General features: G+C 35.8%; 5 protein-coding genes and 1 long non-coding RNA gene across 20 annotated transcripts; 2 read left to right on the plus strand and 4 right to left on the minus strand.

Moving 5' to 3' along the window:
* Positions 1-5098: 5098 nt before the first annotated feature.
* Positions 5099-9002, plus strand: LOC106394425. 8 transcript variants are annotated; one of them, XR_007326114.1, is made up of 5 exons: positions 5099-6383; positions 6687-6792; positions 6865-7164; positions 7281-7426; positions 8314-9002. XR_007326114.1 is itself a non-coding variant. In XM_048762663.1 (5 exons), exons 2-5 carry the CDS (start codon positions 6322-6324, stop codon positions 7296-7298), a joined length of 486 nt encoding a protein of 161 aa, XP_048618620.1. In that variant the 5' UTR covers positions 5106-6093; positions 6213-6321; the 3' UTR covers positions 7299-9002. The 8 variants fall into 8 exon arrangements, 6 of the variants coding, with proteins under 6 accessions (XP_048618617.1, XP_048618620.1, XP_048618618.1 ...); XM_048762663.1 differs by having other exon boundaries at positions 5106-6093; positions 6213-6383; positions 7281-9002; XM_048762660.1 differs by having other exon boundaries at positions 5100-6383; positions 7281-9002.
* Positions 9003-9095: 93 nt separating this feature from the next.
* Positions 9096-10839, minus strand: LOC106420937. 8 transcript variants are annotated; one of them, XR_007326117.1, is made up of 6 exons: positions 10492-10799; positions 10103-10383; positions 9854-9977; positions 9646-9763; positions 9444-9572; positions 9096-9343 (listed from the first exon to the last, which is right to left on the minus strand). It is a non-coding gene; the product is annotated as an uncharacterized LOC106420937 (long non-coding RNA). The 8 variants fall into 8 exon arrangements; XR_007326118.1 differs by having other exon boundaries at positions 9854-10172; positions 10302-10395; positions 10492-10775; XR_001284096.3 differs by having other exon boundaries at positions 9854-10175; positions 10302-10395; positions 10492-10773.
* Positions 10840-20587: 9748 nt separating this feature from the next.
* On the plus strand, positions 20588-23043 carry LOC106394480 (WD-40 repeat-containing protein MSI2-like). The gene is made up of 6 exons (XM_013835052.3): positions 20588-20995; positions 21524-21847; positions 21931-22074; positions 22213-22337; positions 22443-22538; positions 22622-23043. The coding sequence occupies exons 1-6, from the start codon at positions 20678-20680 to the stop codon at positions 22836-22838; spliced, it is 1224 nt and encodes a 407-aa protein (XP_013690506.2). The 5' UTR covers positions 20588-20677; the 3' UTR covers positions 22839-23043.
* Positions 23044-23528: 485 nt separating this feature from the next.
* On the minus strand, positions 23529-27335 carry LOC106423202 (protein kinase STUNTED). Its single transcript, XM_013863984.3, has 11 exons — positions 26968-27335; positions 26366-26571; positions 26212-26285; positions 26008-26126; positions 25818-25930; positions 25293-25709; positions 24932-25183; positions 24696-24847; positions 24335-24562; positions 24106-24255; positions 23529-23975 (listed from the first exon to the last, which is right to left on the minus strand). Exons 2-11 carry the CDS (start codon positions 26541-26543, stop codon positions 23748-23750), a joined length of 1911 nt encoding a protein of 636 aa, XP_013719438.2. The 5' UTR covers positions 26544-26571; positions 26968-27335; the 3' UTR covers positions 23529-23747.
* A 13188-nt stretch (positions 27336-40523) lies between these two features.
* LOC106394506 (ubiquitin-conjugating enzyme E2 29) lies at positions 40524-41688 on the minus strand. The gene is made up of 4 exons (XM_013835069.3): positions 41536-41688; positions 41187-41314; positions 40996-41100; positions 40524-40887 (listed from the first exon to the last, which is right to left on the minus strand). Exons 1-4 carry the CDS (start codon positions 41603-41605, stop codon positions 40744-40746), a joined length of 447 nt encoding a protein of 148 aa, XP_013690523.1. The 5' UTR covers positions 41606-41688; the 3' UTR covers positions 40524-40743.
* Positions 41689-42131: 443 nt separating this feature from the next.
* On the minus strand, positions 42132-43829 carry LOC106394522 (rac-like GTP-binding protein ARAC3). The gene is made up of 7 exons (XM_013835094.3): positions 43533-43829; positions 43179-43266; positions 42970-43079; positions 42830-42893; positions 42693-42757; positions 42557-42622; positions 42132-42478 (listed from the first exon to the last, which is right to left on the minus strand). The coding sequence occupies exons 1-7, from the start codon at positions 43629-43631 to the stop codon at positions 42374-42376; spliced, it is 597 nt and encodes a 198-aa protein (XP_013690548.1). The 5' UTR covers positions 43632-43829; the 3' UTR covers positions 42132-42373.
* Between the last annotated feature and the right edge of the window lie 27902 nt (positions 43830-71731).

Here is a 71731-nt window from a genome sequence, read left to right on the forward strand (position 1 = left end):
TCTCTTGACAGGTCTCGGATGGACAGTAGGCAATGGAACGTCTGTGAAAGTGTGGGAGGACCCGTGGCTGTCAAACCTCTCTCCGTCTATTCCAATGGGGCCTCCAACCCTCCAAAACCGGAACATGCGAGTCCATGAACTCATTCTCCCACACTCAAAAGAATGGAACATTCAAGCTATCCGCCAACACTTGCCTCTCTATGAGGATCTCATCCTACAACTCATCCCTAGTTCCCTGAACAAGGAGGACGAGTTGGTATGGCTGTTTGAAAAATCAGGTTCTTACACTTCGAAGTCAGGCTACGCCCTCTCCAGAATCACTTCTTACCCCCACAACATTGATCCCTTCTCCTGGAAAAAAACCATTTGGAACCTTAAGACTTCTCCAAAGCTAAGGTCCTTTCTTTGGAAGATCAAAAGTGCGGCGCTTCCAGTTGGCTCTGCTCTCCTAACAAGAGGCATACAAGTCGATCCTAGATGCAAACGATGTGGAGAGGTTGAGACTCCTATCCACCTACTCTTGACATGTACTTTCTCTGCCCGTGTATGGGATCTTATTCCGGCCCTGAACAAACCAGACCCTAGCTCCGACCTCTCCATCTCTGAGCTTCTACTCTGTTGCACTACAATGACCAACCTCCCACCTACCGGCCTGGCCTCCACTCCGGTCGCCCCCTGGGTTCTTTGGCATCTCTGGAAGAACAGGAACCAACTTGTCTTCGACAACAAGTCTTGGTCTGAAGCAGAGATAACTCTGAAAGTTTTGAAAGATGCTAGGTCCTGGGAAGAAGCCTCTCAAGCCCCTGTTAAGACTTGCTCTCCACGCAACCGGCCTCCTCTACCGTAGCAACCCTCTACTGGATATGCTTGCTTCACAGATGGAACCTGGGACCCCAACTCAAGAAACAGTGGACAAGGCTGGGACACGACCCAATGGTGTCTCTGTTGAACACCGATCTTCAAACCGCTCCCATGTCGCTTCACCCCTGGTTGCTGAAGCCCTTGCGGTAAAGGCTGCTCTACTTGACGCAGTCGCTCACGGATTCTTTCGGTTGAATGTTTTCTCTGAATCGAAATCCCTCGTCAACCTTCTCAACTCGTCCTCTTCAACAATTGAGCTGCATAGCTTACTGTTTGATATTAGGGTTGTAAGTTGCAGGTTCGAAGTTATCTCATTTGGTTTTATTCCACGTTTAAACAATGTTAAAGCATACTCTCTTGCTAAATCTGCTATGTTTTCCCTTGTAAAACCTCCCCGTGGGGAGTAACTCTTTTTCTTAATGATAATCACTTGTTCGTTCAAAAAAAAAGATTTGGTAGAAGCTTACACGGGGTTCTTGCAGAGAAGATATACACACAACTGGTCGTCCATTGTCTTGATCATTCAATTGGCTTTACCGAGCCTGGCCAACATTTATGTACCCGATATGTCTTTAAACCGTTATACACACGATTTGGAGGGAGCAGAATCATCGACATCATGGAGAGATTCCAATTTTTCAACTAACTCTTAAACAACTCATTGACAAAACTGTTAAAAATGTTCTCAGCTTATGAAGCGATACGACAATAAAAGATTTGAAAACATTCTTTTATTTTGGTTTGGTAGTAGATAATTCATGTGTATATAATTTTTTAAAATATGATACATTTAATATATTAACTGTTTTTTGGAATATTTAACATTTATTAGAAAATATTTATTTAGCTGCAATTTACCAGAAAATACACTAGTAACTAGGGTCGGTCCGCGCTACCCGCGAAATTTGGATTACGTGTCCTTTCCATTTGAACAGAATTGTAAAAGCATTGTTAGATAGGTATTGTCTAGTTTGTGTTGATTGTTTCTGTATGAGATATTTGAAAGAGGTGGTGACTTCAAGTCGTTAGACATGTAATAAGTTCAAAAGTATGTTGGCTGTATTTTATAGGGTCATTTGAAACATTGAGCTATTACTTTTGTTAATGTGGCCTTGTATGAGCTTGTCAATTGTATGTAACGTTTTTGAGTAGCCGAATATGTTGTTGGATCAAAATTTTTTTTGGTTTTGTTATGTCTGTATTGTTTTAGCTATATCTTATTGATCAAGCAATCAATGAATTTTACATTATTTTAGTGCAGCGTATTCTTGCCAAATAGTGTATTTATACGGATGTTTTTAAGCAAATTGCATATGTTTCCATTTGTTGTCGTTTTTTTTTATCTACTTTTTTTTCCAGAAACTATCTATACTATTTAAGAATATAAAGTTAAAGAGATTTGTAGTAAAGCTATACTCACTCAAATTTTGATGATGAAAGAAACTTCACCTTACTTAAATAATCTTACTTCGTCCCAAACATGTTTATAATTTATAGACAGCTTTCATGTTCCTCGGTTCATGCAAGTTTGATAAAGAGAAAGAGCAATCGAGAGATAACAATAGAAGAAGTAGAGTGAGGTTTTCTCCTTTGAGTTTTGTACCTTTAACTTCGAAGTCTTAAACTCAATGCTAATTGAATCTTATTTTTGGTCTCAGCGGAATCAGAATGGCTCAGGCTGGTGGTAAAAGGAGAAGACAGATAGACTTCATCAGCAACAGTCCAGCGCCACCACTTGTGTTGTGGTTTTGAGTTTACTCGGAGCTCAAAGAGTGAAGCTCTGTGATTTTTCATATGAGGATCGATGATGATGATGGAGCTCTTATGCTCAGCAATGAGGAGTCAATAGGATAAGTCGTGAGGGGCATGCCAGTGAGTGATGAAACCGTCGGGCTGTAGCTTAGTGAAGAAGAAGAAGAGCTCATGGAGAGATTAAATTTGCCGGTACACCCATACTTGCAAATCCCACATTGCGGAAAATGGCTGCATTGCTACCACGGAGCTGTTTCTCTAGAACCAAAAATGAATTCCGGATAGAAAAATAGAGATTCATGACCAAATAAATTTTTTCATAATTAAAAAAAAAGAATAAAAAAGCATGGTTTGATTGCTAATTAACTCTAGTAGAAAAAATGGGAGAATAAGCCTACCAAGACAAAGAAACAAAAAATCAAAGAAGCATTATTGTTATAGTTTCTGAAGCATCAGATTATTTCAATAGAGATGAGCATCCTCTATGAGGGAAGATTATGACCCTACAAGTTACATTGTAGAATTAACTTAGAAGTGTTTTCTTGTGAACTTCAGACTTACAAACTAAATTCTATCTGTAATAAAACATAAATGGAACACAAACATAACAACATACAAATACAAAGAAGCAAAAAAGTGACTGCTAGCTTTTCCGTAAAAGAATTAATTTGTTTCCAAGTTGGTTTATCTAAAGATGTTCAGTAGTGAACTTTTCTCCCAAAACCAAAAACAGAACAAAAGATATACCACAGTAAGCAAATCAAAATGAAAACCTATAATTTAGTAACTCAGACAGATTCCATCTACAAAAAAACCCACTTTTTAAAAAAGAACTTCAAAACCAAAACTATTCGTCCAACATCTAAATTTCTACAAAACATTTCCTAAAGAGAAAGAGTAATGTTTTTTTTGTGTCAGGTGTTTATTTATAAAGGCTTTATTAGCCAGATATAGAATAATGTTTTTTATACCTGAAGCGATCATGTCTAAGTTTGCTAGTTCCGTCTACTATGTTCTGATTGCGAAGAAGATGATGCATATTTTGGTGAATAAACATTGATTAATCTGAAGTTATAGTAAAATATTTTAACATGATTTATATGTATAAAATAACTTATATATAAAATAAATGATAGTAAAATAAATCAGGAAAAATATTTAATAAAAATACAGTAACCTTCTCTAAAATTAAATAAATTATATATAAAAACAATATTTAAAACAAAAATCTAAAATTAATGTGTAAATTTTATCTTACAACACCTAATTGGTTATTTGATATATACTGTTTATTTAGTCTTTAAAAATAATAATAAAAAATATTCAGTCATTTATTTTAGAGAAAATGACTAGGATAGCATTAAAAAAGTTTTTGTCACAAATATAGTCTCTAAGAATAAAAATGACCAAAATAGCATTTAATGTTTTATCAAAAGAGATAAATATACACTTATACCCCAATGGTAAATTAATTTAGACATTAAGATTTAGAGTTAAGGGGTGGAGTTTAGGATTTAGGGTTTAGGGTTTAGGGTTTAGGATTTAGGGTTTAGAGTTTAGGGTTTAGAGTTTAGGGGTGGGGTTTTGGGTTTAGAGTTTAGGGTTTAGAGTTTAGGGGTGGGGTAGGGTTTAGAGTTAAGAAGTGGGGTTTAGGATTTAGGGTTTACGGTTTAGGGTTTAGGATTTAGGGTTTAGGGTTTAAAGTTTAGGGGTGGGATTTATGATTTATGGTTTAGAGTTAAGGGGTGGGGTTTAGGATTTAGGGTTTAGGGTTTAGGATTTAGGGTTTAGGGTTTAGTGTTTAGGTTTTAGGGTTTAGAGTTGGGAAGTGGGGTTTTGGGATAAAATTTCAAATTTTGAAAAATAAAAATTAAATTAAATTTTTCAAAAGATAAAATGCTATTTTGGTCATTTTAGTTTTTGAGGACTATTTTGTGATATAAACTTAGAAATGTGCTATTTTGGAGATTTGCCCTTTATTTTATTTAAATATTAATAACTAATATTATATTTTCATTACGTTTTTCTTAAAAATAATTTCCTATTGCTGCAAATCATATATTCATTTTTGCAATATTTAAATCACTAATTTTAAAATAAAATATGTAAGAAAAAAAACTAAAATTAAATTCAAAAATATATACATATTATAAATAATCAATGTTTTGATTGTTAAACCTAACCACAACAATAAAAAAAACACTCTATTCTACTTACTATATATACATAGATATATATATATATATATATATATATATATATATATATATATATATATATTTGATACAAACATTTAAGAAAATGTATAACAACTACAATCATGAAAATCATTTCATGCTAATACAAACTTCTGATCTCTAATGAAACTAATAAAGAATTTAAAATAATTTTAGTTAGACAAGTGAGAATGAGATGAGATTGTGTTATCATTAAAAAAAAAAGACTATTACAAAAAGGAAATAATACTAACTACAAAAAGTATTTGCCGAAGTCCAAGGTCTACATCGTATCGATGAGATAGGCAATAAATATTACATATTGGGCTAGCGTAATAGGCCTGTGACATAAAAGCTCATCAAACAGACCTGAGACTGTAGATGTTTCTAACAGAGAGCTCAAGACCAACCATGGACACAAGGAAGAGCTCTCATGTATTCTTCTACTTCCTTCTTGGTTTTGGTCTCTCCATCACAGCTTTAAACTCAGTGCATAAGAAGCTTGAAAACAGAGTCTTCACTTACCAAGACGTACTCGTATCCAAGAACTTGATGCATGAATGGATGGATAAGCCTGGATGGATGAATGGAAAGCTTGAAGATGAACCAGAAGCTGGAGTGGAACATGCTGACCTTATTTTTGCTGTGAAAATCATGTTAAACAAGCTGGAAAAGATGTGATCAGACTCATGGATGACTTAGGCTTTTTTCTCAGCCTAAAAGAAGATCAATATCCAAGTTGAGGATCCATTCTCTCTTTCTGAATGGACAGCCACGAAATTCAAGTCAAGAAGTCAGCCAAAATTATTATTATTGAGTTTTTAAGAAAATTTTAGTTTTAATTAAGTTTTTCTCATTTTTCTACAATTTTAGGACTTTTTTACTTTCTTCTTCTTCTCTACTTAAACTCTCTTTTGTTTCAGAACAAAACATTTCACCATTTTTATAAAAATCTCTCTAAATCTGTGAATCCTTTGTTCATCTTTGAACATCGATTGCTAGGAGTTCATTCTCTGCAAGCAAAACCTGTCTTTGATTGAAATCAAAGTTCATTCTCTTGATCAAAGACACATCTAAACAAGATCTTGTCAATCCATAGATCATTTCCGAAGATCATCCCATCAAACAATCTATCTCCATCAAAATCAATCCATATCACTCTCAAACCATCAGATCTTCATTCAAAAAAATCAGGGACAATTGAATCTCCTCACCAGGGATTCATCAAGTGGTATCAGAGCAGATCTGAAGGATCTTGATCAGGGTTTGATTCTAAAACTTCTCTCTTTGTTTTGGGAATATGTTTTCTATTCTCTGCATTTTTTTTTTCTCTGCAATTTTCTCAGAAATCTCTTATCTTTCTATATGTATAATCTGCAATAGGGCCAACCAGATTAAAAAAAAAACGAAAAAAAACAGAAAAGTTGAAGAGATATCCAACTTGGCTGAAGAGAAATTCAGCCAGCTGAAGAGAAATCCAGCCCTAGTGATAATGCCTCTTGCAAACAAAAATCTTGCAATCTGTCTATCTCTTTCTTCTGTTTTGGGGTTAAGGTTTGTTCTCTGAAGATTGATCTTTGTTTGTTGCTGAGCTACTGGATTCACAGAAAAAATACACAGAAAAATTCAGAGAGAAACACTTGAGAGTTTGTGAGACTTCGGCTATCTGTTATTGTGCTAATTTTTCTCGTTGAGATTGTAACATGAAACCATGGCTGGGGATGTCAGTAAAAGAAAGGAGGCACCAACTATGAAATTGAATAAATTTCAGATGGAAGCAATGATGTCTGAGATCATGAGAAGAATGAAAAACTATGAAAGAAACATGCTGATGATTTCTTTGATAATGTTTCTCAGGTTCAGAAGGAAGCTAGGACCAAAAGGAGTAGCCAGGATGTATCCAGTGCTACTAGACGTCCTGAGAGAAACCCACAGCCTGACCTATTCAGTTCCTCCACAAAGAGTTTGCTAGAAAAAAAGACGATACTTGTTAAGTAAAGAAAAATCGGGTTTTAACAAATCTGATTTGTTGCAGGAAAGGTCACGACCAGGGAGGCTGCTGGACACTCTTATTAGGAGGAGCAGAGGGCAATCTAAACAGTCCACAGAAGAAACAAAACCTGTCCATAGTCGTGATGATCATGAGTTGCTGCGGGGAGCTCTTAAGCGGATGAGTAGTCCCCAAAACATTACTGATATGTGTAACCAGATATTCAAGGATTTAGAGAAGGACAAAAGACAGAGCACACGACCTTCCTCAAAGGCTACTGACCCAAGGAATTGTAGCAAGCAGGAACAGATTATCCAAGAGCTGAAAAGAGAGCCATCTAATAAGGTAAGTAAATAATCTGAGACAGAAAATGAGTTTTCTCTTTTTTCTCCTTGGTCTGAACTTGTTATCAATAAAACCTGTGATGAACTAACTTATCTTGAACCGGTGCAACCGAATAGCATTGTCTCCATTTCTAAGGTCTCAGAAGAACACTCACCATAAATAGAACAAAAGAGTTTAACACGAGGTGAAGTGATGGAGCAACAGAGCAGCTTGGAGCTGAGCACAATTCCTAATTCTTTGTTCCCCAGCCTGCAAGAGCATTGTAAGGAACTTAATAAGATTATTTCAGTGCCTGGATTGTTTGTTTTGGTGTCTACTAAAGATGAAAAACGTTTTGGTCTAGAAAATGTGAAAGAATTTTGTGTTTCAAAATCTGTTTTTGGTAAACATGATTTTTCTTTTAAGAAATTTGAACCAGATAAATTTTCTGAAGAAAAAGGTTTTTCCTGTGATAGTGACATCAATCCTGGTCTTGTTTTGAGTTTTGATCTGTTTATGGAACACAACAAAAGCCTGGATTACCTTGAAAAGAGATTAGAGCTTATTCTGCAACAACCTGTTTTCTGTTCTAGAAAATCATTTGATTCATTTGTCTTCAAAGAAAATAGCTTTGTTCTGAGTTGTTCTAAGAATAAAATAGCCACTGGTTATTTGTTTTCTTCCTCACATGTCTGGAAAGAGTTTATGGTTAGGAATTTTCAGAAACCAAAATCACTTAGAGATGAAACCGATTTTATTTGTGATTCTGTTTTTAAACTTTGTATATTGGGTTCTGAATCTGATAAACCTTGGCATGTTTTGAGATCATTTCTTGAGAATTGTGTCGTTTTAAGCTTTGATGATATTCTTGTTTACAATACTTTCTTTGATAAGCATGCTGAGCCTTGGTTAAGTAATTCTCGGTTTGAACTTGATCTTTTGTGTTCTGAATATGAGGAACTTGTGCCTGTTCTAAAATTGTTCTTTAAGAACCATGTTATCTTGTGCCTTGATACCATTCTAGTGTACAATACTTACTTTGATATGCATCATCAAGGTCTGAAACATTTGCTGCATGATATAGGGAAAGAAAGTTTGGTTTTTGATCTGAACAAGGGCATGTGTTGCACTGATAATTCTGGATATCTAGTCTCTGTTTTGACTGTCCAGGAACAACAGGATCAGTCTCAAAGGAGAAAAAGCAAACACCATGCTTATCAGCCAGAGATTTGGAGATGGAAGTACTTGAGGAAAATGACTTCAAAACTCCAAGGAAGTTTATGTCCTAAATCTTACTTTGATGATGTTTTCATGCTTATTTTCTTATCATTTGTCTCACTTCTTACTTGTTTCCTTTTGATGTAGGAGTTATAGATTTGAGGACAAATCTTTTCAAAGGACGAGGGGATGATGCAACCATGGTTGAGCCAGATGATTATGCGACAAAGGATAAGCCTGGATGGATGAATGGAAAGCTTGAAGATGAACCAGAAGCTGGAGTGGAGCATGCTGACCTTATTTTTGCTGTGAAAATCATGTTAAACAAGCTGGAAAAGATGTGATCAGACTCATGGATGACTTAGGCCTCTTTCTCAGCCTAAAAGAAGATCAATATCCAAGTTGAGGATCCATTCTCTCTTTCTGAATGGACAGCCACGAAATTCAAGTCAAGAAGTCAGCCAAAATAATTATTATTGAGTTTTTAAGACAATTTTAGTTTTAATTAAGTTTTTTTTTTTCATTTTTCTACAATTTTAGAACTTTTCGATTTCCTTCTTCTTCTCTACGTAAACTCTCTTTTGTTTCAGAACAAAACATTTCACTTTTTTTTATAAAAATCTCCTTAAATCTGTGAATCATTTGTTCATCTTTGAACATCGATTGCTAGGAGTTCATTCTCTGCAAGCAAAACCTATCTTTGATTGAAATCAGAGTTCATTCTCTTGATCAAAGACACATCTAAACAAGATCTGGTCAATCCATAGATCATTTCTGAAGATCATCCCATCAAACAATCTATCTCCATCAAAATCAATCCATATCACTCTCAAACCATCAGATCTTCCTTCAAAAGAATCAGGGACAATTGAATCTCCTCACCAGGGATTCATCAGAACTTGAGCTCGGTTTCGGAACTCCACCATTTTTTCTTTTGCTCCGGCACGTGGATCCCGACCAGCACGTTCGCGTCTGCTCCACCCTGTTTTGAAAGAAGGAACCATTGTACGGAAAAAATGAGACTCAAAAGTTACAACAAAGCTTTCTTATGGTGCAATGGTGAAGTGAACTCAGATACAAACCTCTGCATGGTAAAGGCTAATGTTCCAACTTGGACTGAAAGAGTCCAAGAAGTTCATCAGAGCACCAGGTCTCTCAGGGAAGGTGAACTGACAAAGAACCTCTTATTCAACACTTGCTCTTCCACCCATCTGAACATATACTAAGTGTGGTTCACATATCACTTGCAACAATCAATGGGAGTTATTGCCTAAAGAGACGTACCAAGTAACACATGTGATCTCTTACTAAGTCCATGTTTGTGAGGTTCCTAGTTCAGAGCTGAAAAGATTCCATTCTCTTCTCTAGTGCTTTGAGCTCTCCGGGTGTGTGCACTCCAACACTAACATCAATACACAACACTGTCCGGATTAGAGGAAGAATAACAGCAACAACCTGGGGGAAAAAAGAGTATTCTCAGGAACAGACTTACCTTTACAGTACAACAAATTCCTTTTCACTTTTGGTGTCACTTACAGTAGAGAGTTTAATTTGATGTCGTTGCAAGACCGGATGAAACACGGTACATATTTTCTTTTTGTGATGCTGGTTGGTGGCTGAAACACATTTACAAATAAAACCTAATCAATAAACGACATTGCTCATAAAACTATATTTTTCTCAGATTTAAGAACTAATTTTTTTTAAAAAAAGGAAGCGACTTTAATCTAAAACAATATACATGCCATCATTGTCGTGATCAATGAAATGTTGATTCAATAAGGAAGGAAACTACCCAGCAATCCAGCATTCTTCTGTTCACATTAACCATGTTAGGAACAGTTCTATGAAAATATGAATAGAACAGCTAGGCAATGTTGACAGCAGGTCGACGGAATTAATATAACGCAACTATATGAGAAGTTCCAGAACAAACTCACCTTTGAATCCAGTAAGAGCAAATCAACACACATAAGTTCCCCACAGTGTTTAACATTCCTGACCTCCCAGAATCGCAGCAATCTGGAAGAACACCTACCGGACGTCAAATCAGAAAGAAGAACCTTGGATACACCGACTTGCAGACTATAATCAGATTGAGAGGATGGTTTTGAGAGGAGTAAGACTGACCTATTTATACTCATAGATACACCGACTTGCAGAAGTGAAACTCGCATTAAAGGCAAGATCGTGGCCGATGGAGTTAAGAATGAGTTTACTGCAACAAATCTGTAACTGTGGGCATTTGGTTTATGAAAGCGGAGACCAAACGACGCATCGACACCCTATGAAGATATTCATCACGTCGATATCATAATCTCAAACCATGGAATGGCTGTGAATAAAACTGTGATGAACTCTAGGATCAGATGGGAAGCAGAATAAAAGGGTTTGGGTTTCTCGCTATAAGGCATATTTATTAAACAGAACTAAAGCCCAGACAAAAAAGAAGCCCACACGTAGCACATACTTCCGTTAATAAAACACAGCGGTTTAATTACTGGACACGTGTCAGCTCCTGGTCGCACGACTTTCCTACGTGGAATCCTATGTGGCAGCTTCAGGAGTGAGTAAAACACTACTTTATATATAAACACTAGGAATTAATTTGCGCTACGCGCGAAACTATATTGATTTTCAAAAGTTAATTATCTAACTATTCTTAATGTTTTATATCAAATGATAATACTAAAATATATTTAAAATAATATTTACTTATTATTTATTTTATTTACATTTTTCAAATAGATAGTTAATACTATATTTTTTCTATTATATTTTTTTATTATTTATTTCTTTTATATTGTATATTTACTTATACTAATATTACGCTTGATGTTTAATGTAATATTCTTATTTCTTATATTGTATATTTACTTATTGTTTAAATTTTTTATTATATTTTTTATTTATTTATTCTAATATTTTTGTTTTTATATTAAATAAAATTACTACGATAAATGTTTAACAAAATATTTGTGTTTCTTGTACTGCATATTTCTTTATTATTTATTTTTTCTTATATTGCATATTTACTTATTCAAATATTACAATAGATGTTTAATGTAATATTTATATTTCTTATATTGTATATTTACAGGTTATTTGTTTTATTATAATTTTTTCAGATAGATGTTTAATTTATTTTTTATATTGTATATTTTCTTATTTTTATTTTTATTATATTGTATATTTACTTATTCTATTTTCTTGCTTTATATTAAATGATAATATTACGATAAGTGTTTAATGTAATATTTATATCTTATCGTGTATATTTTACTTATTATTTATTTTTATATTATACATTTACTTATAAAAATATTTGAAAATAATAAAAATGTAAAATTGTACATTTTTCAAATAAATGTTTAATGTAGTTTTTCCATTTCTTATATTTTATATTTACATGTTATTATTATTTTTTGAGAAAGGACTTTATTATATGTAATGGTAATATAATGATAAATGTTTAATGTAAGATTTCTATTTTTGATACTGTATATTTACTTTTCATTTATTTTAATATACAATTTTTTGATAGATGTTTAATGTAGTTTCATTTTATTTTTTATTTTTTCTTTTTCTTTTTAAATTATATATTTATTTATTTTAATATTATTATAGATGTTTAATGTAATATTTCTATTACTTATATTGTATATTTATTTATTATTTTTTAATATACATTTTTTAAATATATGTTTAATTTAGATTTTTCATTGAAATAGTTTATATTTACTTATTGTTTTATTTTTCTCATATTGTATAAATACATATTCTAATTTGTTGCATAATATCAAATTATATTATTATGATAGATGGTCAATCTAATATTTATATTTATTATATTATATATTTATTTTTTAAATAATTTTTCTTATATTATATATTTATTTATTTTAATATTTCGCTAGATGCTTATTGTAATATTTATATTTACTTACTATTTATTTTATTATACATTTTTCAGATCGATGTGTAATTTAGTTTTTCCATTTCTTATATTGAATATTTACTTATTATTTATTTTTTCTTGTTTTTATATTGATTTTCAAATGTTAGTTATCTAACTATTTTTATATTATATATTTATTTATTCTATTTTATTGCTTTTATATCAAATGATAATATTATAATAAATTTTAAATATAATATTTATATATTATTTATTTTTATTATAGATTTTGCAGATAGATTTTTAATTTAATTTTTCTATTTTTTTATATTATATATTTATTTATTTGTTTTTCTATATTGTACATTTACTAAGAACCAAACTGGGTGATCTAATATTACGCTACATGTTTAGTGTAATATTTATATTATTTATATTGTATATTTATTTATTGCTTATTTTTTCTTATATGGTATATTTATTTATTCTAATTTTCTTATTTTTATATTAAATGATATTTTTAAGATAGTTTTGAAATGTTTACTTACTGTATATTTTATTTTACATTTTGCAGATGGATTTTTAATGTAGCTTTTTATTTCTTATATTATATATTTATTTCTTTATTTTTCTATATTGTATATTTACTAATTCTACTATTACGCTAAATGGCTCCACAGTGGATGTTTTGAAGGCTCACACTGCTGGAAAATACGGTGCTCACCAATGCTAAAACATTTCATATGGCAATTAGTGACATAGTGTATAGCAGTGCGGAAGAATTTACAAGCAAGAGGGATTCAAGGGGATATTTGTTGTGCAAGATGTGGAGCTTCTGAGGAATCAATAAATCATGTGTTCTTTGAATGTCTTCCAACTCTTCAGGTTTGGGCTCTTTCGAAGATACCATCAAATCCAGCTATTTTTCCAAAAAATTCCCTCTTCACAAACATGAATCATCTATTCTGGAGAGTTTTACCACAGATGGAGGATCACCAGTTTGGATGGATACTATGGTACATCTGGAAAGCTAGGAATAATAAAGTTTTCAATAATTTGGATATGGACCCTATGGATATGCTTAAATTGGCTGAAACAGAATCAACATTGTGGGATGCGGCACAAGTTGTGAATGACCAGAGGACGCCACCACCAATAATAGATATGATATTGCCGTTTTTTCCAGGAAAATGGTGTTTTACAGATGGCTCGTGGAAAGAGGTTGTCATTTTTTCAGGACAATGTTAGCTCAGTACTTTGGAAGGTTTCGATGGATTGTTAGGGGCGAAGAATGTCCGGGCTAGTCTTTCGCCTCTTCATGCGGAGATGGAAGCGCTACTATGGGCAATGGAATGCATGAAAAATTTACGTCAATTTCAGGTCACGTTTGCAACGGATTGTTCTCAATTGGTGAAGATGGTTTCGGAACCAGAGGAATGACCAGCTTTTGCAAATTATTTGGAAGATATCAAGATCGTGAAAGAGAGCTTCACCCGATCAGAGCTTATCTATGTACCACGAACGTAAAATTCAAAGGCGGATAGTCAAGCACGCAGTGCTAGAAAGCAATCGTCTTTCGTTGTTCACATGGATGCAGATCACCCGGTTTGGTTTACAGAGTCAGTATGAGTCTGTATTGTTGATGACAAAAAAAAAAAAAAAACTATTACGCTAAATGTTTAATATGATATTTTTATTTCTTATATTGTATATTTATTTATTTTTTATTTCTTCTTGTATTGTATATTTACTTATTTTAATTTTTTTTATATTAAATGATAATACTAAGATAGATTTTTAATGTAATATTTATATTTCTTATATTGAATATTTACTTATTGTATATTTTTATTTTTCTTATATCAAATGATAATATTACCATAGAAGTTTTATGTAATATTTATGTTTCTGATATTATATATTTACTTATTATTTTTTCTATATTGCATGTTTATTTATTATCTATTTTTGATACCACGTGGTTTCTTTTGAAAAATAGATTTTTATATTTATGTGGACGGTCTATGAAAAACATTGAGTTTTTAATATGAAAAACACGTAATTAATTATAAAATGATAAATCCATATAAATTTAACAATTTTATGAAAAACTAATGCAATGTTTACAATGAAAAGATAATTCTTTCACATTTTTTTGGATTCCTGTTATTGATAGATTAATTTATACCAACTATGTTTTGACTAATGTAGTATTTACATTTTTTATATTATATATTACTTTTTAATGTAGCATTTTTTTTAAGTTATGTACTTGCTAATTATTACTTTTTGTATATTCAATATTTACATATTTAAATGTATATTTACATGTATTTAGTTTTTACATTTAAAGATACATGTCTAATGTAATATTTTTATTTTTTATTTTTTATTTACATTTTAAGATAAACGTTTAATGCTTAATGTACTTTTCCATTTTTTATATTATGTATTTAATTATTAATATTATTTTTGCATATATTATATATTTACTTAATATTTATATTTTACATTTTAAGATAAATATTTAAGGCTTAATATACCTTTTCTATTTTTTTAATTGTTTATTTACATTTTAAGATAAATGTTTAATGATTAACATAAATCTCTCTGCGCTACGCATAACATCTTTCTCTAATACCTTTCTTAAATGATTAACATAACTCATACCTCAAAGGAGTGCAGGTCTGAGTTAGGTTTAATTTCAACTTTTTCTACATCTTCTTCTTCTTGTAAAGCTTCTTCTCAAAACTACTGTTTCGTTTGTAGTAATAGTGTTTGTTGTTGTAGATATCGCAGCTCGTGCTTGCTCCATCAAAAAGAATATGCACCATCACTCTCAGTGGAAGCAGCTGGCTCTGTGCAGCGTTCTTGCTTGCGTCTACTGATAGTTTCTTACAGTCCAAGATTCTGCATAACCTCTTTATCTTAGTCTTATCAATCTTCTGATGAGCCTGAAAATAGAGAGGGTGTGAGATATAACAGCTACCAGTGTATTTTAAAGTGGCTAAAAATTATTCATAATTCCTAAATGTCGGAGAGATGAGAATGTTATAGTTTTCTCACCTCCAACTATTTTGGGATTTATGCTGGTAGCTAGTAAAACTTTGTGATCTGACCCGTAGCTCTCCAGTTTTCTATGGAATGCAAGAGTCCATCAAACAGACTAACACACAAAGTATTGAATCATGAGGGGCAAAATAACATACAAAGTAGTAGAAAATGACAAACACTATAGAATCAACCGTGGAAAGTACCTTTCGATACGTAGAGTTACCATTATACCGTGTGTCCCGTATGAGCTGTCGTTGTTGTGCTTTTGATTGCACTTAGCTCACCAATAATGCTTTCCCAATATGAAAGTGGAGCTCTGTTAATTAAGCAAAGGGAGACTTAAGCATAGTGTAGCTTGTTTGGTAATATCACCTTCGCCAAGGGATTGTCTTCGAGAAGACCCGTTGCTAAAACTTCTTCCTGGAAAAGTCAAAAGAAGCAATTCTTACTAAAGACTTGATACAAAGAACATAAAAGAAAACTTAAAAGATATGGTTCATAGCTAAGATTTTATACCTTCAGTGCTTCAGACTTTGCAGCTGCACCACCAGCAAGAACAGCTCTCGCACAGTCTGTAAAGCAGTTCTTGAAGCACAGCTCTCTGTTACGTTGTTCTGTGAACCTTCAGAATGCTAAGAAGGGTAACCACAAAATCCAAGCTTCAAGTTCGGTGCTTTAACCAAAAGCGAAAATGGGTTTCCATATACCTAGTGGGTGAGACGTTGCTGTAAGGGTTTTTCAAAGAGAGATAACCTTAACGATTTGTTGGGCAATGGTGTGAGTCGATGTTGATGTGGTGTTCGAAAGGGAGGTATAAGTCTCTTTATATATAGATTTTTGCTCTTTTAATTAAATGGAAATTTTACATTATGGAGAGAAGACTTTTTTAGTGAAAAATGGTAACTTTTTTAATGTAAAATAGTAATTTCACATATGTTTAATGTAGTATTTCCATTTCTTTTGTTGTATATTTACATATTATTTATTATTTTGGAAATTATTTTTAGCAGTGATATTAAAATGTATACTATAAATTGTATCAATATTCCAAAAATGTAAAACTATACATTAGATCAATATTTTTGGTGATATGATTTTTTTAAGTAAAAATGGTAATTTATAAATGTAAAATGGTAATCTTACATTATTAATGTAGTATTTTAATTTTTATGTTATATATTTACATATTATTTATTATTTTCAAAATTATATTTATCAGTAATTTTAAAATGTAAAACTATACATTATATAAATATTTCCAATGTAAAACTATACGTTAGTTTAATATTTTTCTGATATGATTTTTTAAGTAAAAATAATAATTTTTAATGTAAAATGGTAATCTTACATGTTTAATGTAATATTTCCATTTCTTATGTTATATATTTACATATTATTTATTATTTTCGAAATTATATTTATCAGTAATATTAAATTGTAAAACTATACAATATATCAATATTTCGAAAATGTAAAACTTTAGTGATATGATTTTTTAAGTAAAATAGTAATTTTTAAAAGTAAAATGGTAATCTTTTAATGTTGTATTTCTATTTCTTATGTTATATATTTACATATTATTTATTATTTTTGAAATTATATTTATCAGTAATATTTAAATGTAAAACTAAACATAATATCAATATTTAGAAAATGTAAAACTATACATTAGTTTAATATTTTTAGTAATATGATTTATTTATGCCACGTGGCTTCTCTCAAAAGAAAGATTATACGATGATGTGGACACCACATGGAGCCTCGGATAGTCCCTTTTATTAGTGTAAATTATATCAATATTTTGAAAATGTAAAACTATACATTAGTTTAATATTTTTGGTAATATGATTTATTTATGCCACGTGACTTCTTTCAGAAGAAGGATTATACGATGATATGGACACCTCCAGGAGCCTCGGATATTCCATTTTATTAGTATAGACTTACTTATTTTAATATTACTTTAGATGCTTAATATAATATTTATATTCATATTTACTTACTATTTATTTTACAATACATTTTTCAGATCGATGTGTAATTTAGTTTTTTCCTGCTTTTATATTGATTTTTAAATGTTATATTATTTATTCTAATTTTCTTCCTATTATATCAAATGATAATATTATAATAGTCTTTTAATGTAATATTTACTTATTATTTATTTTATTATACATTTTACATATAGATTTTTAATGAATTTTTCGATTTCTTATATAATATATTTATTTATTTATTTTTTCAATATTGTATATTTACTAATTTTAATATTACGCAAGATGTTTATTGTAATATTTATATTTCTTATATTTTATATTTATTTATTTTTTATTTTTCTTATATTGTATATTTACTTATTCTTATTTTTTTGTTTTTATATTAAATGATAATATTAAGATAGATTTAATATAATATTTATATTTCTTATATTGAATATTTATTTATTATATATTTTTATTTTCCTGATATCAAATGATAATATTACAATAGAAGTTTTATGTAATATTTCTGTTTCTGATATTATATATTAAATTATTATTTTTTATATTGTATATTTATTTATTATCTATTTTTTAATACCACATGGCTTCTTTTGAAAAATAGATTTTTATATTTATGTGGACGGCCTATGGAAAACACTTAGTTTTTAATATGAAAAATAGATAATTAATTATAAAATGATAAATTCTTATAAATTTAACAATTTAATTAAAAAAACTACTACAATGCTTACAATTAAAAGATAATTTTTTTACATTCCTTTGGATTCCTATTATTGATAGATTAATTTATACCAACTTTATTTTGACTAATGTAGTATTTATATTTTTTATATTGTATATTACTTTTAATGTAATATTTTCATTTTTTAAATTGTGTACTTAATTATTATTAATTTTATATATTATATATTTACATATTTAAATACATATTTACATGTAATTATTTTTTACATTCTAAGATATATGTCTAATGTAGTATTTCCAATTTTTATTTTTATTTTACTTACATTTTAAGATAGATATTTAATGCTTAACGTAATTTTTTCCATTTTTTATATTATGTATTTACTTATCAATATTATTTTTGTATATTATATATATACATAATATCTATATTTTGCATTTTAAGATAAATGTTTAAGGCTTAATGTATTTTTTCTATTTTTTTTAATTGTGTATCTACATCTTAAGATAAATGTTTAATGCTTAATGTACTTTTTATATTTTTTATATTATGTATTTACTTATTAATATTATTTTGGATATTATATATTTTTAAATTGTGTATTTACTTATTATTGTTTATATAATTAGTATATTATATATTTATTCATTTAAATGTATATTTACTTATATTTCGTATGTATTTACTTATTATTACTTTTTGTATATTATATATTTACATATTTAAATGTATATTTACATGTATTTAATTTTTATATTTTAAGATAGATGTCTAATGCAATAATTCCATTCTTTGTTTTTTTTTTACATTTTAAGATAGATGTTTAGTGCTTAATGTAATTTTTTCGTTTTTTATATTATGTATTTACTTATTAATATTATTTTAGTATATTATATGTTTACAGAATATCTATATTTTACATTTTAAGATAGATGTGTAAGGTTTAATGTACTTTTTCTATATTTTTTTTTAAATTGTGTATTTACATTTTAAGATAAATTTTTAATGCTTAATATATTTTTTATATTTTTTTATTATGTATTTACTTATTAATATTATTGTCGTATATTATATATATTTTTAAATTGTGTATTTACTTATTATTGTATATATAATTCGTATATTATATATTTACATATTTAAATGTATATTTACTTATATTTTTTTATGATTTAATGTATATATGGTAAAAATGTGTAGTATGGTAATATGATTTAATGTAATAAAGTAATAATAGTAGTCATTAGATTTTGATCCGCGCTTAAAAAGCGCGGATTTGTTTTCGAAATTAAATAAATTTTAAATAAATTTTCATATAAAATAGTGTATAGGTTTGGATATATTTATCAGGAATGCCGAACCAAACCATACCAAAATGAAAAATACAAAATCAAAATTGAACTGAATTTCATAAATAACCGAGCATATCATATATCTCTGAAACCAAACTGAGAATCAAATGGATATCTGAATTTTTAAAATACAAATTATATGCTTAAACTATTAATTATATTTAATTTCTAAATCACCAAATATCCTAAACATACTATTTATAAACCGAATGACCCGAATATTTTGTATTAAAATATTATAATTATCTGAAGTATCAGATATTTTTATCCGAACAACTCGAGTTACTCAATTTTTAAACTGAAAACTCAAAATATCCGATATTTTATCTATAAATCGATAATTACCTAAACCAAAATCGAATGGAACTGAATTAGACTCATTTTTTTTGCATATTAACCGCTTCCCAACTTCACTGCTGAACCGAACCAAAAACCAAAATAACTCAACTGAAACGAAATCAAACTTTGTAAATACCTAAATAGTTCCTAAATTGGTAGAACCAAAACACCAAAACCAAAACGATTTTAATTTCTAAATCGCATGTAAGATATTTTAAAAAGGATTACGTGGGACATACTCATTTAAATACCTTGCAATGCTGAAAAATATTAGTGAGGATGTTACGGGAAGTTAAAAACAATATATTGTTTATAGATTTTGTTAACAAAGAATTAAGAAGAATTTAATATGAGTTAGAAAAGGAAAGGAATATCTCTGAGAGAATAGGTCTATTACGCTGTAATATATTCGATTGCATTCCCACTTTTAAATTAAAAAATGAAAACATATGCGATTGTTGTAGTTGTTAACTAACAAAAGGAGTAAAAATTGGATAAATATATGGTATAATGTTATTGAGTAATATATTGTTACAGACATATAAGGTTGACCAAAATAAAAGTTAAGTCTAATAAAAGAGTGCAACAATCTTATATAAGTAGATTTTTAAGATTTTTTTCTTTTAATAGTATTAATATCACTTGGTTTTTTTCGAAGAGGGTTTCTAAAACGAGGTGCCTAGACCCTAGATTAGCACCTTTAATCGGTATAGATTTTAATGTTAATAGGATTTTAGGTCCTAATTAGTGACATGTAGTATTGACTTAAGATGGGCCTTTAAGCCCATAAATTTATAACGCGCGAAGAGGCAGAGACCACAAAACGGCACAACGTGCATTTGTAAAAAGCTGAAACGACTCACATCTGTACTTTATACCGCCAAGTTTCTCTGCGAGTATTTGGAGGGAAAAATAGAACAGAAAAAACCCTCGACACAGACAGATCCAAGAGAGAGAGACAGAGAGGAGTGAGAAGAGGAGAGATATGGCAGATGAAGGTAAGGAGGAGCAGGGAATGGATCAGGTGGAGGAGGATTTCTCTATATGGAAGAAGAACACGCCATTCCTCTACGATCTCATGATCTCCAACCCTCTCGAATGGCCCTCTCTCACCGTCCATTGGGTCCCATCAGCGCTGACTCCTTACGCTGCAGACCCATACTTCAACGTTCACAAGCTCATACTCGGAACCCACACCTCCGGTGGTGCCCAAGACTTCCTCATGATCGCCGACGCCGTTATCCCAACTCCCGACACCGAACCTGGCTTAGGCGGCACAAATCAAGATCCCATAGTCCCTAAGGTATATAAAGCTTCCTCCTTTTTTGGCTATCTTTGTAGCTCGTGTTGTGTGCGCGCCAAATGTTCGATAAAATGACTAGCTGAAAGTGATTGAACGTTATGTTTATAAGAAGATTAAAGCATTCTTGTGCTAATTAGGTAGAGATTTGTCCCTAATGTTCCTTCTTTCTTGGTAATCTCTGTAGCTCGTGTTTTATGCGCACCACGTGTTCTATTAAATGTCTAGCTTAAAGTCTTAGGTATTACTAATGCATTCGTGTACTAATTAGGTAGAGATTTGTCCCTAAGCTTCCTCCTTTCTTGGCGATGTTTGTAGCTCTTGTTGTATGCGCACCATGTGTTCGATAAAATTACTAGCTGAAAGTGTTAGAACGATAACATTAACGCATACTTGTGTTAATTAGGTAGAGATTTGTCCCTATGGTTTGGTTCCTCCTTTATTGGCGATCTTTATAGCTCGTGTTGTATGCGCACCGTGTGTTCGATGAAATTACTAGCTGAAAGTGCTGGAACGTTGTTGTTGTTGCAGGTGGAGATTAGGCAGAAGATACGTGTTGATGGAGAAGTGAACAGAGCGCGGTGTATGCCGCAAAGGACGACGCTTGTGGGTGCAAAGACAAGTGGGTGTGAAGTATTTCTGTTTGATTACACCAAGCACGCTTCGAAGCCTCAGACAAGTGATTGTGATCCTGATCTGAGGCTTTTGGGACATGACAAGGAAGGGTATGGGTTGTCTTGGAGTCCTTTTAAAGAAGGTTATCTCCTGAGTGGTTCACAGGATCAGAAGATTTGCCTTTGGGATGTTTCTGCTACACCGCAAGATAAGAAATTGAATGCAATGTTTGTGTATGAGGTAAGTTGAACAATACTGGTGTTTACTGTTTCTTGAAGATGAGGGTTTCTGCTTCTGAGTTTACTCTCTTGTTATGGTTTTAGGGACATGAATGTGCTGTGGAAGATGTTTCGTGGCATATGAAGAATGAGAACCTTTTTGGGTCTGCGGGTGATGATGGTAGATTGGTGATATGGGACACACGGACAAACAAAATGCAACACCATGTGAAAGTTCACGAGAAAGAGGTAGAAACCATATCCAAAGCAAAGCTTGCATGTCCTGTATTTATGGTTACCGGAACTCATATATCAGATACATATGTTGTATACACGAGGTCTCTAAGGCTGCTAACTATGTGACCATGCTTTATTGTGCGTTCTTAGGTGAACTATCTGTCTTTCAATCCGTTTAACGAATGGGTTTTAGCCACAGCTTCCTCAGACTCAACTGTTGCCTTGTTTGACCTCCGGAAGCTGAATGTACCTTTGCACGTCATGAGCAGCCATGAGTATGTTCGTTTACATTTTCTTACATTCCACACGCCATCTATTTATTGTGTTAGAACCAGATGTCAACACCACTGCACCGTAAAATAAAAAAAAATTGATTACAGGGGAGAGGTTTTCCAAGTGGAGTGGGATCCTAACCACGAAACAGTGCTTGCATCTTCCGGTGAAGACAGAAGGCTGATGGTCTGGGATCTTAATAGGTATCTTAATCTTAAAAAAGTTGAGTTTAATCTGACGATTGATTCGACGTTTAGTAAGTTTTTTTTTTAATTGGGGTTTACAGGGTTGGAGAAGAACAGCTTGAGATAGAGTTGGATGCAGAAGATGGTCCACCAGAGTTGCTCTTCTCTCACGGAGGCCACAAGGCTAAGATCTCTGATTTTGCTTGGAACAAAAACGAGCCTTGGGTCATTGCAAGTGTAGCAGAAGACAACAGTCTTCAGGTGTGGCAAATGGCGGAAAGCATCTATAGAGATGAAGATGAAGCTGACAACGACTAGGAGATCAAACAAGATACTACACAACAGTCATGAAAATCAAGAAATGAATTGGTCTCTCCGTTACTTTAAGCTATATCCTGCTTTAGCCAGTTTCTACAAGACGAGCTTTGTGTTATGAATCATTTCTGTTAGTTAATGTAGTCATGTTTGGATCTTGGTAGTTTACTTATAACTGTTGCAAAATAAAATTATGGGGTTGAAGTTAGACTTTAGATCTCAGAACTGAGCATGCAACATATTCGTCATAGACATGATTGCTCTTCGCCATAACTAAAGTGAAATTGAGTTACACTGTGTTACTATAGAACCTGGGTAATTGGGTATAGTAGGTAATAAGACTCAAGAATCATTAGAATCTTTGTTTTTTTAGGCATAGTACCGTACTGCCCAGTATCTCACTCCATGTAGCATCAAGGAAAACCCCCTAAAGCTCCATTTTCAGCAGTTGAGAGTTGATTTGAGTAGGAATCAAAACTTGATTTATCAAATGCAATATTCAACCTCTTACCATAAGAGCTTAAAGAAAGAAGCTACTAAAGGACAAAAACCAAGCAGCAAGAACAATGGGCATAGTCGTTGAATTCAACAAGGAAATGCAATTACATAAGAGAAAAAACAAGAAGAGATTAAACTGGATTGATAGAATACAATGTGACCTGCAAGAGAAGCTTGAGAATGGCTTGTGCAATGAACACTTTAATCTTTTTATTTATTTATCAAAAACACTTTAATCATTATTTTGGAAGTCTTATTCTCTTCCTCTCATCTATGTAAGAAAAAAAAAACACTTTTCCGGCAATGGTTGCAAAAGCCAAAGTCAGAGTAGTGACATCAAGCTTGATTTGATTGCAGACATCCTGAGAGATGCCGTAACCCTCAAGCAAACTCGAAACATTAAGAAAACCCTAATCAAGGCTGAAGCTCCTGAGATGGAGAAGAAGAAAATAGGCTATTGTTACTTCTCTCCAAGCTGCCAACTGAAATAGAGTCATTATCCTCGATGTCGAGCATCGCAAGACTCAAGTGTAATTCTTTGTTCGAATTTGGGTAAACCTCATCGTCGAAACAGTCATCATCTTCTCCTAGTTTCTTCAACCACTTCTCTACTTCATCTTCCCCGTTTAGCAGCTTGAGTATCTGCATAAATGTAAAAAGAAAAAAGAGACCAAAAGGTCAGTTCTTGGCCCAATTCACCCATGTAACAGAGGAGCCAACACTTCAGTTTTGGGATTATAAGTATGCACAGCACAAATAGTGTATAGTTAACCTCTCTGATATTGGGACGATGAGTAGCGGCTCTTGTAAGACAATGTTTAGCAGCAAGAACCATTTTCTGAAACTGAGCCTCAACAAAAGTCCCTGAAATGTTCGGATCCAAGAGCTCTTTTGCAGCACCTTTTTCTATAATTGGCTTTGCCTGCAACCCATGTAATCTCTTTTTAGAGTTTCTCAATGAGGGTTTGCTTACGCTACAAGTAACCAAAACCAACACTTACCCACATGACCAAACTCTCCTGTCCTCTTGGGCTATCAGAAGAAATAGTAGTTCTTCCTGATATGAGTTCAAGCAAAACTACTCCAAAGGCATAAACATCAACTTTGTCGCTCACCTTTCCGTACATGAAGTATTCAGGAGCTAGGTATCCAAACGTGCCCACCACGTCTCTTTGTATTGTGTATAGACAAGACTTGGATCCCCACATCGAGAGTCCGAAATCCGAAAGCTATTTTCTCACAAGAAATATCCGAAAAATGTTGAATTTTCTTATGAAGTTGTACATATATTTACAAGTTTTTTTCTGGTAAAAAATATATTTATATTATATTTACATGTTCTGAATCACTAGTTCTCAATACCTGAGGTTCTAACTCATCTGAGAGAAGAACATTAGAAGACTTGACATCTCTGTGGATGACAGGATTAGAACATTGGTTGTGAAGATAATCAAGAGCTTCCCCTAACCCAATTGCTATCTTGAATCTCTCTTCCCATGCCAATACATGCTTACCTGCAGAAATTGAATCACCATGCATACTGAATACTATTGTGTAAAGATGGTTATGAGAGTAAGTAGAGTAGTATTTGTGCTAACCCTGAAGGGTCTCCTCCAAACTTCCTCTGGATGAGAGATTGTAAACAGAGATAAGTTCATCATATTGGACGCACACACCGATTAAAGGAGAGATGTTTTGGTGACTCAAAGAAGAGATTATGCTAACTTCTTGAACAAAATCCTTCACTGCTTCTTTTCCAGATGATTTCAAGATCTTCACCGCCACTGCTTTCCCATCTTCAAGAACCCCTTTGTAGACTTCGTTACATCCTCCTTTTCCAATTAGATTCTCTGTAATAGAAAAAAAACTAAGAATCAGATGAGCATAAAGTGACCAAAAAATAAATGACCTAGAAAAAAAAAGTGACCTAGAAATCAAAAGACAAGAGTTAGTTAGTACCTGAAGAGAAACCTGATGTTGCTGTCTTAAGAACATCATAGCTAAACCATCTATTTATTTCCTTTAGTATGTCTTTAAGTTGTGAATCACAGAAGCTCGGTTGAGAAGTGTGATTGGGATGATGTGGAAACCGTTCAGGCAAGCTCATGACCCAATTGACAACTGATATTTTCCGAGTCTGATGTTGGACCACTGGAGGAGCTAAAGTGGTTGTTCTTAGCAATGGCCAACCTGGTTTCTGGTCTACTACCTCTACTGATGGAAGAGAAAGTGATCTACCAGAAACCCTCCTCTTCTCTTGGCTTGTTCTCTGCAGCTCTCTGTTTTTAACCATCGATTCTCCGGATTTCAGTTTGAGTTCTTTGTCTGAAAGTCCATCAAAAAGTTCAGAACTTGGTCTTGAACTTATGTTTTGAGCTGCAAGAAGAATCAAACCCATTTCTGGTCAACGGATTTGAGTTTAAAGAATGGTATATAGATCACTTATAGAGATTCAGAAAGTTGATGTAAAGGGAGCCAACGAACCAAGAGGTGGCTGGGAATGGTTGGAACGTCTAAATATTATATCTCCTCTGTGGATGGCCAAAACATCAGTTGTTGGAGGAAGCTCTTTTGAGCAGCCTTTAGCTACTTTTAGGCTAAAAAATTATATGAAATCAGTAAGAGAATATCATTTTTTTATATATAAAATTTTGCGCTATGCAGATTTTCTCACCTTAGTTTTCTTTGATGTTTAACTCCAACAATAATGGACATAGCGTTGTATCTATTTGCCTCTTTAACTAAAACCCCTTGAACTGAGTTTCCCTTCAAAACATCTCCTTTGAGCTCAATCTGTTCTCAAAACCCCATATACTCTCTGTCACCCATTTCCCAAAATTGTGTAGCGAAATAAACATGGAAAATGATGTAAAGCTACCTTCTTTGTTGAACAGAATTCACTGTAAAGTTCTAAGTACCGATCCAACGCTGACTTGCTTTTCAAGGCACTATCTGTATCAAATCATCATACAAGTTAAGTCAGAAACCAATATAAAAGCTTAGTAAAGAGAAGAAGGAGAAGAAGAACTCACGAAAAGTTGAACAAACATGAATAACAACAACATCACACTCTCCATGTTTTCCTGCAACTGCTTCAAGTGCCCATTTCAAGATCTCTTTGCCACTCTCATCAATTTTAATTCCAACCAATACAATATTTCTCTGCTTCACATTCACATTATCCACTTTGTTGTTTTTCTCCACTGCCATTTTTTTTTTGTTTCCTTTGTGCAAAGAACTAATACAAAAAGCAAATTACAGAGGAATCAATGCCTTACATAAATAAATATAAACCCAAACCTAATGCTTTTTCTTTAAATACAATTTTATAGGGAAGTTGAGAGATAGAAAAGTCAGAAACTTATGTTGCAACTACTATCAGATAAAAACAAATACAAAATCCAGAGTAGAGAAAGTGAGATAGACACTTGAAAATTTAAAGGCATTTAAAGATGATAAAAATAAGCAAATTGGATTTGAAGAAGATACACGATGAGCATTAACAGACAACATAGTAACACCTAAATCCTCTGTATTCATTATTAAATTTGGTCGTCAAAATAAGATAGTTTTGCTGTCATGTGCAATCAGCATTTATACCTGCTTTTGCCAAATAGAATTATAAAAAACTTACAATTAAAACCTGGATTTTTTTAGGTAAATGCTGATCTTCTTCTCTTATCTTCTTCAAAGGAAAAGAAAGGAGACTGGTTTTATTTTTAAATTAAGATAAAACTGATATGATCGGAGAAGAAGGAAGAGGCGAAGAGAGAAGTGAGAAAAAAGTGTCGGTGAGTAGAAAGAAAGAGAGGTCCAGTGACCAAAAGCAGACAGGGGACCAATTTTGTTTTTTCAAATTTTACTTCTGTTTTTATAATTTTTAGTTTTTTAATAATTGAGAAAGGGAAAAAAGAGGAAACAAATGAGGTTTTTGTGTGGGTTGTTGTTGGATTTATACTTTTATTATACGAATATAAATGAGTTGGTTAGGAGAAGCCGGCAATTTTAGCGGGAAGGAAGCATGAAATGAGGAGATTTTAAAAGGGCCAAGTCACAAGTGAATGTGTGTGGCCATCGGCTATTGCGGGTTACGAGCGTAGCGAAGAAGGCCTTAAAGCCTTGAAAGCTGCCTCATTTACTTAATGCACGGAAACGGCTACATGAAAAGAAAATACTATATTTTTTCTCCTTGTAGATAAATGTTTTGTTTGAAGTGATAAAGCATATAGTTAATTAGATTGATAACCTAATTGTAAGCACAAAGAAAGTAATTAGTTATGGTGGTAAATTTGTAAAGAACGGAGAATAGACATGGGGGATTCAGATAAGGTATTTAAGGTTAGAGTATTTTTACATATCAGATCAGGTTCGAATATTTTTAATTTGGGTCAGGTTTGAATATTTAGATTTTGAAATAAAAAAATATTTTTTCATTATTCAAGTTTCTTGTACTTAAAAATTTAACTTAACTCATTTTCTAATTTTTAATAGGTTGGAAGATTAATAGATTTGAGGATAAAAAATTAAAAATACAAAGACGCTAATATGGTTATTGTTTTGAAAATTTAGATGCAACTTTTGTTAATGCATGAAACTAGACGCTTGGCATGCATTTTAAGTGAATAGCAAATTACTTTATCCGCAATTATATGTATATTATCTGATCTTGAGGCATGTGTAACATCAATATAAATATTTTGAATAAAATGAGAGAATTAAACTAGGAATATAAGGTTAAGTATACACATTTTTGGTTATCTTTGGATATCCATTCCGGTTCGGATATACCGTTCGGATATCCAATCTCTCCTAACACAATATTCATTGGGATGTTTTGTTACTTTGGTTTGAATTTTGATTCGAGTTTTTGGGTCGGATTCGAGTACGGGGTTCATGTATCGGATAAATGCTCATGCATATCTAATAAGGTGATTTTGTGTGGATTGACGAAAATACTCTTCTGCACTTTTGTGAAATTATGTGAATTTATCAAATGATATTATATCTAGTAAAATGATGTGTTATTTGACTAAATGGTGATTGTGTATCAAGAATAAATATGAACGAAAGTATATGTTTTTGATTAAATAACATGCTATTGAAAAGTATTGAGTTCAAGTGGTATGTAACTGAATAGTTGAACCATAAAGCACTAAAATAACCTGTCTCTAAGATAAGTGATAATTAATATTTTCCGAAAATATACGACTTTTTAATTTTAACTTGAGAATTAAAATAATCGTTAGTTTTAAGAAAAAAAGCATAATATAGTTTTTATATTGTAAAAAATAATTGGATGTTATTCAAAATTTCATGTTAATATATTGATATCTTTTTTTTTATCAAAATATATCGATAGCTATAAACATATATATTGTATAAGAAATCAAATATAAACTTATAAACACAAAAACATACAATACGATTCTTTTGAACTAAACATATATTTTTTTAAATGATACATTGATAGAATAGTTTTATTATTTTGTGTTCCATTTTTATTGGTTGTGAATATATATCGAAATACTTATTTTTAAAATTTTACAAAAAGTGGAATGTACATTGTTAAGTCGGATTATTGGGTTAGTAGAAATTTACTACAGCTCAGGTCATATATTCAGAGACTAGCATTAAGAAGTTTCAAGCTTGGAAAATTAATGATTTTCAAAAGATGTGCTATCTTATATGGTACTTGTTAACGAAGCATGTAGTTTTATCAGGAAATTATTACGTCATTATATGTGATGTAATTATCGTTGCCCGAGATGTAAGGAACTCAACAAATCAGTGACTCATTTTTTCCGTATGCCCCTCAGTTTTACAAGCATAAGCTTTATCTGCTACACCCTCTAATTTGAAAGTATTCACGAAATCAAGTGTCTATAATTACCTATTCTGAAAAAAACATTGAAAGTTTAGAACTGCACCAAGCACGTACATCGCTTTGTTAACCGATCCTTAATATGTACATTTGGCGCCAGACTAGCCGCAGATCCTAACTTTCTAAACAAAAACTGAATTTGAAGCTAACCGAGGACAAGGAAACCCCACCACAAGCAAAGAAAATCAGACTAGAAGTGAGCAGGGCTGTGTCTGAGTACAAGCAAATCAAACATACTCTCGGAGCCTTGAAAAATTATAGGGAAGTTTACTAGAATGACTCTAATTGATCTGAGAATTACTAGAATGACTCATTTTTTTTCAAAATTATTAGAATATTTTTCTGTCAAATTTGCCATTTCACACAGTTATAACAAAAAAAAATATTACCAAAGTACCCTCGACAACAGACTTATTTTTTTAAAGAAAAAATCTATCAAGTAATAAATCTATTTATAAAATCTGAGAAGAAATGAAAATCTACCGTTAAAGTGGTGCCAGACTTTCTTAGAAACGACAGATTTGTTCACACGACAGATTTAATTGTCTGATTTGATTATAAAATAGATTTTTAAGCATATATCGGTGGAATGATGTAGCAGATTTGTTAGAAGTGATAGATTTATGTGGTCAACTTATTTTCTCATGGATCGATTTTTTTTTTTGTTCGACTTATTTTTTACGGCAGATTTATATATCCAATTTAAAATTGTTGGCAGACGTTTGTTTATGAAGTGGCAGACTTTTAAATTTATGTTGTAGCAGATTTATTAACGGAAATCTGGATTTATGTAAACCTATTTCAATTTCGGCCCGGTTTACATAAATTCTGAATTTGGTTTATTTTAGGTTAATTAAACTCAGAATTAGGTAAACTTTTGTAGTTGTCGTCATCTCTTTTATCCTTCTTTTCTTCCTTTTCATGGTTGTTTAATCACTTGTTGCAATCCTTACTACTTGAAGAAACATGGATCACATCATTCTCGTCTGTGGAAAGTGGAGATTTGAAAGAAAAAAGTGGTTCTTTGAAGTGGATCATGATCAACTTAAGTGATGAGTATTCGATTTAGTTTGAGGATTTGATCATTAAATTTCATTCTGGTTGGTGCTACATTTGTTGGTATACTCTTTTGGTGTTTCGTTACATTTTCACTTTCGTATTCCATTTAGTTTTTTTTTTCAAAATCAATCAGAACTATTTAACCATCTTATGTCTCATATTAATGTGATAGACGTTTTATTTTCAATCCACATGCGTCTGTAGTTAGCAACCAAATATATATAAGATTTAGCATCCATATGATTTAGATACATATGAATTCTTTGTAAAACCTGCATAATTATACATTCATCAATGCATAATAGTTATACACATCTGATGTCGGAACGTTCATCTCCAGCCAAAACTCTTGATGATCCACATCTCAAACGTCATGCTTGTCGAAAGGATCACAATTCAGACCTGTAATCTCTCCAAACTCATACAAAGAGAAACGCAATGGCATAGAATCTATCAAAGACAAAATCTCATGACTGCTCTCGATTGCCAATTGATTGGCAAGGAAATGGTGAACAACTTTCGCAGACCAAATATAATGCAGCTCTTTCAGCTTCACAATAACTCCAATAGCTGATTCCCTCAACTCAGACCAAACATCTTCCCCAAGTTGAAAAGTTATGAATAATCAAGGCTACTGGATTTTTTTTTCACAATTTAAGAAAAATCGTGAGTAATCTTGGTATCTATGACCATGGGTGCAACTGAATTTTCATCAAGTGGTAAATGAACTAGGAATTAGAGTCTACAAATTTTCACAATCAGTAAACCAATAATGAAATAATCTGTCATAACCAAACTTTAATTACAGAAAAAAAGTCTTGAGATTTCAAAGTGAAATAATGTTGAAATTGGGATTTAGGGTTTTCGAAATTAAACATCTCAATCAAATAATATATGTTTAAAAAAGTGTAATAACTACTGGGAATTGGATTGATTTAGCACTTACAGTTGAAATTGAGATTTAGGTTTACACAAAAGAAAGAAGATGGCGACTTGAAGAGGAGGTGTCGACGGCGGCTATGACATAGGAGATGTTGTCGGAGTGGGAAAGGGACGACAGCGACTATTGATAGGAGATTGTTCCTGTCCTATGTCGATGTCGTCGTGAGAGAGAAACCCGTCAAAACCAAGGTTTTTTTCTATTTCTTTTTTTTTGTCGATTTTTTTTTCAAATTTAACATATATTTTCCAATTTTTTAATTTATTTATGTGACAATTTTGTAGTTAATCAAGTTAGTAATGGGTTTTTAGTAAATTTGCTTATACCTCATTTTAGTCTAGTAATTTAAATTTAATATGAGTTATTCTAGTAATTTTTAGATGAATGGGAGTTAGTCTAGGTAATTTCTCAAAATTATATTACTATTAGAGTCCAATTCTGAACCGAAATAATTAAGTAGATATGTTGGTAATTTATTAGAAATAAACAAATGCACAGTTCGATTCTTTCTCCATAATATTTCAAATTCTCATGGTTTTGGGAGGCCAAATAAATAATGGGATTCAGGACTTAAAACTTTCAGGCACGGTCCTGGAGCCTGGAGGTGAGTTACAAGATTAGCGCATAGGAAGAATTTCCATAACCACATGCGCGAGTATCAAAGTATTTCTGTGTCAAAGTAGTATCACCGACTATAAATTACATAGATTAGGATTTGAGGAAGTAACTATTAAATCCTAAGCCGGTAAAGAATTTTAACTGGAACTGAAATGAACAAGTTTTACATATCTAAAGATTGTTTATATATATACATTTATCAATGTATGTAGTTTAAGTGACTGGTCGACGCCGACGGGATGAAGACCCTGTTCAAAATGGATAAAATTAGAGAGGCTGATATATGATATGAAGTGATTTGATTATTAGACTTTATCCAATGATATTTTGGTCTTTATACTTATCAAAATGTGTAAGAAACTAAAACTTTTGTCAAAACATAAATTTTTAGATATAAATTTACCTAACCTTAATTCTTTATAATACGTACAGAGAATTTTCATGTTTACCATTTTGTTGGTACAATTATTCATGTTTTCAATAAAGAAACATTTTTAAAAGTACATTTTTCACTAAAAGGCAAAAAAATTTTATACCATTACTCTGTATATATGACAAATAATTATTTAAATAAATAAAAAAAATATAAAAAATAATTTTTTTTATGTTTCTGAATTCTAATTTTTTTAATAAATTTTTCATTTTGAATTTTTTTGTTGTTTTTTTTCAAAATTTCTTTTTGAAATTCCAAAATTCTTTTTGAATTTTTTTTTGAATTTTTTTTAAAAAAAATTAAAGTATTTATTTATATATTTATTCGAATCTTAATTTTTACATTCCAAAAATCCTACCCCACCCCTCAATTCTAAACCGTAAGTCGAGATTAATTAACTCTTGGGTTATAAATTTGTTTTTTCCTCAGTGAATTTGTAAAAGTGGTTAGCGTAAACATAAAAAGTAGTATTATAAATGTGACATTTTTGGCAATTTCCCATGTATATATCATGTGACACAAAATCTTAAATTTATCATTCTACATACATATTTGTTGTTCAAATTTTAAATTTATTTATCAACAAAATAAAATTTGAAGGATGAAATTTGAAAATTTACTAAGCAGTAAGCACGTTATTTTGTAACATATTAATCAAAGAAGAATATAATGAACACACTTTCTAGGTATACAACATTAACTTCGTATTCAAATATAGCATATGGTAGGTCCAGGAGAAATATAGTTTGTGGTGCTAATTTGTTGTAACTATTTAAAACGTGCCAATCTGTGGCGACTACCAAGATAAAGTGAATCTGTGACTAATAGCCTATTACAGTGATGACATAAATTAGTTATGATGGACACCACCTATTACAGTGATGACATAAATTACTTATGATGGACACCAAAAATCAATTTATATTAGACGAACCTACTACTTGACCCACTACATAATTTATATAACAACAAAGAATAGTTAGTCTTCTAGTTTACAATCTTCTAATTACAAAGAAATGGTGGAGTATATCTTAGCCCTTAAAAAGGATTACTTACTCATCTAGTTTCTGATCATAAAGTTTTGAAGCAGTGTTTTTGGCACGTGTTGAGTTTTGTTTGACTATTCACCCGTTTGTATTTATCATTCTAGACCGTATAGTATCTGATCATTCTCGACCGTATTGAGTATTGACATACAGTCAAGTGATGGATATTGTTTGCACTTCTGTAACTCAGAACACACACAACGCCGATTATGTGGATTCAGATCATAAAACGATTATGTAGTACAATGAAACTTCCCCAAGGCTAAGCTAAATACGGGATGTTGCCTATATCAGATTCGAATACATGATCCAACATCATAATTTAAAATGATAAAATCATTATCGTTGAATTTTTTTTTCTTGAGATGATAAAATCGTAGTTAGTAGGAGCAATCACGTGATTGGTGTCGTATGAATAAGAATATGGGAGGCCATATTAGATATTTCTGATAAAATAAGAATAAAAATTAAGAATCATTCTTCATTACATATATATACGGTGAAGAACGGTGTCGTATCAGATAAGTCTTTGGACCTTTCGAGATTGTGACGAGTTTGTTGAACGAGTAATGGGCCGGTTCGTGATAAAAAGAATCTGGTCTACAGCTCAGCTGAGCTGGCAAGTGAAGGTCCCAAATGCCGTTACGATCATCGTTTTCCTCACCAAAACAGAGGAGAGCGAGAGAGGAGTTTTACAAAGAGAAAGAGAAAGAGAAAGGTTACGAACGCCAGAAGAGATTGAGGCGACTGAGATAGAGAAGATCCAGTAGTTGATCGCAACTCTTAAAGTCACCGTACAATCTCTGGTTCAAGCTACGAGCCTTCATCTTCGGAGGATCCGGAGGCTGAAAGACTGTCATCTCCGTCGTAGTCGCTGACGTACTCCTCTCCGGTTACTGCTTCGTGTATACGCTTGTAATAGCTGCACAGAAAACACAATCAATATCAGGTTGTGATATCTACACTTGTAATCAAACTGATTCTAGTGGATTGATGAGCTAGCGCCGGTGAGTATAGCGGCTTTTCCACATTGGAGAAGTGCGGTGAACACCGGGTAAACATTGCGTGTTGTTCTTTGTGTTGTGAGTTTTGACTGCTTGATCACTAGTTAAGAAACGAAGAAATCGATCTTGAAGCTTAGGAGTTAATCTGATTAAGATCGAATCGAACCTAGCTGATACCTTAACAAGTGGTATCAGAGCCAGGTTCTCGGTGAAGAGAACTAGGTTCGATCGGCTCTGTGGTTCAGCAGGGCAGATCTGTATTGCTTGAAGGCTTGTTGGTTCTGGAATCTCGAAAATGAAGTCAGTACATACAAAGTTCGAGATGGAGAAGTTTGATGGTTATGATGATTTTGGATTGTGGAAGTTTAAGATGTTAATGCAACTTGAGTTGCAGGGACTGGAACACATCTTAAGCACTGAAGCTACAACTCCAAAAGAAGAAGATGGTGATGATACTGTCACTGAGAAGGAAGTCAAGATAGATCATCTAGCAAAAGAAAAGGATACTCGTGTGAGAAATCTCATCTGCTCAAGCTTAACCAACATTGTGCTGAGAAAAGTCATGAGAGAGACTACAGCTATGGGAGTTTGGAAAGCTCTTGAGGGAGATTATCAAACAAAAACGCTTCCGAACATGATATATCTAAAGCAGCGGTTTGCGAGCTACAAGATGATTGAGAGTAAAAGTATAGAGGAGAATCTTGATACATTCTTGAAGTTGGTTGATGATTTAGCAAGTCTAAACATTGAAGTGTCTGACGAGGATCAAGCAATTCAGATTCTAACGAGTCTACCTCCTCAATATGACTCACTGGTTCACACTCTTAAGTATGGGAATGGTAAAGAAACTCTAACGGTTAAAGAGGTCACTGCTTCAGCTTATGCCAAAGAAGCTGAGCTTGTTGAGAAAGGTCTAGGCAAGAAGCCCAAGACAAGCTCCGAAGGGTTAGTAGTTTCTAGAGGGAGGAGTGAAAAGAAACTATGAAGTTATGGGAGAAATATATCTAAGAGTAGAGACAATATATCTAAATCTAAAGGCAAGTTTCAACAGAAGACGAGAGAGTGTTGGGTGTGTGGAAAAGAAGGACATTTCAAGAGGGACTGTCCAGAAAAAAAAGAACAAAGGTCTTCTAGTTCTGCAAACGTCGTGGAGGAAAAGGAGTTTACCATGATTTTAACTGCAAGTATACATGACACAATAGAAGAATGGGTTCTCGATTCTGGATGTACGTTTCATATCACACCGAACAGAGAAGTCTTATTTGATCTATAGGAGTTCGAAGGAGGCAAGGTACTAATGGGAAACAACACTGTCAGCGAAGTGAAAGGAATAGGAAAGCTGAAGATCGTTAATCCTGATCAGTCTACTGTGGTTTTGACTGGAGTAAGGTACATGCCTTCGATGGTTATAAACTTGATATCGTATGGTCAACTTGAAAAGAATGGATGTAAGTATTCTGGAAAAAATTACAATGTTGTGTTCTTTAAAGGAGGGAAGAAGGTTCTTTCGGGAAATTACAAAGATGGTCTTTACTATCTTGATGGCTCTGTGGAGAAAGCAGAAGTGAACGTAGTGCGACAAGGCGTGAACATGACAAATCTTTGGCATTCTAGGCTGGGACATATGAGCTTAAAGAACATGTATATTCTGGTTAAGAATGGTTATCTGAGTGACAAAGAGGTGCATACTTTGGATTTCTGCGAAGAGTGTGTATTGGGGAAAGCTCACAAGTTACTGTTTCCTATGAGTAAGCATACTACTACTGAGGTTCTTGGGTATGTTTATAGTGATTTATGGGGTTATGTGTCTAATGCAAAGAGCTTATCTGGTTGCAAGTACTTTCTTACACTGATTGATGATTTCTTAAACAAGGTTTGGATTAGGTTCTTAAGATCCAAAGATGAAGTTTATGAGAACATTCTTGAGTGGGAGAAACTTGTGGAAACACAAACAGGAAAGAAAGTCAAGTGTTTCAGAACTGATAATGGTTTGGAATTTTCCGACAATCAGATGGAAAAGATGTGTAAGGATGCATGAATTAAATGGCACAGAACTTTCACTTATACTCCACAGCAAAATGGAGTGGCAGAGAGGATGAATAGGACTATATCAAACAAGATCAGATGTATGCTAGCTGAAGCCGGCTTAGAGAAGAAATTTTGGGCAGAAGCTGCATCGACAACAGTCTACTTAATCAACAGGACTCCTAGCGCATCTATTGGAATTAAGATTCCTGAAGAAGTATGGTCTGGCGTCATGGTGGAGTTTAATCATCTTAAAAGATTTGGATGTGTTGCTTACGTGCACACAGTTCAAGACAAAATGAGTCCAAGAGCTATTAAGGGAATCTTCATGGGATATCCTCGGGGTATTAAAGGATACAGAGTTTGGTTGGATGATGAAGGCAAATCCACCATAAGCAGAAATGTGGTTTTCGACGAAAATGTACTCTATATGAAGTCAAAAGGAAAATAACTAGAGAGTGGCTCTAAAGTCAAGAAGGTTACTTTCAAAGCTGATCTGATTCAAGGACCGTATCAGGGTGTGTCTTCAGTTTAAGTTGGTTCTACATCGAATTCAGGAAATTCAGGTGAAGGTGGAGCTCATGAATCAGAAGAAAGTGAGGAGGGAACATAGTAGGAATCTGGAGGGATTGAGGAATCTCTCAGTGACTATCTTCTTTCTCGTGATCGTGTCAGAAGACAGACTAAACCTCCTGCTATCTTTGAAAGTGGAGACTTTGTTGCTTACGCTTTGATGAGTGTGGCTGACATTTCTGTTGATGAACCTAAGACTGTGGCTGAAGTGATGAAGAGCACAGATTTGGATAAATGGAATGCCTCAATGAAAGAAGAGAAAAGTTCTCTGGATAAGAATCACACTTGGGATTTAGTCGATAGACCTCTAAAACAGAGAATCATTGAGTGCAAGTGGATTTACAAAATCAAAGAGGGAATTCCTGGAGTTGAAGATCCCAGATACAAATCTCGCTTAGTTGCTAAAGGGTATACTCAAGTAGAAGGAATGGACTACAATGAGATCTTCGCTCCAGTTGTGAAGCATGTGTCAATACGAATCATGTTGTCATATGTGGTGAATTTTGATACGGAGCTTGAACAGATGGATGTAAAGACTGTGTTCTTACACAAAGAGCTTGATGAAACCATTTATATGGAGCAACCTGAAGGTTTCATAAAGAAGAGAGAAGAAGGAAAAGTGTGTCTCCTAGGAAAATCTCTTTACGGGTTGAAGCAATTGCCCAGACAATGGAACCAAAGATTTGATACTTTCATCAAGACCTTGGGGTTCAAGCGATGTGTTAAAGATCCGTGTGTCTATATGAAGCAACTGAGTTCAGGAGAAGGAATATATCTACTGTTATATGTGGATGATATGTCGATAGCAGCAAACAGCAAGGAAGAGATTCAGAATTTGAAGGAGAGTTTAAAATCTGAATTCGAGATGAAAGATCTTGGTGCAGCTTCAAGGATTCTCGGAATGGATATAATAAGAGATAGAAAGAAGGGAACATTGAAGCTGACTCAGAGTAAATACATTGGACAGATCTTGAAAACGTTTGGAATGAAGTATAGCAAGCCAGTAGTAACTCCTTCAAATGCCCAGTTCAAGCTCAAGAGTTTACAAGATAAAGAGTGGCTAATTGAGTCTAAGAATATGAATAAAGTTCCATATGCAAGCGCTGTTGGAAGTTTGATGTATGCTATGGTTGGATCAAGGCCTGATCTTGCATTTGATGTTGGTTTGGTAAGTAGGTTTATGTCTAAGCCTAGCAGAGAACACTGGGAAGCTGTGAAGTAGATTATGAGGTATCTACAAGGAGCTAAGGAAATGTGTTTGACCTTTACAAAGTCAGGACATTTTGATATTGAAGGTTTCAGTGATTCTGATTACTCTACAGATCTTGATAAGCGAAGGTCAGTGACAGGTTATGTGTTCAAAGTGGGAGGTAATACTATTAGTTGGAGATCGTGTCTTCAGCATGTTGTGGCGTTGTTAACAATAGATGTTGAGTATATGGCCTTATCAGAGGCTACGAAGGAAGGATTATGGTTGAGGGAGTTTTGCGGTGAATTGGGTTTTAACTCAGAGTTCTTTAACCTACATTGTGACTCTCGGCATGTTGTGGCGTTGTCAACAACAGAGGCTGAGTATGTGGCCTTATCAGATGCTACGAAGGAACGGTTATGGTTGAGGGATTTTTGCGGTGAATTGGGTTTTAACTCAGAGTTCTTTAAGCTACATTGGGACTCTCAGAGTGCTATTTTCCTAGCTAAGAACTCGGTTCATCATGACAGGACCAAGCATGTTGCAAATAAAATTCATTTCATCTGTGACATTATTTATTTTGGGATGGTAAAAGTTCTAAAGATTCATACAACCCTAAATCCTGCCGATATCCTAATGAAGAGTTTACCTGGTAACACGTTCGAGAAGCATCTTGTAACGCTGGGGGTCGTTGCCTGAGCGTGCATTGAGATACCTCGAGATGGTTCTGTTGTTTGATCGTCTCGTTGGAAGGAGTTCATGGAAAAGTAAGAGACAAACTTGTTAGTGGTTTGATCTTGACAAAACAACAAGGTTAACTAACAGATTAATAAAAGACTTATGAGGGGGTTACTGGATCTTCGTCGAAGAGGTTCAGGTTCTCGTTGTCTGAGAAGAAAAATTGTTATTTCGAGTTCATTCTTAAAGTCAATGTGGAGAAGATAAGAATACTTACAGTATTCGAGGTTGGTTAATCTGTGTGGCTGGGTTGCTGAGGGATCAGAAGGGTTTATTGTTGTCTGTTCTTCTGGGATATTCTGCAGAGGGGCAGGGAGTGGATCTGGGTTTGTGAAATCAGCTGGGAGAGTTAGTGTCGGGGAAGGTTCTCGATCTGGAATGAACAAGAGAGGGTCTGGGCTGTTCACCGGAGAAGGTGGAGACTGAGTTCAGGATTTGTCTGAGTATGGCTGTTTGAGCTGGTGTGGCTGTTCTGTGATGATTCCGACATGATTTGTCGCTTCTGGTATGAACAGTGTTCGGCAGAAAGGTTTTGTTTGAAAGACCTAATTCGACAAGGTGGAGATTTGTGAAGAACGGTGTCGTATCAGGTCTAAGTCTTTGGGCCTTTCGAGATTGTGACGAGTTTGTTCAACAAGTAATGGGCCGGTTCGTGATAAAAAGAATCTGGTCTACAGCTCAGCTGAGCTGGCAAGTGAAGATTGTTATAAAAGGGAGTCGGTCCCACAGGCTGTTACGATCATCGTCTTCCTCACCAAAACAGAGGAGAGCGAGAGAGGAGTTTTATAGAGAGAAAGAGAAAGAGAAAGGGAGAGGTTACGAACGCCGGAAGAGATTGAGGTGACTGAGATAGAGAAGATCCAGTAGTTGATCGCAGCTCTTGAAGTCACCCTACAATCTCTGGTTCAAGCTACGAGCCTTCGTCTTCGGAGGGTCCGGAGGTTGAAAGACTGTCATCTCCGTCGTAGTCGCTGATGTACTCCTCTCCGGTTACTGCTTTGTGTATACGCTTGTAATAATAGCTGCACAGAAAACACGATCGATATCAGGTTGTGATATCTACACTTGTAATCAAACTGATTCTAGTGGATTGCTAGCTGAGCTAGCTCCGGTGAGTATAGCGGCTTCTCTACATTGGAGAAGTGCGGTGAACACCGGATAAACATTGCGTGTTGTGAGTATCGATTGCTTGATCACTAGTTAAGAAACGAAGGAATCGATCTTGAAGCTTAGGAGTTAATCTGATTAAGATCGAATCGAACCTAGCTGATACCTTGACATATATAATCTATTTCATTTCTATTGGCTTTTTGGAGCCATATAGGTGGTGGTATCGGCATAATTTTGAACCATCTAGACCGAGCATAGTTCATAGCCACAAGGCCCACAACGCTGTATTGTTAAAGACTTGACAATGAAATGTATCTAAAGTCATTGAAACGATGCTTTTTAAAAAAAAAAATCAAAATTAAGAAATATATAATTTTGCGACAATTGTAAATATAAAGTTATATATTAACATTTAACACAAACATAAAACAACCACACCTATCATAAATATTACACATAGGTGCTCTGATGAATTATGTCTGTTTAAAGTAATCTACCGATCAAATAATTGGTGGGTTACAATTGAGAAGTAGTTATTACAATGAATAGATTGATCAACCACCAAAGAGCAAAGAATCCAAATCAGCTTTACTGCCAATAATTATACAGAAAAGGTCTAGGCAGGAATCAAAATCGATATCTAATATAGTAATGACACTTATTAGTACAATACCAAAACAATTTTCTAAATTATTCAAGGAACAATAGAAATCAGAATATCATTCCACATCTTTGTTTTATTATAATAAAATAAGACCAAAACCACAAGTTGTAGACATTAGGAGTTGTGAGTTTTAGTACAAGGCATACTTCTGGGTCCAGCTTCGAGCCATGGCTTCGTATTTGGCCTTGTCGGTTTTGCATATGTGAGCTATCTCTGGAACCAGAGGATCATCAGGGTTTGGGTCTGTAAGAAGAGAGCACACAGAGAGAAGCACCTGTAACACCAAGCATGTTTAGTAACTTGTTAAATTTGTTGGGTATAAAACAATAACTGATGAGGCTTATAGAAATATTTAAAAGAAGATTTTTTAGTGATTTTGAACCTTAGAGATTGTAAGGGCAGGGCTCCACTGGTCTTTGAGAATGTCCAAACAGATGTTCCCGTTGCTGTTGATGTTAGGGTGAAACACTTTGGTTCTGAATACAACCTGAAAACATAAACAAAACCATGATGGTTATTTTTTGAGCCCTAGGGAGATTATAAGTTTCGTGTTGTGGAAGTTATTTTATTTACCTTGGGAGGTTTGAAAGGATAATCTTGCGAGAAATTGATAGTGACAAGGAAAACACCTCCCGTGTATGGACTTTCGTTAGGACCCATTATTGTAGCTTGCCAGTGAAACATGTCTTCTCCTACTGGACCTGAAAAATCCATAACCAAGGAGAGAAGAAAAAAACCTTAGATACCATGTTAACAGCAAATGTAAAACTATTTTTTTTGGTTGAATTAATTTAAGATTCTTTCCAAGAAAATAATAATAAGGAGAGACAAAAAAAAAATATCAAATCCTTTAGAAGAAACGTAATGATACACAAACCAAAAAATCAACTTGGATACACAAAATGAAAAAAAATTCTCTAACCTGCACTGCATGACATAGGAGGGTCTCTTTGCAACTCCCTCAGTTCTTTTAAAATCCTTCTCGTTGCCATAGTTTTTGATTGAAACGAAAGCTCTCTTGCTTGGGATAGGTCTCACAAACCAAAACATAAATCTCTATTTATAAGAAAGAATGGGATACATATCAAAATGAGAGGCCTGTGTTTCAAAGCGTGAACCGTAAGCCTCTTGGCGATTCTCTTAATGGTTCCATTTACAATTTGCTTAAGCAATATAGGTGTCATTTGCAAAAAAGTCTCTTTTGAGCCGCCCGCTTTGTCTTCATATAAAGGTAATGGAGAAAGATTCTATTGTTTTGTTCTGATTCTCAAAGAGAAGACTTACCTTGAAGCGGATGGCCCTTACATGCTTGATGTCATATCTATTGAACGGTCTTTAATGGGACTTGTTAAAGTTCTTGTTCTCTAGAAGAATCAGATTTGTTTTATTACAATATCCTTATTGTCTTCGTCATCGTTCATTGGACCAGAAACTGAACTTGCCAACTTGCAAAACCAAAACTTGGTTCTTGGTCTCTTCTTGCGACCCTCTCTTGTAACAACAACAACACAACCAAAGCAGTAAATAGTCTCTAAAATGGAATCGAAAGCAAAACGTGGTATCATCATATATTTACATAATGCAAACAAGAATACAACCTCAAACAAGACCAATGAGTTTCTTTTGATATGTCAGTATTCAGACTACAAAACAACAGATTCTTGTTTCATGGAAATAAGAAAAAATGGGTCCGTAGCACTCTCGGAAAACAAGGATTAGTTATAACTTTATAACTGTTGGGTTCTTCTTGTTCTAGCAAATCACAATATAGAACATCCTTTCTGAGACTTTCTCTTCTTTTTCTTCTTGTTTTTAGGTGGCTGGAGAACTACTTTAATAGCCGCATCAAAGACGGCTTTTACATTCTGTATAACCCAATGAGGTATCGTCAGCAAGATTTTGAAACAAAGGTATAAAAAGATGATGAATTTGATATGAGGTACCTGTTGGGTCTTTGCACTGGATTCTATATAAGCAGAAGTTCCAACAAGCTTCTTCAGTTCTTCACCCTACAATGAATAAAAAGGAACATAAGTACTTAACGAAAACGATCCGCCAGAAGAATATGAGGAAAGGTACCTGAGCAGTAGATATAGGCACAGCTCCAGGGTGCTCAACAAAGTACTGCTTATCATCTCGAAGATCTGAAAGAGAATCTGTTAATCAGAACTATATCTTTTGACTAGATGAAATAAAAAATAAAGAAAAGAACCAACCAAGCTTTGTTCCAACAAGGATGATTGGAACACCAGGAGCGTAATGTCTGAGTTCAGGAACCCACTGAAGAAATAATAAGCAAAACATCAAATATATTGTATGAAAATGACTATTGAAAATTTATGATTTGAGTATTAACCTTTTTAGCAACATTTTCATAGCTAGCTTTGCTGACGAGAGAGAATGCGAGCAAGAAGACATCAGCACCACGATAGCTCAATGGTCTTAGTCTATTATAGTCCTCTTGTCCTGTGTATGTTTCATCAAGGCAGAACATAAACACACAAAGTTTAAAGACAAATAAGACACAACAACAAAAAAAAAGAACAAAGCAAAGCTATAGCTTGCCTGCAGTGTCCCACAATCCCAAGTTGATGGTGTTCCCATCAACAATCACATTAGCACTGAAATTATCAAACACAGTTGGCACATAATCCTGTCACCACAACAATGGATCAGTCAGAGCTCAGAACATACATAAATAGATTACAAACATCTCAAAGACCACAATTGACTAGCAGACAATCTCAATCCTATACATCAGTAAAGTAACATCACTGCCGTGAGCTACTAAATCTCTAAAGCTTCTACTGATCACGATAACAAGCAGATGTGCAAAAAGATCAAGCCTTTGAGAGAACCTAAGCAAATTTTTCTAAGAAAGATCTCAACTTTAGGCGAAAAAGAGGAGAGTGAACTCACAGTGGGGAAAGTGTTGCTTGTGTATGAGATGAGTAGACAAGTCTTGCCGACGGCGCCGTCACCGACGGTGACGCACTTTATGAACCTTGAAGCACTCATCTTCTCGCCGTCAACTTCGTACCCTAATTTCGATTTGAGCAGAGAGAGAGAGAAAGAAAGAGGGCTTCTTTAGGCAGCTAGGAGACAAAAAAGAAAAAGAAAAGAGCAGCTGAAACCGAAAGTCTTTTCGACTCTAGACTTGAATTTTCTGTTCCATTTCTTTCAATTTCTTTTACTTTTCTTATTTCTTTCTTTAGTTTTGTGAGAAATCAGAACTCCTACAAAAACTCTTTAATCTATTTACTAGATCTGGACGTTTTTATCCCAAGCCGAAATACTTACCTAAATCCGAACAAAAAAATCGAAACCGTTATACAAAAATATCCGAACGAGACTTATGAGTTTAGTACTTTAGAGTATCGATATAATCCGAACCGAACCGAAATCCAAATTAGGATCCGAAGATATCCAAAATTAGTTAAATATGCTAATGTCTTTATATATGTTAAGGTAATTTAGTATTTTATAGTTTTCTAAAGATTTTTGTAGTTTGTTTTATTTGTTATTTTGAATCTTTTTAGTAAGTTTAAATAATTTAACTAATTTTTAATTAGATTTGTGAATAATTTATATATTTTAATATTTTTTGTAAATTTTTCGGGTTTAGAGAAAATATTTTTGACGATTTCATACATTTGTTACAGACCAATCCAAACCAAATTCGAAAAAAACCGAACTCGACCCGATATTGAGTAAAACCCGAATAGGACCTATGAGCATTAGTCCGAAAATTTGAATCAAACCGAACCGAAACTGACGGGCCCCCGAAAGCCCATGCCTACTATTTACTACCAACAAACCATATTTCAACACTATACATAATAATTTGGGACTCTGATGCCCCTATGTCTACTCTTATACATTAATAAACGGGATATATGTAAGATCCTAGAGCAACATTAGTGGTAAATCTCTCACACTCAAGTCTCTTAACGTTTTTATTTAATTATTTTTACCTAATAATTAAATATATATATCAAAAATGCAGATGTCCACTAAACATAAGCCAAGTGGAGAGCTCATCTCTCAAATATTTGTCAACGTTTCTTCGTAAAGAAGCGATTGTAATTCTTGTGACATTCTATTTTATCCTTTTTTTATTTAGTTTTTTTTCTTAAAGAACTGTGTCAATAACTCATCACACTACTCATGCTCGTATATTCACATAGCTGTGCGAAGGTGTTTTGATGCCATAAGCCAAATATATTTATTAAAACGGTTTAGTGATCGGGAACTAGTTACGATCTCCTTTGTTGTTGTATTCAACATTAAACTATACGTAGTCCTCAAGGATCCTCACCTTATCCCTTGAAGACGATAAGCTCTATTCTCTCTCCAATTTATCCCTTGAAGACGATAAACTTGAGCTTCGACTCCTTCGGCACCGACGGCGCGTGGCGGCGCGTACGGTGACTGGAGGCCCCCTCCGTCTAGTTTCTTTCTCTCGTTTTGCTGCTATCCCATCTGTCTCGTTTCCCTTCGATATGTGCGTTGTTCTGGGCTAGAGTTTGGCTCCGGGAATTACTCCGCTGCAGAGGAGTTTTGATCCGGTGGTCTCTCAGCTTTCTCTGGAAAAATGGCGAGAAGGTCGAGCGGTGGGTGGAGGTTGCAGTCTGCTTTTTGGGGTATGGTTGGAGATCGATTTTCTCTTTCAGATCTCGTCCTGCTTTTTCTGCCCGTGAGGAGGAGCGTCGTGGTGTCCTCTCCTGGGTTTCGACGGTCCGCTGCTCTGGCCCAGGCGGTTCTCGGCTACGGAGGGTGTCTCTCGTCGGTTTTTTGAACCTGAGTGTCCTCCTCCTAGCGTGGTGTGTGCTGGTGGGTTTCTTTACCACGGCGGCGAGTTCGTGAGCTTCAGCACGCAGGCGGGATGGTGTCTGAGCTCGGTGGCCGGCTCGCGTAGGTCATATGGGAGGTTTAAAGAGCGGTCGTCTATGTCCGCTTGAGTTGCCTTTCACTTTGCTTCCTCACCTTTGGCCCTCCTCTTTGCGGTTTCTGTACCGGTGTGCCCTGTTTTCAAATCCCGTTCTTGTTGAGGCAAGTGACGGCTCTAGCGTCTCCAATTTCAGTTCGTCGGTTCTCGGCGACGACGGGCGTGTGGTGGTTCTCAGGTCATTGACCGCCACTTCCTAATGCTCGGTCTTCGCTCACATCCCAGCATCACTTGGGTTTGCTTGAGCTCTTTGTGGTGGTGTGCGAGGCAATTGTGTGCAGGTTAGGTTCAGTGTGGGATGTTCGGAGGTTGCAGCTCCTTTTTGCTCGGAGCGGCATCGTGTACAGGTCGTATTCGGGCCTAATAAAAGCTCAGTTTTGGTTGCGGCGGGTGTGGTAGGCCTCTGCTCTTGCTGTCTATTCTTGTGGGTTTGTGCTATTAAGCCTCGGCAAGCTGTTCTCAGATGGGCCATTATCTTTAAGAGCGGATCACCGGGGAGGCCAAAATTACCGGGGTCTCGACTCTCGGTTGAACTTGGCTCATTCTTTTGCGGCAAGCTGTTGTTGTGGACATGGTCGAGCCTCGGGGATAGCGGTTTAGGTAGTTTGTGTCTTTCGTCCCGTTTTAGCTAAATCGAGTTTGTGTTTAGAATTTTATTTTCTCTTTACCTGTTTCTTGTTAACTTCTGTATTTTCTGTCAAAAACAAAAAAGCTTGGTAGTAATATCTTTACATTTTTACCAAAAAAAAAAAAATTAAACTATACATGTGACATTTACACATAAAACCTATGTGGAATGAGATTGGGGTATATTGCGTTTGTTGAACTAGTTATTATCTTGTTTGTTGTTGTCTACAACATTAACTTTCTTTTAGTAGTCACCGCTCTGTATATTCCTATTCGGAAATACGTTGTTGTAATCATCTCATGTCAAATCGAAAATATAGATAGTCCTGTTATAAATCATGGAGTGGATTGTCATTAACCAAGACAAGAAGAGAATGCCCATCAGCCACGACCAGGCCCAGCCGCGGCCGCGTCCAAGGGAGAGAGAGAGAGTCGGCTACTCTTGTGCCCTTGATTGATTAAAAGCTGTGTGGCTTAGTGCATATCAAAGTGACCGTGTGGCCTAGTATCCGGATGGTTATATAAACCGGATTGCATCATGATCCGATCCTTAAGATCGTTGTATCTTATAATGGCCGTGAGGTATAAGCGTCACAATGCAAAGCTGTATGGCCTAAGCATTATAGAGAGACTTATGAAATCATATGCACTGATTATTTGAATTGGTTGCAAGAATTCTAAATCAAAGAATTGATTGATAATATGATTTCAGATGCCGAGATTTAACCCATGGATTATGCCATTCTAAATCTCTCTAGAGATAATTATCTTGAATTGGAAATGAACACTTCAAATTGCCCTGAAGTCTAAAGGACTCGGGAAATGTATCATTGAAAGAAATGATGAAATTGAAAGTGAAAAGTTAAGAGCCATAACTATTATGAGCCATCATCTCACTGAGGAACTGAGAAATCAGTATTTACATATCAAGAATCCTCGTGACCTTTGGACAGAAATAAAGTCCAGATACACTATGGTATTATTACCAAAGGTCAAACATGAATGGATGAGTCTCAGATTCCAAGACTTTGAGACAGTGGCCGAGTTTCACTTTGCCTTGTCCAGGGTCGTGTACCAACTGAGATTATGTGGAGAAGAGGTAACAGATAATGATTGTCTATTCAAGACATACTCCACATTCCATCCAGAAGATTTTTGTCAAAACATATCTACATAGAAAGAGGTTCTACCACTTACAATGACCTGATCTCTTGCCTAACGGTGATTGAGAATAACAAGGTACTAAAGAGGAGCAGTGAGATGAGATATCTTGATACAAATAAGACCGATATAGATCAGGATGAATCCAAGGGAGTCGTGTCCAATATAACTCAAGGAGTGGCCGGCATGTCTATTGACTAAGAGGGATCTCGACATTTTATTTTAAAGTCCTTGTTTTGTGATTTGCTTTTAAACCTATTTGATGTTTCACGATTTTATATATACAATGGAATTGGTTTTGAATTCATTATCTTGCCTGATCTTACTTGAACATATGAATGATTCTATTTTTGTCTAAAGTGCATAAAACCAAGTAAGAAATCATGAATGGGTATAGTAACCATAGTAAAGAAACTATGGCTAAGGCATTGCCTTAAAAGGCTTTATACACACCCAAAAGAACATGTGACCCATTGAAGTTATAATGTATGATTTCCAAGTAGAAACAATGGGTAAGGAAGGAAACAAGTTCCTTTAGATTTTAAGAAGAAAAACGCCTAAGACTTTGAAAGAAAGTGGTCGAGACTATACCTATGATCCCTACTGATCAAAACTATGCTACAGATCAGTATGATAAAGAGGCAAGAAATGTGGTAACCATATTGAGATAACACCACGAAATTTTACACTATATGGCATGATAGGATTAGCCATCCTAAAGTCTAAACTTGATGCAAAGATTGAAAAGGCACAGAGTTATCCCGTAAAAGATCTCACGTTGTGAAACATGTACACAAAGGGAAACTCATTAGGCTTAATTGTCCCAAGCACCACGACCTTATAGTATGGTCATGAGGAGGAGAGAGGATAAACCCATGATCAATACTACAAGTTCGTGTATGGTCTACGACCATGTTATATGGCTCGGTCATTACTCGGCCATAAAGGACCATTCCTCGGCCGTAGAGGCCATGATACAAATGGCCAAACCGAAGAGGCCATTACTCGGCCGAAGAGACCATGTTATGGTCGGCTGAAAAGACCATCACCTGTAAATGGCTTGGCCACGACTTGGCCATGACTTGGCTATATAGTGCAGGCTTGGCCGCATATAAGCCATTACCTATAAAAGGTTCGGCCATGTAATCCATTACCTATAAAAGGTTCGGCCATGTAAGCTTGGAGACATTATGTTTTACATGTACAGAATGATAATATGATCATATGCATCAGGCCATATAAGTGAGCATAGGTATTCCCATCTCAGATTGAATACGGGTCATAAAACCAGACATACACCATCTTAAAAGATTTTGAATAAACCACCACATACATACATGTGCCGTCTAAGATGGAACCTCAGAAGAGGATTGGGAATATATAAGAATAAGATCTTCTCCACGAAATAAAAAGGACCGAGAGCCAAAACATGGGTGATCAAATAGTGGCCAGGTACGGATTGCATAAAACAAATGAATCCGAATATTAAAGGAGAAAGATTATAAGCTGGATAAAGAATGTTAAAAGTACGAATGGTTTTAACCATCATTGTCTTGGCAAAGATCCTCGGACTAGAGATTATGATTTAAGACGTCCAAAGAAAGATTATATAAAGCTAGCTAATTGAGAAGCTAATCGAAATGCCAGACACTGGCCCGAGAAATGACTAACCAGCTTAGCACCAAATGAATGTCCTAGAAGAGACACAATCAAGTTGCTATAGAGTCTATACAAGATAGACCAAGTGTTCCATAAGATAAAGGAATCTCGGATAGAAAAGAATGGTGCATAGAATACAGATCCGAGATTATAAGAGAAACCATACCAGACATTGAGAAAAGGTTGCGCAGCTACACATCTAAGGTACCAAACCATGTAGTCTTGGGACGCCAAGCTACTAGGTAATAAAGGTCCTGGATAATAAGATCTCAAATCTATAGATCATGTCTGGAACATAATGGAACCACATGAAAGTGTCGACACACACACACACATTTGTATAGAGATACATAAAGTTATAGCACTTGAACATAAAGAGATGAACGAGGATCATGAACCCACGAAAGAGTACTCATACAATCATGAAAGATCATAAAGATTAGAAAAGATAAAACGTGGAGGTTCAAAGTATCTAAAAGAGAGATGGGCGTATTGGCCATATACATATACATAAACGCCATCTGATAAACCAGTGAAATAGATAGATCTTGTGAGAAGTAATGAAACCGTGAGATATGTACATGATGTAAAGGTGTTCATGTTTTCCTACTAACAATATTAGATTATAGCTTGTTACACAAGATACTCACAGAGATCAAAGGAACAGATTATAAGGAGATAAACTCCTATGTGGTGGATGCTGCTACAGATTTTCGAATTGACAATGGTCTGGTCATAAGAATGAAATTAGATACAAATGATGTAGTAAGCAGCATATGGATCACTGGATAAGATGAAAGAACAGCTTCGTTCCTAAGCTGATTCATGGACTGAAACATAAAGCAGCTGCATATAGTATGTAAAAGAAATTGATCACGCATGATCATTGATCTTGGAGTTGTATAAAAGACAATCCAATACAGTCCATATATTTGAAATTCCTTGTGATTATACTAAACCTAAAAGAGGTTAGTAGGCATAGAATAAATCTATGTGGGTGTCCGACCAAAAGCATCCAGCCCCGGCCCTTCAAACTAAAGATGTCCGACTCTGTCCGTCTAAGGGCGTCCGGCTCTTCAGCAAAGAACGTCTGGCTCTTCTACTGGATGCGTCCGACTTTTAAGACTAAAAGGCGTCTAGCCCTTCTTCTTGATCACGGGCTAGTAGAGACAAAAGATCAACCGGATACAAATGTATTGTAGCCCATAAGCTTGTGAGAGCCGAGATCTATGACCTAATAATATATATTTCAGTGTGTGATATAATCCACAGCAACAGAGGTCATGAGACACCATCAAGAGATGGATAAAGGACTACAATGTCCGAGATAGATATGGTACTGCCTAAGGCAAAGAAATCGATGTCCACATCCATGAGAGTGTTCGGCCGCAAAGCCATAATAAGAGATTATAAACTCACAGCAATGATCATTGATCTTGAACACTCACGAGACAAGTAGTGGACATGTATAGACGAGGTCTATGACCCAGACATGGATCGGCCAGGTCGAGACACAGGTTCATGATAACCATGTCTAGTACATTGTCCATAAGTACTTATTTTGTCCGATCAAAGTAAAGAATTAACAGTAGACGATCACGTCTAGACTATGGACACATGCAAACACTATTTGCAAAGACCCAATAGTGATTCCAGAGAACAATATGGTTCACATTATTTAGCACACATGCTTTACCGGGACACTCGATGTCAAGAGACATGAGAAATGACCTAAGAGGTCAAAGTGGTCTAGATACAGCTTAGTAATGAACTTGGCCGATTACTCCCTTCCTACATATATAGGAAATATCACGCACCAAGATGCGTAGAATGTAGAACCTACACTGAGGTTCACATCAGGGGGAGTAGTGCGTTTTGTACTCTTTTTCCTTCATCATGGTTTTGTCCCACTGGGTTTTCCTGATAAGGTTTTAATGAGGCAACATGAAGCGTACTACAAATCCTGTATGGTTATGGCATCCAAGGGGGAGTGTTATAAATCATGGAATGGATTGCCATTAACCAAGACAAGAAGAGAAGTCTCATCAGCCACGACCAGGCCCAGCCGCGGCCGCGTCCAAGGGAGAGAGAGAGAGTCGGCTACTCTTGGCCGACTTAGTATTAGGTCGGCTAGTCTTGGCCGACTTAGTATTAGGTCGGCTAGTCTTGGACGACTTAGTATTAAGTCGTCTAGTCTTGGCCGACTTAGAACTTAGATGTTTTCCTTTTCTATGTTTTAATAGTTTTCCTATTTCCTGTTGGATTAGGATATGTACTCTTTCCATTTATCTTTATCTTGTAATCCTTATATAAAGGAACCCCCTTGATCATTAATAATAACATAGAAATATTCAGTCTCTAAACTCTCTAATTACAACAAGTCCATAATACTCTAATAACTAACTTCAAATTCAAAATATTAACTTTTTTCCTCTTTCCCTCTTTCATTCCACCATCTCTTTTCCTCGGTGACTATTTCCCAATCTCTTCAACAAAACCTAGAAATTTCCACCGGCTTATCCTGAAATGGAGCATAAGGATGCTCAAACACAACATTGTCCAATCTCGGAGAGGATTTTAAACATAATTAAAATTAAACTAAATGATAATGATAAATGACATAAAATCCACTATTGGAATACAAAGAGTCAGAAAATATGTTTTCTCTGTATACATATTGTTATGTATATATAAGACTAGGGTCGGACCCGCCCTACGGCAGGTAAGCAAATGAACGAAATGATATAAATATATTTTAAATTTAAATAGAATTTTTAGTTTATTTTTAATTATAATTTTCATTATTTTCACTACAAATTTTACTACTTCTCTTTTTATAGAAATTATATATTTGTTACTATATTAAAATAATTAATTAAAAATATAACTACTTTACTTTGTTCAAAATATTTGCTTTTATTGAATTTGATAGATTTTTAATACATTTCTTCTTAAATTTTATAATTTAAACGATTTGAAAAGAAATCCAATTTTTATTATCTTAAAAAAGCAAGTAGCATTAAAATATGATATTGATTTTTAATTTGTTTTTTATGTTTCCTCAAACTCACATGAACAAAAATGTGTAAAATGCAATTGTTTCCCTTTTTTTGATGTATTGTTAGCTATTAAGATTATTTATGCAAAATTTAATGTATTGTTAATATATATAGTTCAAATGTTAACAAAAATGTAAATTTTATTATCAATTTAAAAAATTTACACTGATGTGTTAATGTCAAAAGTTACAGAAGGCAACCAACCTATATACTTCTTTAAGCATACAACCATCCAACTTGAATAGAAAAATCCTTTAACTCAAGATTTGTATTTATAAGAATTTGTAAACCATTTTTATTTTAAACCAGCTTCAATTTATAAACCAACTTCTGCTAACAAATTCATGCTAAAGCATAAGATGCATCATGTATGGTTTTAAAATATATAAAACAACGGAAAAGTGGAAACAACAATTGTAATACCCATTCCTGGTCTCTCGACCCAACTGGATACAAATGCTTACTTATTAATTTCTTTGCTTGTTTGATTCATCTTAAGCCTTTATTTACTAAGTCATATTCGAATATGAGGTTCATAAACAAACGAACAGATTTGCACAGCGGAATATAAATGTGTATAAATTGTATTACTTAGAAACATGAGATCCAATACACAACTTCTTAACAGTTTCATAGACAATCACTAGTTCATCCCTAGCATCATCTAACCACACGTTACACAGCCTCTCACTGACCGAGCCTTCACGGCTCCTTGGCTTGACCAGAACCATCCTTAGTTCCTGAAACCACAACCAGATAAGCATTAATCATAACCGAGAGTAGATCTGAACGATTCTACAATGCTTGGCTTGGTTCCTAGAACATAGATAAACCTCAGACAATATAATAATAAAAAAGGTATGAACCCATCTACCGTATCCTAAGTCATTCAACCAACCACCCCTTGACTTAGAATCAGATAGACGGTCCAGAATAGATAAGCAGAACACACGAACAGGTCCGGATCATCCCCAAAGACCAATCCGTCTAACCGGATAGAATCTAGGTGCGACCGGTCCATGAAGTCCGGCTCAATGGCCTCACGGACTTCCTTGCCTGATCCGGCCTTGGGCCTCGATCCAAATGGCCGAGTAAGCCTCAAGCCCAAACCGGTAGGCTTAGCAACCGATCGGACCATGCGACTCTTCCTTGGCTTCGACAGACCGTGAACCATGTCTTGACTTAGTAAGTCATAGACTGGTCCATAAGGATCAGACACAACCTGTCTCAATAGACACCGTTTGGAACATGCACCCCTTCGGTCCATGGTACCTCTTGGTCCTCGTACCTCTTGATCCTCGTACCTCTTGGTCCTCGTACCTCTTGATGTTCGTAACCCTTGGCAACTTGTACCCTTTGGTTACTTACACCCTTTGGTATCTCACAACCTTTGGTAACTCATGACCTTTGGTAACTCACAACCCTTGGTAACACGTGACCTTTGGCACTCGTGCCTTTTGGGACATGTCCAACCGTTTATCCCAACCGCCCAGTCCATGGTGCGATTCGAACCATCCGCATAGCCGACCCGTGTCAAGGCTAGCGGTTTGGTTATGAATGGCCACGTCCTAGGGACGTGTCCCTTGGACTGAACCAACACAACCCTTCGTGTGTAAACAGAAAGAACAGAAAGAGATCGGATAGAACAAGTAAGAGAAGCCGGATGGGACTTTGGAACCGACAGAGCCGCGGTGCGATCGCATGGACCGTCCGTTCGGTCTGATGGAGCCACGGCCCATCACATACCTTCTGAACCACCTCTGGGTCCTCCACGTTCTTCTCCTTGTCTTGATCTCCCATCTTGGTCGGAGGTTGCTTCACAAACGATCAGAGTCGCCGGAAACCTAACCACCCTAAACTCGGCCTTTCCTTGGCCGGAACTCTCTCACTCTCTCTTTCTCTCTCTCTACGTTTTTCTCTGAGTATTTTTACTCTGGAATTGGATACTGAAATCAACAGGAGGGCCCCCATATTTATAGAAAACGAGGGGGTAAGTCTTGCCCCACGAACAGGCACGACTTGCTAGCGGATGGGCACCATCGGCCAAAGGTTGTGCCCTTTTGGCCACTTGCATCCCATCGCCCCTTTCTGATTGGGTTTGGGGTCGGTCACAAGCCCAACCCACGCCCCAAGCCTTCTAGACTTAGCCCACGGCCTTGTCCAAAGACCCAACAGTCCATGGCCTCATGGCTGGACCTCACAGCCCACCACTGACCCGAACTCGGTCCATCGGCCCGAAACCCGAACAGTCTGTCTAGCTGAGATGAGCTGACCCCCAGCTGCTTCAGCTGAGTGAGCTAGTAGTCCAGCTAGTGGAGCTAACTTAGTAGTGGTTGAGCTGGAGTGAACTTGGCCTAGCTCCGATGAGCTGGTCGAGCTTCTCGCAAACTTCTTCCAGCTACTCTCTTGCTCGTCCTAGCTGTCTCTTTGCTCTTACAAGGTTAAGTCTAAGTTTCCTTATGTTCTTAACCTTCTTTCTTGGCCATGGAACGCCTGCCTTCATGTCTTAAGACTGGCTAGTACGTTTCCTCGATCCATGGCCGTCCCAACGATCCTATTCAGGATCGGGGATGCGACATGTCTCCCCCACTTGCAAGGGATTCGTCCTCGAATCCGAATCAAGTGCATCCTCGTCCATGAACTGATTGAACCACTCAGGATAGTCGGCTTTCATTCTAGCCTCGGTCTCCCAAGTGATTTCCTCACGTCCACTACAATCCCAAACGATCTTGACCATCTGTATTGTTTTCTTTCTCATTGCTTTTTCCATCCTATCTAAGATTCGAACCGGCCTTGTTTCTAAGGTCAAGTTCGTACCCAGATCAGAAGGAAATTCTGGTACAATGACATCTTGATCCATTAGACATTTCTTGAGTTGGGAGACATGGAACACGTTGTGGAATGCATCCATTGCTGTCGGCAAATCCAACTTGTATGCCACCTTACCAACCCGTTCAATAATCTTGAATGGACCTAAGTATCTCGGGTCGAGTTTCCTTCTCCCAGAAATTCTCACCCGTCCCTTGAAGGTTATCATCTTGAGGTATACCAAGTCATCGACCGCGAACTCCAGATCCTTTCTCCTTTTGTCTGCGTAGTTCTTGGCTCGATCTTGTGCCTCTTTCATCTTTTCCTTCAAGAATTTTATCTTTTCAGTTGTTTCTTCGACTATCTCTGGACCAATCATGCTACGCTCCCCCACTTGGGTCCAGCATAATGGGGTCCTGCACGGCCGTCCATACAGAGCTTCATATGGCGACATGCCAATGCTCCTATGGAAGCTATTGTTGTAAGCAAATTCCACTAAGGGTAAATGTCTTTCCCAGGAGTCACCCCAGTCCAAGACACATGCTCGCAACATATCTTCCAATGTCTGGATCGTCCGTTCAGATTGTCCATCCGTTTGTGGGTGATAGGCAGTACTCATGTTCACTCTAGTTCCTAAAGCCTTTTGGAAAGCTCTCCAGAAATATGATGTGAACCTTGGGTCCCTATCTGGTACAATGCTTGTCGGAACACCATGCAGTCGGACGATTTCGTCTATGTACTTGCGTACGATCTGATCGACCCCGTCCGTCTTCTGGATGGCCAGAAAGTGTGCTGATTTGGTTAGGCGATCCACCACAACCCAAACCGCGTCTTTCTTATTCCTGGTGGTAGGGAAGCCAGTCACAAAATCCATTGTGATGTGGTCCCATTTCCATTCTGGAATAGGCAAGTTTTGTAGTAAGCCACTAGGCACTTGATGTTCTGCTTTAATGAGTTGGCAAGTGGAACACTTCGCCACCCATTCGGCAACATCTGCCTTCATACGGATCCAATGATAGAACTTCTTAAGGTTTTGATACATCTTGGTAGCACCAGGATGAACCGAGAACCTAGACTTGTGAGCTTTGCTCATAATCTCTTCCTTAAGACTTCTATCATTAGGAACACTGATCCGACCATTGACTAGGATGGTACCATCCTTCGCAGTCTGGTACTCCGTCCTGTCATTTTGAGCAACCTTCTGGAGGTTCTCGTCCTGACCTTGGGCTAAACGAATTCGAGTAAACAGGTCGGCTTGGTTAACCGCCTCCAACCCTAATGATTCGGTCGCCTTGGTCAGCACGTTCAGCCGTAGAGCTCGGACCATACCGTCTAGGTCGTCCGCCTCTCGTTCAGCCGATACATCAACCCTTCTCCGGCTCAAAGCGTCTGCTACCAGATTAGCTTTTCCCGGATAATAAGTGATGTCTAGATCGTAGTCAGCTACGAATTCCATCCACCTCATCTGCCTTAAGTTTAACTCAGGCTGGGTGAAAATATACTTCAGACTTTTATGGTCCGTAAGTATCTGAACTTTGGCACCATACAAGTATGAGCGCCAAATCTTTAAGGCGAATACTACCGCAGCCATTTCTAGATCATGGGTGGGGTAGTTTCCCTCATGTTTTCTCAACTGCCTTGACGCGTAGGCGATGACCTTCCCATGCTGGGTCAATACGTAACCTAGTCCAGTGATAGACGCGTCCGTATAAACCACATATGGTTGATCAGCCTCCGGAAGAACCAGGACGGGTGCGCTAGTCAACATGTCTTTAAGTGCGGAGAAACATCCCTCACACTCTTCAGACCATGTGAACTTGACGTCCTTCCCAGTCAACCGTGTCATAGGCTGAGCCAAGCTTGCGAATCCTTTCACAAACTTTCTATAGTAACCTGCCAGCCCTAAGAAGCTCCTGACTTCCGTGGCACTGCGTGGTCGGGGCCAATCCTTGATTGCCCTGATCTTCTCTGGATCCACTGAGATGCCTTGGTCGGACACAATATGGCCGAGGAACCCAATACTCTTCTGCCAAAAACTGCATTTACTGAGTTTAGCATAAAGTTTGTGTTCTCGTAATCGTTCCAGCACGGCTCTCAAGTGTTTCCGATGAGATTCCTCATCCTTAGAATAAATTAGGATATCATCAATGAAGATGATCACAAACTCATCCAAGAAATCTCGGAACACGCTGTTCATCATTTTCATGAATGCAGCAGGTGCATTGGTCAGACCGAACGGCATCACTACGAACTCGTAATGACCGTACCTGGTCCTAAATGCTGTCTTCCTAATATCAATTGGCTCCAAAGGAATCTGATGATACCCTGAGGCCAAATCGATCTTAGAAAACCACTTGGCTCCTTTGAGTTGATCCAACAGTTCGTCTATCCTGGGCAACGGGTACTTGTTTTTCACAGTAACCCTGTTCAACCCCCGATAGTCGATGCACAGACGCATGCTACCATCCTTCTTTTTCACAAAGAGGACTGGTGCACCCCAAGGGGAGCTACTTGGCCGTATGAACTCCTTGTCCAGCAATTCTTCTAATTGCTTCTTTAGCTCGTCTATCTCGGCTGGAGCCATTTGATACGGACTCTTGGACAGCGGAGCTGTCCCTGGCTCTAGTTCAATCGTAAATGGTTCCGACCTATCAGGGGGGACACCCTGTGGCGACTGGAACACATCTGGGAACTTCGACACCAACGAGTCCTCTGAAAGGTCTTTCAGACAGACAGAACTGCCCGGCTCTATAGTTGTAATTGTAGCCAAAAAGGACTGACAACCCTGTTCCAGCATCCGAATCGCTCGAACTGCTGAAACCACCACTTTCTCTTGAGCCGGACACAGACATTGGTACTGGATCGGTTGAAGCCCAGTCTCCAATTGCACACGACCTCTATGGCAATCGAGAGTGGCCCGATACTTTCCCAACCAGTCCATACCTAAGATCACTTCATGATTCTTTAGGTGGACACAGACCAAATTCACAGGGAATACCTTTCCCTGAATTGACACTGGGATATTTGACACGAGACCTAGTGAGTTCATGGCTTGCCCTCCGGCTGCCCTCAATATCCCAAAATTATCTCCAGCGTCCAGACATAACAGACCCTTTCCGACCAGTCCCGGACTCACAAAACTATGCGTAGCCCCTGTGTCGAGACTTCCATTGGTGCGCTTGTCCACTGCAAGCCACCAATTATGCGCGTCCCCTTCTAGGAAGTGAACCGCAATGTCTCTTCTGTAATCCTCTCGACAGCGAGTTGATTGAAAGTTTCGGAGCATCCTACTCCTCCACTCGTCTGCCACAATGGGGTCGGTGCTACCTGAGAAATGCTTCGTACCCAATTTGGATAGATGTTGAAGCAGACTCAGATAATCAACCTTTCTTACAGATTTTTCCGGTGGATCGATCTCGATCACCTCAACCGCGTCCACAGCTGGACCAGTAGCAATAGGTGTAGCCGTAGCTACAGGTGTAGCTTGACCAACTGATGAATTCACTAGTGGCGTGAATAGTTGAGTCATAGCCGCCACCTGGTTACCCATCACCGTCATGGCCTCTATTAAGTCCTTCTTGGACAGTGCCGCGGGCGCATTAGCCGTACCATCGGCCACTTCCTCACGCTGGTCACCATCACGGTTAGCGTTCGAGGATTCCACTTCCTCTTCATCACCTTCCTGATGTTGCTGACCGTCATGTTGCGTCCCGGTAAGGTTAGCTGGGTCAGACGGTAACATACCTCCGGTGTTAGTCTCAACCTGATCGGTTGGTAACTCGGACAGACCAGCTCCGTCCGCAGCCCCTCGACTAGATTGACCAGCCGTTTTCTTACTCCTTCGGGTCTTTCCCGATTTGCTTTTTCCAGCCTAAGGATCCCAAACATTGTTAGTACGAAATATACTCAACATAGACAAAAAAGAATAATCCCTAGACTAAACAATCAAACCTCACCGTGAGAGCTAATCAGCTGGCTGCGTGTGTGTGTGTGGCCTACATAACCCAACTATCCTAGAATCAAGCATGCTCTGATACCAACTTGTAAGACCCGTTCCTGGTCTCTCGACCCAACTGGATATGAATGCTTACTTATTAATTTCTTTGCTTGTTTGATTCATCTTAAGCCTTTATTTACTAAGTCATATTCGAATATGAGGTTCATAAACAAACGAACAGATTTGCACAGCGGAATATAAATGTGTATAAATTGTATTACTTAGAAATATGAGATCCAATACACAACTTCTTAACAGTTTCATAGACAATCACTAGTTCATCCCTAGCATCATCTAACCACACGTTACACAGCCTCTCACTGACTGAGCCTTCACGGCTCCTTGGCTTGACCAGAACCATCCTTAGTTCCTGAAACCACAACCAGATAAGCATTAATCATAACCGAGAGTAGATCTGAACGATTCTACAATGCTTGGCTTGGTTCCTAGAACATAGATAAATCTCAGACAATATAATAATAAAAAAGGTATGAACCCATCTACCGTATCCTAAGTCATTCAACCAACCACCCCTTGACTTAGAATCAGATAGACGTCCAGAATAGATAAGCAGAACACACGAACAGGTCCGGATCATCCCCAAAGACCAATCCGTCTAACCGGATAAAATCTAGGTGCGACCGGTCCATGAAGTCCGGCTCAATGGCCTCACGGACTTCCTTACCTGATCCGGCCTTGGGCCTGGATCCAAATGGCCGAGTAAGCCTCAAGCCCAAACCGGTAGGCTTAGCAACCGATCGGACCATGCGACTCTTCCTTGGCTTCGACAGACCGTGAACCATGTCTTGACTTAGTAAGTCATAGACTGGTCCATAAGGATCGGACACAACCTGTCTCAATAGACACCGTTTGGAACATGCACCCCTTCGGTCCATGGTACCTCTTGGTCCTCGTACCTCTTGATCCTCGTACCTCTTGGTCCTCGTACCTCTTGATGTTCGTAACCCTTGGCAACTTGTACCCTTTGGTTACTTATACCCTTTGTTATCTCACAACCTTTGGTAACTCATGACCTTTGGTAACTCACAACCCTTGGTAACACGTGACCTTTGGCAACTCGTGCCTTTTGGGACATGTCCAACCGTTTATCCCAACCGCCCAGTCCATGGTGCGATTCGAACCATCCGCATAGCCGACCCGTGTCAAGGCTAGCGGTTTGGTTATGAATGGCCACGTCCTAGGGACGTGTCCCTTGGACTGAACCAACACAACCCTTCGTGTGTAAACAGAAAGAACAGAAAGAGATCGGATAGAACAAGTAAGAGAAGCCGGATGGGACTTAGGAACCGACAGAGCCGCGGTGCGATCGCATGGACCGTCCGTTCGGTCTGATGGAGCCACGGCCCATCACATACCTTCTGAACCACCTCTGGGTCCTCCACGTTCTTCTCCTTGTCTTGATCTCCCATCTTGGTCGGAGGTTGCTTCACAAACGATCAAAGTCGCCGGAAACCTAACCACCCTAAACTCGGCCTTTCCTTGGCCGGAACTCTCTCTCTCTCTCTTTCTCTCTCTCTACGCTTTTCTCTGAGTATTTTTACTCTGGAATTGGATACTGAAATCAACAGGAGGGCCCCCATATTTATAGAAAACGAGGGGGTAAGTCTTGCCCCACGAACAGGCACGACTTGCTAGCGGATGGGCACCATCGGCCAAAGGTTGTGCCCTTTTGGCCACTTGCATCCCATCGCCCCTTTCTGATTGGGTTTGGGGTCGGTCACAAGCCCAACCCACGCCCCAAGCCTTCTAGACTTAGCCCACGGCCTTGTCCAAAGACCCAACAGTCCATGGCCTCATGGCTGGACCTCACAGCCCACCACTGACCCGGACTCGGTCCATCGGCCCGAAACCCGAACAGTCTGTCTAGCTGAGATGAGCTGACCCCCAGCTGCTTCAGCTGAGTGAGCTAGTAGTCCAGCTAGTGGAGCTAACTTAGTAGTGGTTGAGCTGGAGTGAACTTGGCCTAGCTCCGATGAGCTGGTCGAGCTTCTCGCAAACTTCTTCCAGCTACTCTCTTGCTCGTCCTAGCTGTCTCTTTGCTCTTACAAGGTTAAGTCTAAGTTTCCTTATGTTCTTAACCTTCTTTCTTGGCCATGGAACGCCTGCCTTCATGTCTTAAGACTGGCTAGTACGTTTCCTCGATCCATGGCCGTCCCAACGATCCTATTCAGGATCGGGGATGCGACAACAATGTTATCTCATGTTTATGCGCCAAATGAAACACTTTCCGATAACCCTCTTTTCCACCTACCCTTGAAGAAGCTCAAGGAGGTCTCACGTTCATCAAAATGTCCATATGACAAACACTGGGTTTGTGAAAATGACATTGGAGGCTCACGCTGCAAAATAATATTATAGATGAACATTAATAAATGGTTAAATCCTAGCCTAGATTGAAGTTATAAAATTTCATGTCTGGATGAAGCTTAGAAATGAGAATTTCAAGTGATGCACCTTCTATGCCTCCTTCAAGTATCAAATGATGTTAGTGTTACAGTGTAAGCGCTTTTGAGCAACTCCCCCATCAATTGATTCATCATCACCTTGAGGCATTATTAGTTTATTTGAAAATCCCAAGACTATTGACGATTAATCGCCTGGTTATTATGAAAAGTAGATTTTCCATGAGTCGGTACTGGTAACAGTGATCAAAGCTTATGTATAGACATCAAAGCTGATGTATAAGCATAGGAGCATAGGGTCGAAAGAAAGAATTAAAATTATTACATTGACTGAAAAATTCTCACGTGCAGCAGCATGCTTATTATTCATGACCAATTTATCAACGTGACGGAGAACTTAATCAGAAACATCTGCAGCAATCATTTCTCAAACGCTGTAAGAAGAAGCTCGACTCATCCTGCAAAAAAAAAAAAACTATCTCAGTAACAAAATAAATGTAAAAATATAGAAAATGGTAATTTATATATGATCTGATCAAGCAAACACTTATTTCAACTTTGGCTTACATTATTCCTAATTCAATGAGGAGATTGTGGGTCACTTAATATCAAGTTTCATATGCAGATAAACAAAGAAAGGAGGAGTATGTACACTAAAATGTGGTTACCTATTTGGTTCTTTGAGCATATAATATACATAGACTATGGGAATGGTTTTTAAATGCAATCTTTGAAAAATTCAAATTTCTCATTTGTCAGTAGATGTTGTTGCCTCCTATAATCATCCCAGAAAATTAGATTGCAAGTTAAAATTATTTTGATATCAAACTATTGTGTTATTTTCACCTGCCACAAAGATCAGCAATAGCTCCAGCAACCATGCGTAAGGTGTGCATATCTTCTGTATAGGCAGCTTTTATAGATAGCAACCTGATTCACGATAGAGCCACCGTTCTCCGACCTCTGTTCTTCGATTCAACGTCAAAGAAGAAACATATTACAATACAGAACTTGAGATCAAACCCACCAAGCTATCTCTTGAGATAACGTCAGCCGTCGTAGAAGATTCCCAGACCTTGCTTCTAAAATGCATTGTAATCAAATGTTTTGAAACGGATCTGATCTTTCCTCCATTCTATCTTCTTCTTATCTCCGCCTGCAAAACATCAATAAACAAAACCTTAATAATCATTCAAATCGGGAATCTACAACTTTTGAAGAAATAGATTGAAGGTCATTAGTGAATCAGGAACAACAACTTTTCAAGATATATATCGCAGAGCATGAGTTGCTTGATGACCCTCAAACAATAATAACAGCAGAGATAACCAATGTTATCACTGGATTTTTTTTGAAGTTTATGATTAAGAGTACTGAACAGATGAATTTTAGGGATATGACATACATTTTTATAGTCTAAGATTCAGAGAAAGAAAGTTAAGGGGATGCATTCATTGATGAATCGTGATAGGAGTTGAAGCTATCGTTCATGATTGCGTTAAAGACACGCTTGAATTCAGCCAGATTCGGTAACGTTTTCAGATTTCTAGGTCTCCGGTAAGATGAACCGAAGCATAACAACGACAGCGAGAAGTCGTAAAAGAAATCCAATTTTAAGTGGAATAAAAGCCCATAGAGAATCAAACAAATAACCCAATATGAAGCCCAGTAAGAAAACTCACCATGAATGAAGTTCGTTAATGAGACGAGCGTTTTCATGAAATTGACAGGTGTCATGCTCTGGTGCCTCTATTTAGTGACGTGGCAGTACCAGGAGGGAGCAAACTCTTCTTTATATAATAAGAAATACAAATCAATAAATAAATAAAATATTTTATTTTCTTGATTTATTTTGTACAGATCTACCCGATATATATTATTATATAAAACTTATATGACATGATATAAATATATTATGGTGTGGTAACTCTTGAAAAAAGGTGAAAGAAGTTTTTGGGGAATAACTAGTTGGAGTCAGAGTAACATAGTACCACAAACCCTGCGCCATCAGAAAAATCATCAACGCACTCAAGGCTGATGAAATAGACCTTATCCGCATCTCCCCATTCAAGAAATTGGTAGAGATCGCGGAAAAGCTTTTTTTCTTGGATCGATTTGGTCGATTAATTATCTCTATACAATTGATATTGAAGGTATCGAGATGTTCTTATTGAAGTGTTGAAAAAATATTTCGACAACCCAAAGATGAGATATGACATGTTGATGGAAGAGAGAGAAGGAGTTTGTGCCGAAGTAGACAAACTACAATCAGATATGAGAATAAGAGACATCCAAATTAAGTAAATGGAGGAGCTTATATATTAACTGTGTAAATATTATATTCACTGTCTAACAATCTGACATTACCAACAAACTTTGTTTAATCTGAAGTACCCATCTTTTAACCGTGTGTATATTATATTAGATGTCCAACAATTTGACATGTACCAACAAACACATATACATGAACGATATTTGTATCCTCATTTCATATGTTATAGCTATGATCTTGATTCTTATGGTATCGAGGAATGTGATATACTAGAATTCAAATAGTTTTATCCCATATAATTTATTTTTTAACAGTGTAAATATTATTATATCAATTGTCTAACAATTTAACATTACCTACAAATCAGTTTTTATCTCAAGTAACTCATCTTTTAACTGTGTATATATATTATATTAGCTGTCCAACAATTTAACATTACTAAAGAATACATATACATAAACATTATTTGTCATTACCATGCTTTTACTAAACAAAGAAGGATTTAGAATAGGATTACTGGTCTGTATAATGAAGAAGGTAATTGGGTTAATTCAGAATCCAAGGTTGAGGAAGTCGCAGTTAAATATTTTATGGATTTGTTTCATACTTCATCCCCAGAGGATTTCGATAATTTTCTAGAGGAAGTTCCTACCTCGATAACGGATTATAAAAATCGGAAACTAATGGCTGAGGCTACAGAAGAAGAGGTTAAAGCAGCTCTCTTTATGATGCATACAGAAAAAGCCCCTGGGCCTGACGAAATGACTGGACTTTTCTATCAACAATCCTAGTCAATCATCAAAGAGGATGTGGTGAATATGGTTAATAATCTCCTTAATTCATGAGTTTTTGATGAAAAATTAAATATGACAAATATTTGTCTTATTCCCAAAACGGCGAAACCTAACAGGATGACTGAATTGCGGCCAATTAGCTTATGTAATTTTGGTTATAAAATTATTTCAAAGGTATTATGTCAGCGGCTCAGAGGATTATTACCAAAGCTGATATCGGAAACTCAGTCTGCGTTTGTGTCTGGAAGATTAATTTCGGATAATGTTCTCATTGCCCAGGAAATTTTCCACGATCTCCGTACAAATAATGCATGCAAAGATAAATTCTTAGCAATCAAGACGGATATGAGTAAGGCTTATGATCGAGTTGAGTGGCCTTTTTTCAAGCGACTACTTTTGAAGATGAGTTTCTCTAATGATTGGGTGGCGCTGATGATGCGATGTATCTCTTCCGTTAATTATAAGGTTCTCTTGAACGGGCAGCCGAAAGGGCATATTGTACCAGAGAGAGGTTTAAGGCAAGGAGATTCGTTGTCTCCGTATTTATTTATTTTATGTACTGAAGCCCTTATAGCAAATATTAAGAAGGAGGAGCGAGAGAAACGACTAACGGGATTGAAAATTGCGCTTGGCAGCCCGCATATTTCCCACCTTTTATTTGCGGATGATAGTTTATTCTTTTGTAAGGCTACGAAGGAGGAATGTGGTGTAATTTTAAAACTGCTAAAAGACTACGAGGCAGTTTCGGGTCAACAAATTAACTTTCAGAAATCATCAGTAAAATTTGGTCACAAGGTTCCAGACAATATAAGATCGGATATTCACAATATTCTGGGTATTACCAATTTGGGAGGGATGGGCAATTATTTGGGTGTTCCGGAAAGTCTTGGGGGGGGGGGGGGGGGGGGGGGGGGTACAAAATACAAATTTTTAGTTACCTAAATGACCGAGTGAATAAGAAAGTTAATGGCTGGACATTTCGGTTTCTCACAAGAGGGGGAAAGGAAGTTTTGATCAAATCAGTGCCTTCACCGATGCCAACGCATGTAATGTCATGTTTCAGACTTCCTAAAGGAGTGACGAAGAAAATAACGAGTACCCTTTCTCACTTCTGGTGGGGTGGAAGTGGAAATAAAAAATGAATTCATTGGCTTTCTTGAGACAAAGTGTGTACTCATAAGGAGGAGGGGGGTTGATTTTTAGAGATCTTCAAGATTTTAATACAGCTCTGTCGGCCAAACAATTCTGGTGGCTACTAGATAAACCAGATTGTTTGTTTTCAAAAGTTTTTAAAGGACGCTCTTTTCGGAATACCGATCCTTTGGACGAACACAGATCATGCTCATCCTCTTATGGATGGAGAAGCATCTGCTCAGCTAGATCTCTGGTTAAAAAATTGCTAATCAAAAGAGTGGGAACATGACAATCCATCTCCGTATGGACAGATCCGTGGATCCCCACTCCTCGCCCGAGGTCAGCAATACCAAAAACAAATACTCAATTTTTAAATCCTTCATTAAAGGTGGAACATTTCATCAATCCGATTGACTGTTCATGGAATGTGGATTTGCTTAATGCTTATATACATACTGATGATGTGAAACTCATTAGAGGTTTAGCAGTAAGTAGATCTCAAAAACCAGACACAGTGGGATGGAGTTTTACGGAGTCTGGTAAATATTCGGTTAAATCAGGTTTCTGAACTAGATCTTTATACCCAGATAGAGTTCAGAGGAGTAATTTCTATGGACCAAATGTTAATCCGTTATTGGCCTTTTCTTGGAAACTGAAGTGTCCTCCAAAGTTGAGACCTTTTGTGTGGTAATTTCTTTATGGTACGCTACCTGTTTCAAAGAATCTTACAACTCGAGGGATTGTTTGTGATACACGTTGTAGTATGTGTGGGGCAGAAGAGGAGTCAACTAACCATGTACTCTTCGAGTGTCCCCCAGCTTTACAAACATGGGCACTTTCTAGGATTCCTTCCTCTCCGGTGATCTTTCCATCGTCGTCCGTTTTCACCAATATGGATTATCTATTTTGGAGATTACCAAAGGAGGATGATTTTAATTATTTTCTATGGATATTATGGTATATTGGGAAGGCTAGAAATGACAAGATTTCTTCAAACAGGAATGGCAACCCACAGGAAATATTGCGGATGGCCGATGTGGAAAGTAAGATATGGATTGAGGCACAGTTAACCGTGAATGGTTCTTTAGAGAATTCCTATAGTGGGAGTTTACAACAACCTGCGTCTCTAGCCCTGGAAGTTTCTAGAGTTTGTTATATTGATGGACCTTGGAAAGTGGAAGACATGTTTACGGGACAAGGGTGGTTTTGCAGAAAGAGTGGCTCGGCAGATGTCATGATAGGGGCAATGAATCTTCGCAGAAGTCTGTCACCTTTGCATGCTGAGTGTGAAGCACTAATTTGGGCAATGGAATGCATGAAGACCCTCCAATTTTCGGATATAGTTTTTGCGACGGATTGTTCTCAGTTGGTGAAGATGGTGTCGACACCTGATGAATGGCTTGCTTTCTCTACACACATGGAAGAATTCAACTGCAGTAAGACTTTCTTCACTCACTTCCGGATCAGACATATCCTTAGAGCACAAAATACCTTGGCGGACAAGCTTGCACGCGGTGCGAGGAGTGCTCCTTCAGCTTTGCTTTATGTCGATTCAGTCCCACCGGTTTGGCTTGCTAGACCGATTGGAGTTTCTAGTTAGTTTTTAGTTGATGTTGTCAAAAAAAAAAATTATTTGTCATGTTGTTTCTTCAACGCTGTGTTATGTCAATTTCATGAAACATTTGTAAACAATTTAGGAAAGAGTTCCCGAGGCTTTGGAAAGACATGATATTAACATGTTGTCAAGATGCTCGAATGCTAGTCACTCAGAGTGAATGGCATGTTTAATATTTATTATGGATATGCGCTGGACTTAAGGAGAAATGTATCTTGTGAGATCTTCGACTAGTTTGTGGATAAAAACTGAAGTAAAGAGAAGTATGAAGATGTTTGAAACAATTTATGTTTACCTAAAACAATGTTTTTAAATCTTTTTTTGCTATGAATGTTGACTTGGACATGCACTAGAATGTTACTGAGAAGATTATAAGGAAGTGAAGAAGGTTGTTCCATTTATATTGGACATGACTGGAATGTTCCTAAGAAGATTGTAAGGGATGATGAAGACGTTGTTTCATTTCCAGGATGACTTGAAGCATTTTCAGGAAATCTATCAAGGAAATCTTAATGTGCTATGATAGTAATATGATAACATGTTATATGTTTAGGATGAGTTTCCAAATAAAATGTGAGTTTGTTTATCAATAACTAAACTTGAAATGAGATTAGCCAAACATTAAATATATGATCCAAACACTGGTAAGTTTCAAATTATGTTATTTTGATTAAAAATTTGGAAAAAGTTTTGCAAGTCCTAGGAATCCTTAATTTTTGATAACTGTCGAAATGAATATAATTATGGTGGATCTTCTTTGAATACCAAAACATAAATGTATAACTATATCTTATATATGATAGCATGTGATATGTTTAGGATGATTTTACGAAAAATATTAGTGCGTTTCTCATTGGTAAGCTCGCGACCTTAATCGTTTTATTTTCACATATTGCTATCTTTGGCAGGCTCGTGACTTTGCTCATGACCTTGTTATTTGCTTGCTTGTGTTCTCTTAATTCTATATTTTAGTTTTGTTTATATTTCATCATTTCATTTTTTACTCACTATGTTTATTGTGTGTTTCTGAATATTTGGAGAATAAGATTACATATATAGTTTATCATGATTCCTCTATTAGTTCTATGAGTGAGAGTTGTGTTTAGTAAGATCAAGTGATTACGTTCATGATTTTATGTTTTTCTTCTTGTAATTTAATTGGCTGATCAAGTGTCTTTATATGTCATGGTTAATTTACACTTCTATCTCTTTGCTAGCCTCATGAGTTTATCCATAATATTCTTTGTTGTTTGCTTAAGATTTGTATGTGTTAACCATTATGGTATTTACTATAAAATATTTACGAAGGTATTCCAAAATACTTTGCTCATGATTTTGTTCTTGTTTGTGTAAATCCATGTCTTTAAACTTGTTTATTGTTTCAGTTGATTGATAATGTATCTTTCTCATATTCTTTTTTTTATGTTGTGTCTTCGAAGCTGCACTGGACATAATGAGCAATCTATCTGGTGAGATCTTCAACTAGTGTATGGATAAAAGGTTTAAGAAAAGAGAAAGATGAATATTTGTAATAAATTATGTTTATCTAAGACTCAATGTTTTAAACTTTTTTATGAATGTTACTTGGACAAGTACTAGAATTTTTCTAAGAACTGAAGACTATAATGAATGATGAAGAGGTTTGTTTTATTTATTTTGGTTATTGAACATTTTCAGAAAGGTTATAATGAAAGTCGGAATATGGTTTGATTGTAATATGATAGCATATGACATGTTTATAATGTATATCCAAAACAAAATATGAGAGTGTTTCATGCAAAATCTCAACTAAAAATATGAAATGAGATAAAAAAAATTAACTATTTGATCTCTAAATCGGTAATTTTAAAATTATATTGTATAATTTTTAGGAATTTGTTTTCAGAAAAGTTTTATAAGTATAAGGAAATGAAGCCGAGTAGTCTTGGAAATGGTATCATAATGTGCAGCCGATGAGCCATGGTGTTATATCTGTTGGACCTAGCACTTAAAAAAACATAAGCAACAACTTTCAATTTAATTAAAATAATATAAATCGTTCTTATTCCGAGGGGAATCAAAAGTGGATGTGTAAGGCTACGGTGGATCTTTCGTTAGTATCAAAACATAAACATATCTATTAACAAACTTAAATATATGTTATGTATGAAACCATGTTTAGGATGAGTTTCCAAAAAATAATATATAAGTGTGTACAACATATCACGTAATCATGTTCATTTGTGTATGTAATCATCAATAACAATTAAAACCATAGACGATAACGTAAATATACATTATGTTGGATGACATTTTACATGTTTAGGAAGAGTTTCCAAAACAAATGTATTCAATCATATCACATATCCAAGACAACTTCTAACACAGTTAGGAAGTCTTCCTAGAATATTTTGACAAGTATTGGACATGTTCGAATTACATATAAGATTTGTGCTAAAATACTCACATCTAGATATTGTTCATATATAAATGTAATCATCGAGAAAACATTAAAAATAAGAGAATAAAAACATGTTTATAGTATTTAAATGACACATGAGAAAAAGGTTCGTAAGACAACTGAAATATAAAATAAAATTATTTTTTTTGTTTTCCTCTCACAAATTCTTACCTTCTTCTTTCACTCTCCATGCTTGTTTCTAATTGATGACTTGTTTAGTGATCTCTTTAGATTTGAGTCATTCTTTCATTTCTCCATAGTTGCTGCATATTAAGGAGCCTAGCAACTTTGCAGATGATTGTTTGTGATTGGTACTTCTATGTATTGTGTACATGTATGATCATGCACATACTTCTCCACCACCAAAAAACTGAAGAAAAGAGCTTGGCGGCACGCATCTTCCAACTACATTTATCACCAACACATCACAATATCACTATTGATTTGTTAGACGAGACAATTATATACCCAAAATTCAACTCCAAAGCCCATTTCTTCATCTTCATCATTAATTTTTCTTTGTTCTTAAAATATCTATTCATCTTAATATCACCAGTTCCTCTCGTGTTTGGTGAAGGTCTTATATAGACATGAGAAAACTCTGGAATAACATTGAAGATGACTGCATAAACACATTTATTAGGAAGAACCAGCAAAATTCAAGTTAGTTTGGAAGGATTAGTACATATTTAGGAAAGCTATCATGAACAGTCTAAGAAAGAAGAAAATCAAACAAAACTCACACAAAAAGGTGTGAAATGATGTTGTTCTTCTTGCACAGTATGACCAGCTACTCTGTTTGTTTATGAAATCCCTATATGAATAGAAAAATATTCGAATAACATTCAAAAGAAGTGAAGAAGCACTTGTATCAAAAGGTGGCTTGTTACAACAAATCACTACACAAAAACAACTTCACATAAAGAAGTAACTTGGAAGCACACAAAATGTTTCTATGCCCAAGACCTTGAGTGCACAACCTTCTCTACCAAAATATATTAAAAAAGATCCTAGACCATAATGTAGGGGAACTCACTCATTACACATTGAGATGAGGAAGACAATCTAGGGGCGCCAAAACCAAACTGATTTACTGTAATTAAAACGAAACTCTCCGCAGACAAATACAAAGCAAGCTTAAGAAGGAAAACTTGATAATTACTTAACCAAATAAGCCTAGTATTGTGTAACAATTAAACTCTAGATTCTAATTCATTGGCTACAGAGGTCGCTAATTAAATAGAGTTTGTTGGATATAGAGGGCATTAAATAGAGTTCATTGGCTACAACAGAGTACATTGATCTACAAACAAAGCTTTTGCTACAAATAGAAACTGTTGATGATAGGTTTCCTATAACCTTCCACAGTAATTCATATAGCAATTTGAAAAATCAATTCAAAACAATGCAAAACAACATAATCACTGCAATGAAAACCAAAATCACAAAATCCATCAAAATGTATCAATGGATGACATGGATCATCGGATAATTGTGAATCAGAGAGTATTCATGATAGATATCCTAAATCATGGACTAAACCTTCCAAATCAATTCAAAAACTAATCATCAATTCGAAAACTAATCACCAATTCAAAAACAAAATAGAAAGCTATCATCGATGGATATAGTTACCTTGGAAAATGATGATAACGAAAAAAAGATACGACGAAACTGAGATCGTTGAACATGATAGACGACGGTGGAACTGATGACGGCGGAGCTGAGTGAGATCACCAAAGATAACGACGGCGTCGAGACACGACATAGTGGAGGTACTCGATTCAAAATTCATTTTTATTTTAATGTAATTAGAGTATTAGGGATGTAGTATTACTGTAATTTTCCCTATTAAATAAAATCTAGTTTGGTGATTTTGGACTTTGGAGGATAGATTGGGAAGAAAATCTTGGTTTATGGTCATTTGAGACCATTTCTCTAAAAATATGGTAATTGTATGGTATTAGTTAGTAACAAAAATTTAACTTATATAACAAATATATTTTTATATGTCGTTTTATAATATATATATATATTTATATGTTTCTACTTTTGTTCGGGTTTGTTTGGTATATTCGGTTTAATTAGCTATAAACCAAACCATATCCAAATCCTACGGGTTTTTATATTATCATATCCATTTAGTTTATATGGTATATACCAAAACCAAACCATATTATC

This window comes from Brassica napus, chromosome C7 (genome assembly GCF_020379485.1).
Source record: "Brassica napus cultivar Da-Ae chromosome C7, Da-Ae, whole genome shotgun sequence".
Taxonomy (NCBI): domain Eukaryota; kingdom Viridiplantae; phylum Streptophyta; class Magnoliopsida; order Brassicales; family Brassicaceae; genus Brassica; species Brassica napus.

What these genes read in the sequence shown, in the direction of transcription:
- LOC106394425 (XM_048762657.1), top strand. Translation starts at nt 7,357, where the DNA reads ATGGAGCAACAGAGCAGCTTGGAGCTGAGCACAATTCCTAATTCTTTG.
- LOC106394480 (XM_013835052.3), top strand. Translation starts at nt 20,678, where the DNA reads ATGGCAGATGAAGGTAAGGAGGAGCAGGGAATGGATCAGGTGGAGGAG. An exon ending in TGAAAGTTCACGAGAAAGAG is followed by an intron (nt 22,075 to 22,212) that starts GTAGAAACCATA and finishes GTGCGTTCTTAG; the next exon opens with GTGAACTATCTGTCTTTCAA. An exon ending in ATGGTCTGGGATCTTAATAG is followed by an intron (nt 22,539 to 22,621) that starts GTATCTTAATCT and finishes TGGGGTTTACAG; the next exon opens with GGTTGGAGAAGAACAGCTTG.
- LOC106423202 (XM_013863984.3), bottom strand. Translation starts at nt 26,543, where the DNA reads ATGGCAGTGGAGAAAAACAACAAAGTGGATAATGTGAATGTGAAGCAG. An exon ending in CCATTCCCAGCCACCTCTTG is followed by an intron (nt 25,710 to 25,817) that starts GTTCGTTGGCTC and finishes TTCTTCTTGCAG; the next exon opens with CTCAAAACATAAGTTCAAGA. An exon ending in TTTGGAGGAGACCCTTCAGG is followed by an intron (nt 24,848 to 24,931) that starts GTTAGCACAAAT and finishes CAATTTCTGCAG; the next exon opens with GTAAGCATGTATTGGCATGG.
- LOC106394506 (XM_013835069.3), bottom strand. Translation starts at nt 41,605, where the DNA reads ATGGCAACGAGAAGGATTTTAAAAGAACTGAGGGAGTTGCAAAGAGAC. An exon ending in ATCCTTTCAAACCTCCCAAG is followed by an intron (nt 41,101 to 41,186) that starts GTAAATAAAATA and finishes TTATGTTTTCAG; the next exon opens with GTTGTATTCAGAACCAAAGT. An exon ending in CTGCCCTTACAATCTCTAAG is followed by an intron (nt 40,888 to 40,995) that starts GTTCAAAATCAC and finishes TTGGTGTTACAG; the next exon opens with GTGCTTCTCTCTGTGTGCTC.
- LOC106394522 (XM_013835094.3), bottom strand. Translation starts at nt 43,631, where the DNA reads ATGAGTGCTTCAAGGTTCATAAAGTGCGTCACCGTCGGTGACGGCGCC. An exon ending in GGGATTGTGGGACACTGCAG is followed by an intron (nt 43,080 to 43,178) that starts GCAAGCTATAGC and finishes AAACATACACAG; the next exon opens with GACAAGAGGACTATAATAGA. An exon ending in ATGAAAATGTTGCTAAAAAG is followed by an intron (nt 42,894 to 42,969) that starts GTTAATACTCAA and finishes TTATTTCTTCAG; the next exon opens with TGGGTTCCTGAACTCAGACA.